This window comes from Eutrigla gurnardus (assembly GCF_963514095.1).
Source record: "Eutrigla gurnardus genome assembly, chromosome: 19".
NCBI classification, from domain to species: domain Eukaryota; kingdom Metazoa; phylum Chordata; class Actinopteri; order Perciformes; family Triglidae; genus Eutrigla; species Eutrigla gurnardus.
The window spans coordinates 5283564-5355652 of NC_139930.1; the positions used below are offsets into that span (position 1 = coordinate 5283564).

General features: G+C 39.5%; 2 protein-coding genes across 4 annotated transcripts in view; both read left to right on the forward strand.

Annotated features, from left to right (window-relative positions):
- The window catches only part of st8sia3 (ST8 alpha-N-acetyl-neuraminide alpha-2,8-sialyltransferase 3), a 15442-nt gene extending 9645 nt beyond the window's left edge, over positions 1 to 5797 (forward strand). For both annotated transcript variants that reach the window (XM_084035299.1, XM_084035300.1), the window contains 2 exons: positions 656 to 1213; positions 3638 to 5797. In XM_084035299.1, the coding sequence (XP_083891425.1) occupies positions 656 to 1213; positions 3638 to 3920 (841 nt within the window). In that variant the 3' untranslated portion in view covers positions 3921 to 5797. The remainder of the gene's footprint in view (positions 1 to 655; positions 1214 to 3637) is intronic.
- Positions 5798 to 23128: 17331 nt separating this feature from the next.
- On the forward strand, positions 23129 to 56438 carry onecut2 (one cut homeobox 2). 2 transcript variants are annotated; one of them, XM_084035297.1, is made up of 3 exons: positions 23129 to 24636; positions 52145 to 52219; positions 56141 to 56438. In XM_084035297.1, exons 1-3 carry the CDS (start codon positions 23433 to 23435, stop codon positions 56428 to 56430), a joined length of 1569 nt encoding a protein of 522 aa, XP_083891423.1. In that variant the 5' UTR covers positions 23129 to 23432; the 3' UTR covers positions 56431 to 56438. The 2 variants fall into 2 exon arrangements, with proteins under 2 accessions (XP_083891423.1, XP_083891424.1); XM_084035298.1 differs by lacking the exon at positions 52145 to 52219.
- Positions 56439 to 72089: the final 15651 nt, after the last annotated feature.

Here is a 72089-nt window from a genome sequence, read left to right on the forward strand (position 1 = left end):
TTAAGAGCAACAGTGCTATGATCAGAGTGCTATAGGTAAGGTTTTTTTTTTCTTTTTTTGGGGGGGGTGTCAGTGGGTCATGCTATGTAGAGTCGAGGAGAAGTCTGAACAGGTGAGTCTTGAGCCTTTTTCTGAAGATGGCAAATGACTCGGCTGTCCTGACATTAGTCGGAAGAAAAAGGCCGGGATCCACAGGATGGCACCGTCAAGCTTCTTCAGGCTCGAGAAATTAGTTGTTTAACAACATCACAGATCAGCCATAGTTTAAGTATATATTTTTGAAATATATTACTCAGTTTTGTCTGCCATTCTAATAATAAAATTAATTATTTACTGTTAACTTTGTGCAATTCTCATCTATTCATGAGATTTCTGCTGCCAGAAACATATGGCATATGGAAATCATGGTATAATTGCTTAGGAGGTAAATGTAGTAAATGGTCCTGTTTCAGGTTTGACTTTTTCAATAATTTGCAGGAGTTGGACATATTAATAGTAACACTGTTAATATACTTGTGATTTTCATATATTGGGTTGCTTTATGTTGGAAGGTTAATGGTATTTTGTCCACTAGGATCTAACACCATTACACTGCTACTGTGTCCAGCTCCTGTAGATTTGTGGGTGCAGGAATGAACAGTGTTTTGTCTTGCAGGAATGAGATCTCACAATACATCGACATCCCCCACAACTTCACACTGACACGAGACTCGGTCAGAATCGGACAGCTGATGCACTACGACTACTCCAGCCACAAGTACGTCTTCTCCATCGGCGAGAACTTCCGCTCGCTGCTCCCCGAGGTCTCGCCGATCCTCAACAAACACTACAACGTCTGCGCCGTCATCGGCAACAGCGGCATCCTCACCGGCTCGCGCTGTGGGCCCCAGATCGAGAAGTTTGACTTTGTCTTCCGCTGCAACTTCGCGCCGACCGAGATCTTCAAAAAGGACGTCGGGCGGCGGACCAACATGACGACCTTTAACCCCAGTATCCTAGAGAAATACTACAACAATTTACTGACTGTACAGGACAGGAACAACTTCTTCTTGAGCCTGAAGAAGCTTGACGGTGCCATCCTGTGGATCCCGGCCTTTTTCTTCCACACGTCGGCCACGGTCACGAGGACGCTGGTCGACTTCTTCGTGGAACATCGGGGTCAGCTCAAGGTCCGGCTGGCCTGGCCTGGAAACATCATGCAGTATATCAACAGGTAAGACACAGTAACACTGAAGTACATTAACAGCAAAGATCCCGTCTCCTTGTGGTGCCTCCACATGGATAGATAAGTCTGACCATGAGCCTTTGCAGTTACACGTGCCCCCACTGTGATCAGATCTCAATGAGGAAGCCAGAGCTAGCAGACTTGTCTACTAACCCAGTCTCATGGCACTAATTACTGAATAACTGAATTGTTCACAAATAAAACAATTTTTGTGTTGCACGACATGAAATCAACACCAAGGGAAAGTCAATTGGGATCTTTTTTCATGCATCAAATGAAATGCATCCATGTGACGCGATGCAGTGGTCAGCCCGAGTGGCGTCGTATTGAATAGTGACAACTCATGGGGAGATAGATGGGTTTGATAATGCAGGACTTTTAACCTGTGGCGCAGACACAAATTATATTTTATTTAGTTTCAAAGTCGTGTTGAGCAACACAAAATATGTGGACAATTTGTGTCCATGTACACAAATCAGTAGATTTCACTTTGGTGACTATTTCATGAACTGCCATGAGAACATGGCTCATCCCATGCTGCTGTGTAGGCTATTCTTATTGTCACTGTGCTGAAGAAGGGTTTGGCTGTGTTTGAAAATTAGTTTTCCTTACCACTTATCCTTGACCTTGATGGAAATGTTATAAAGTCAAGAAAATATGAGAAGGTTAATTCGTCATCAAGTCACTTCACTCAGGAACCTTCCTCAGGAAAAAAAACCAATTCGATCACAGCCCCTTTTTCTGGCCTTTGTTGAGATAGCAGGGAGGGGGCATGTAATGCATATATTATCATTTATCAGAATTACATCATTAGTATCACATACATCATATTTGTTGTAGATTATCAGTGTTGTTTCTTGCCAGATTCATTCATGGCATGCAGAGAAAATAGACTAGGCGTGAAAACATTGGGAAACATTGAGAGCCAGACGCCGAGCTCCGCATCATGTCCTGTGAATGATGGATTTATGTGGCAAACCAATGGATGCAGGCAGTGCTTCTCACAAACCTGTGGTCCTTCACGTCGCTTTCACATCCAGTGTGAACCCGGTGTTTTATAACGTTCTAGATGTGGCCTGGGGTCCGATCCGATTGCAATGGATGCTGCATGTATCTACATCTGCATTAATGAACTGTTTTCCAAACCAGATCAGATAATTAGCAACAGATTGCAACACATTAGTCTGTTTTTCAATATTTTCTGGCTCTATCAGATCTATAGTTTCTCTTTTCACATTTGCTTGGAACTATTTTCAGTCGTGGATTAACACACGTTGAGTGTTTACAGAAGGTGTGTGTGTGGGACAAAATAAACCACAGTGTGTGTATTCATGGTAATCAATGAACAGCCAGGCCAACAGTGTGGCTAATTGATTTGTTTTTAATAGTTAATCAAATAAATATGAGTATGATTGTTCAGGCACCAGTCATGTCCGATCAGCTAAAGACCGCCCGGCTTTTCGGCAGCCGATCGATCGCTGCCTCTCTAATTATGTTCACTGGCAAACGTTTTTCCAGACCAAGAAGTTGACAGTTATGACTCCTGCGTCTCTCAGTACATTTTCTGCCTGTCAAAGTGGACTTGCACACGTTACAGTTAGGCCCCATTACAGTTAGTAAGGTCAAAGCTGTCTCCAAAAACACAAGACACATCATATTTATTTCTAGTTAAAATTGATCAGCACCTGCTTTCTCTATTTTGATGTCCATTTGTGTTTAAAACGCCCCCACGTGTCCATGTCCTGTTGGCAGGGTTAGTGTGGTCTATTGTATTGAGCTGTGCTCTATATGGCAAAGAGGAGACTTAGGCTCCAAAGCCGGATTATAAGGAAACAGCTATTTAGTGAAAGGTATGGCACAGAGCTGCAACTGTGTGTGTGTGGAGAGGGATTTAAGTCTGGTGCTTAGTGTTGTAGCAGCAGAATAGGCTGCTCGTACAGTAGCCTAATCTCCACCAATCCCATTAAACCTACCTGCTCTGGAAGAATTACCACGTTCAAGCAGCTCAGCCGGCTTTCAGCACCTCAAGGACTGGTTTTGTTGAGGCCGGTTTGGAGAGTTCCCCCTCTGTGATGCTGCCTGATGAAAACATCAGCAGTGGTACGATTATTCAGGGTTTTCTTCCGATAGCAGTTTGTTCTCAGATTTTAGGTCTGGTTTGGACTGGCAGCAAAACAGAACCAAATACAATCTGGGATATTTATCCAATTCATGCTTTTTTGGGGGGTGGAGGGACAGATTCAACTTTTGGAGAAATGCAACCCATAACCAACGAAAGGGCCATTCAGATCAATTGAATCAATCAGATGGGTGACACTTCCACACCACCACACAACCCTGCAGCGCTGGATTTGGTTTGAATGTTGCCGTTTCTTTTAATGCAAAATTGTTCTGCTCACTTATGCTCAACAGCTACTGGAAAACCAAGCAGCTGTCACCGAAACGCCTGAGTACCGGCATCCTGATGTACACGCTGGCGTCCACCATGTGCGACCAGATCCACCTGTATGGCTTCTGGCCCTTCGGCTGGGACCCCAACACAGGAAAGGAGCTGCCGTACCACTACTATGATAAGAAGGGCACCAAGTTCACCACCAAATGGCAGGAGTCCCATCAACTGCCCGCCGAGTTCAAACTCCTCTACAAGATGCACACAGAGGGACTGCTGAAGCTCTCGCTCTCCCACTGTGCTTAGGGCTAAAGCTGCAGCAGATCCTTCAAACTCCTCTCCAGCACTTCCACGGGCCAGAGTTGTCAAAATCACAAGGCAGATGGGGTAAGACTTCATGTGGTATATGGTTGGTGCAATGGGGTTTTCATGGGGCCTGTTTGATACGGTTTGTACAAACCAGAACAGCTCAAGAGACAAGTCTTTTCTACCGCTCAAGAATTTAAAGACGAAGAGGACTACACTGGACTTTGAGGCTGCGTTGCTTTTCAGCATAATATCACAATCTTGAATTGCTTCATGGTGTTTTTATCACTCATCACCCTTAGGACTGTGTCTACAAATCAGCAGATTTGACCGTTTAAAGCCGACTTGGCAGAAAACCTGAACATGGCTCATCATTTGCTACAATTTAAAATGTTGCGTTGGCCAATCCCATACATAAAAGCGCACACTGATTTGTTGATTCAAATGTAGAGAAAGTGAATGTCATTGTGATGACTTTCAGAGTTGTTAAATATTGTCTCATGTTGTTATAAACTATTGTGCAGTGTTATGACATCTGATAAGGCTCCAAACTCACGATTTAGTCACTCAAAGTAGATTTTCATTGTCCCGCTAATACCTGAAGTGACCACCAATACAGGCCTGTGCATTGTTTTCACACAGCGGTACCTTCGTTGTGAACGCCCTCAGAGAAAGTAATATGGTTATTCATAGTAGACTATGGAGTTAGTTAAACATTCTTATGCATCGAGTGTTGGGTATACTGATCTGTAGTGTGTAAAGAAAGAGCAGTGATATTGACACACTTCAAATAAAGCAAAATATGGTCACTACCTCGATTAAGATGATTAGAGCCACGTGATAAATGTGTTTGAGGCCCAGATTTAAAGACAGAATCTCAGAATTCTGACTCAAAACTCAAATACATTTTTTACATGTAGCTCTAATTCTTTTCAGTAGGTTCAAGTACATTACCCCTCCCCCAAACCCCATAAAAAGACATTCACCATGACTATGTCACCGTCACTGTTTGATGTTCAGACATCTACCAGAAACAGTCTTGTCGTGTATAAGTGGTTGTTTTAACAGCTGAAGAGAATGCGACATGAGTGTTTGCGTTTGCTCCATTGATCCATCAAATGTAGGCATGCGCCAGAAGCTTTGATACAATAACTTACAATGTGTGCAAAATTTAAATAAAGTAACCATAGACTAGGAACTTATAGTTATTTCGTAGGTATAAGGAAATTTGATTCGTCATCCAGATATAGCATTAGTATATTTCTTCCCAAAGCTGCCGTTGAACCCCTTAACATATTATCATATTATTGAACGTTTTTACAGATAGAACTAACTTCCTATTTACACATGCAGCAGACAAAGAGGATCATTATTTGTTGTTTTTTGTATTCACCTGATGAATGTAAGTCCAATATTTACTCTTTTAGCTCTGTTTTGGCCTCCCCCATCTCCTGGGAGAAATGTCTATCTCTTTAGCTACTAAATGCTCAATTTCTTCACCAGCAAGTCGTTAACTTTGTCTGTCTGCCAATTAAAACTAGGAGGAATTGGAGGTTTTAGCAGAACCTCTTTTGCACAAAAGTAAATCAATAAACTATCAGAACTGAGTTTCTTCAACATCTGGTACGCTTTAACAACTAGCACAGCTATAATCTATATAAAAGTGTTATGTGTCAATGAGACATTTTTAACAAGCAGGAAGCAGCACAGAGGCGCATGAACATGTCAAAATTGTGAATAAAGGTAAGACGTAACTGCACATGATTTAACGTTACCACGGAAACAAATCAGTCACTCAGTAAAACAGCTGAGGCAGCGTAAACAAAATGTCAATTTGACAATGCAGTTTATTTTTAGGCTTTGTGGGTTGTGTTCAGATATATATATATATATATATATATATATTTTTTTTTTTAACCTTTATTTAACCAGGAAAAAACTCATTGAGATTAAAAATCTCTTTTACAAGAGTGTCCTGGCCAAGACAGGCAGCAGCATTATCATACATACACACAACTACAACACAAACATTAAAGACACAAAAACAGCAACATTTGAAGGTCAGCTACAGTAATAAAAAGCCTCAGGCAAAACAACTACAACCAGATGTTTCTGCCTCCAAGTCATCCAGTTTCACCTTAAAAGAGATATATTTCACCAAATTACATGTTAGCTTTATTTTGAAAGTAACAGTCCTCATTTTTAAAGATCACTTATATTAGCCAGCTGGTTGTGTAGCCAGCACGATGCAACTTATCAGGAAGATTAACTTTCAGCCAACATGCTGACATTTCTTTCTTCTATGTTGTGGTCATGTCTTTGCTTTTTTTCCCTCCATCTTTTTGTGTTTAAAAAAAAAATCAGGGCCGGATGGTTTAATTGGTGATATGTTAATGAATTGCCGCTTTAGCCAGGTGGCTTTTTTCACAAACATTTGCTTCTGCAAGAGGGCATTAATGAGGGAATCTAGAGAGTTTGAAAGGATTTGCACCTAAAGTGCTTGGAGGCAGGTGCAATTGATCCATTAGCTTTCATACTAACTGGAAAAAATAGTTAAAGTGGAAATACAAACTGAGGATACAGGTGTCAGCGAAGCATCCTAATGTATCCTGGAAGTATTCAGCAAAATCAGATTCTTTTAATATGACCAAAATTGTTCTGGTGTTAAAAGTATACTATAAATAATAATATAAAATCTTCCGCTCCACCCATTTACATGAAAGGCCTCTCCATCCTGAACGTCTGGGGCAGGATATAAGTCAGAGTACTTCCCTGCTTCCACATTGGTACTGAATGTTGGCATTGGGCGTTAAATTTGCTTTGCAATGGACATTTTACATCCTAAGGGCTACTGGGCTGGGATTACAAAATGTGTAAGTCAAAGAACCTATAGATGACTCATCAGAAAGGTAACTTTGACTGAAAACAGATGAAAACTAGATGTTTGCCACATACTGAAGCACACTGCTTATATCTCATTCAGACAAGAATGTGGGTATTAGATGTTTCTTTTGTTACGAAACTGGTTGAGCAACAGATTACAACAAGAAATGGTTTTCAATTTAAAAACTAATCTCATTTTGTTAGCCATGTGATTTTTAATATGTCCAACACAAGACAAGGTGAGGCAAACTTAGATTATTTAAAACAAAAAGGTAACATATTCTCTTCCAATTCTGAATATAAAGTACAGCCCTTCTATTTGCAAAAGTTGTGCCATTTTCACAATGAGACATTATTTTGAGATTGGATTAAGGTTAAGGTTTTGGGCAGGTTTTTTTTTTGCCCCTGTTAAATCCACAATTGGGGTACTTTTTGTGTTTTCTGTGAATGTTTTTCATGTCTATCAAGTATGTGATTTGTAGTTGATTAGCATTAGAGATTTGAAATTCTTAGTGATATTTGGTCGCCTGTGGCTTTTACTGTACATGGGAACTGATGTTTGTGTTGCTACTTATCATATCATGTAATATGTCCACAGTGTAATCTGGTATTTGCATCCGGGCATTCTCCTCAAAGGACACACGTATACTTTTTAAACATTACAGAGGCAAGTGATTTTCAACAAGGCGATTATATTCATCATTAGGATGATTTTGTATTGGTAGGGTCAGAGGTCAGATGCATCATCCCAGAAGAAAGAGGGCTCATATCTGTGATTAAACAATTACTGAACAATCATTCAACCCCCCACACCAGCAAGCACTAACAAAAAAAAGTACATTTCTCACAATAAAAAAACACCATTTTAGGTGACAATTTACACATGGTATTAAGGGGCGTATCAAACATGAATTATCATATTTGATGTGCTTTTTTCATGGAGTTACATATTTGCTGCAATGTGTTAAGGAGAGAACAATAACGAGAGAACCTGGGATTATTATTGTAACTATTTTTGTAATCTGCAGATCAATTTCAATTGCTACACCTCTGGTTTTCTTTTCTCTTCCCATACAGTTTCATATCAAAATGAGACATCTATGAGTTGAAATATGACATTTTTGGGACTTTGACAAAAAGATTGTGAGCATGAAGGTTAAACTCACTATTTAATAATATTAGTGATAATGTTATTTTTTTTGACCTGACCACATTACAAATTTATAGGTAATAGGATTAAAATTAATTAGATTTTTTCTTCTTTTGTCACCTTTTATTTTTGTAATATATAATATCAGTCAGTATCAGGTAACATTTTTCCAGAATGTATTTTTTTTTATTTTTGAAAGATATAAATGAGGCTGTCTCCATCCACATCGACATGTCTGTAGAGATTACTCTATGAAGAGTGCTAAAACCACATTTACACATCATTCACATTATTGCTGTAGATTAATAAACATGTTTTATTCATCAAATACTTGAAAGAAATGTATATATATACTCTGTATTTATTTTATCATTCATTAAAATGAATGAAATGATTAATTTGACAAAGTGACTCCTGTCTTGTTTTGTGTATATGTATGTATTGTCTCTACATGGCTCTCAACATGGCGACGGATGAGCCAGGAGCTGGCAGCTAGCAGTGCATACATCGCCAACAGTGCTGACAGAGCACCGGTGTAAACATGAGGAGATCCCGAGAGGGAGGCTGCTATGCTTCCGTGACAAGTCTCTTATCAGCCATTTGAGCTCAATGCGGTGTGGCGGCCGTGAGCTAACCCGAGGTTCACGCTCACGTGCACTAAAAGCCTGGCTATGTAAATAAAAACAAACAAACAATGGGAGAATGGCTTCATTCTCTGCTCAGCTAGACATTACTCCACTATATCTCCACATAGATTTGCTCTGAATCAGGTAAATGTGAAGGCTCATCCTTTGTGACTGTCTACTGTTATGTCGGCCCATTATTCTGAAACCCCAATAGTCCAGAAAATGTCCCATTGGATCAAAAGGCCTTTTATCCAACAGCCATTTATTCCGAAAACAAAAGGCCATTGTTCTGAAAATACACTCAAACAGAAGCACATGGCTAATGATTATGCAGAATGATGTCATCGGACCTTGGGTGATACTCATTGCCTTTGTGAGTTGGGTTGGTTAGGATAAGGCAGATGGGTTTGGGTTAGGGGGAGAATATATCAAATGTGGGTGTAGGTGTACATATGTTCATATATTTTGTGTAGCGAGATGAAGATAACTGTTTTTTTCTATCAACATCATTAAGCTACGTACAAGACTTTGATCTGAAAACAATTTTAAAATAAACATTTCTCACACACGCGCGTACACAAACACACTGTTAAGAATGTCCTCACTTTACTCAAATTTTCTGACTTCACTTTATTATATTGTCCTCACTGTACTAAAAAAGCCCCCATTTTATTAACCAAATCCTGACATCAATGAATTGTCCTCACTTAACAAGAATAAATCCTCAGTTTGCCAGAATTTCTCACTTAACTTAAAAGTCCTAATTTTACGAATGAAAATTCCTCACTTTGCAAAAAATACCTACTTTGCAAAAAAAATTCCTCATTTAACCAAAAAATGTCCTTACTTTGCTAAAATGTCATAATTTCTGAAAAATGTCCTCCCAAGGTCTAAAGTTTAAACTCCAAAGATAGAAGAACAAGAGCGTACGCAGCACACACACACACACACACACACACACACACACACACACACACACACACACACACACACACACACACACACGCACACGTACACACACACACACACATTTTGTGAAATGCAAACAGAGATGATGTCAGACGGCAACAGCCTGCAGGTCAATACTGTTCTGCTGGTTTTTAGGGAGTGTGGTCAGAGGTCAGAGGTCATGGAGTGTCTTCTGAACCACGTGGGGGGGCTTAGAGGAGGAGGAATCAAAGGACATTTTTATCAGAATTATTTCTTTTACAACAGTATTTTTTAGTTGTTTCTTTGTGAAGTTAATACTTTTACAATCAAAGCGACAGATAATTCTGACACAAAAATTTGCAGTTTTAATTAAGTATATAAAAACATTAACAATCTTGACTTAAATAATAAACACATACACTGCAAAATAATTCAAAGAAATGATTGCACTCAAAAACACAATAATCTCTAAATATTAAAAAAAAGTTACTCCAACAATTCATTTGAAATAAAGTATATTGAGCTTTTTGGATTGAAAATGAAAACGTGTCTAAAATTGTTTTAAAATTTAAGGAAGAGAAACTGTCACAAGAATGTAGGTCAGCGTGTATGTAAATGAAAGAGGTCAGATGGCGTGCGCCGGGTTGGCTGACCTCTGACCTCTGACCCTTTTAGCTGCTTCATGTCAGCAGTTGCTAACAAAAGAAAACCAGCAGGAGTCAACAGCTGGATTTAAAACAGAAATAATCCCAATCTGTGAAATTACCAATCCCTAATTTGAACAAAGCAATTTGTTAACATTCATACGTTTGATGTTTTACAATTTGGTGTTTAATATCGGATTGGATAATTAGATAATGCTGTTAATAATATAAACATTTTTTTAAATGACTACATTTATTTATTTTCCCCTTGTAAAGATGCTGATGCCAAATAAATGTGTAATCATCTTCTATCATAGTGTTCCTAACCTGTAATTTTCCATGTAAAATACAGTTTTTAATGATCCATCAGCAAACATAATGTTTGGAATGAAACTTTATTGATCCGTGTGGGACTAAGATGTCACTGCTGAAATATGAGGATTAAAGATATTTCATAAAATAGAGTAACAATGAGCTCGTCTGGAGAAAAAAAGCACAGAAAAATAAAATAAAACAGATGGCATATTAAATGGAAGTGTTCAACGTCACATCATTGTGTTTGATTGATAAAGAGATTATTTTATTGATTCCTTCACGAGGAAACGAGGTCACTGCCACAGCAAAGAGTGAGAAATACAAACAGTATTTCAAATATATTTATTTATAAATATATTTGAAATACAAAAAGGGAAACCAGTGAATAAATAAGAAAGAGTGGAAGAAAAATAAATAAGTCAATAAATATGCAAATAGATAGAAAGGTTAATACCAAAAAAGAAATTTCAGGAAATAGGTAAATAATGAATTGTGAATGAACATGTTTTTTTTCTTTGTTTTAGCTTTGTAAAGAAATACATATTAATCAATCGTTATGAAAGCTAGAAAGATGGACTGCAACATACAAGTGAGATAAAATCCTGGTCAACATGTGCTCCACTCCATTGCAGCGTTTTACATCAGGGTCTAAAGGTTCATCCCCTCAGGATCAGGACCACACATATATAGACAGTGCTATTTTCACTCAATACAATTTTATTTAATGACAAATTTGCCTCATAGGGTGTTCTGGACAACATCCTCCGTCCTCCATCAATTAAGGAAAAACTCCTAAAACAGCCTTTTAACAGGGAAAGAAGGAAAAAACACTGAGGAGGGATCCATTGACCAGGGATGACAGGAAAACTGACCCCAGTTCAGTTACACAGCCTGCAGGAGCCCATAGAGAGACCAGGCAATGTGTTGAACAGAGAATGGGCCCTTGCAAGTGATTCTGATTGCAACTGAAATAAATCTGTGTTCAAATAAGAAATTGTGTTTAATTCAAAATGGTGTCATTTTCGTCATTTAAAAAAAAAGCAAACACATTTTTGTCATAGTTTTATTTATTTATATTATGTTTTTAAAAAGTCAGTAGGAATCTGAAAAATATATATTTTTCTAAAATCAAAAAAGGACAAAATGAAATAAATAGCTTTATAGATAAAAACAACAGAACGAGAGAAAGTCATTAATTCACTGCTATCATCTGCTTTTTTACATTTACTTTAGTTTAAGCACTTCAGTGCACATTTTCACTTATAAATGATCATCGACGTGTGTATGCATGTGTCTGTATGTACAGTATATTTGTGTGTGGAGATACGAAATGCATCAATTTCTACATTCAAGGTCAAGTAAAGAAAGATTCACAAAAGATTCCTGGAACTTATTATTTTAAGTCAATTAGAAAAATATTAACATCCCACAAATTAAGAAAAAATGTATTCGTAAAAGTCGAAGAACATTTTTGTTCAGTATTACAGGCAGGAAATGAAAAAATGTATTAAACTAAATAAGACGTGTTATTACCCCACAAAGAAGAATTGAGCCGAGGTCATTGGCTGAAATCACTTAGCTCACATAGTAGAAAATATCAATATGTGTGAATGTGTTTTGGCAGATAAAACAGCTCTGCTAATCTACTGTTGTCTCCGATTCGGCCATGAGGAGATCTGAAATATTAATGCAGCTCTTCTTCTTCTTCTTCTTCTTCTCCTTCTTCTTCTTCTTCTTCTTCTTCTTCTTCTTCTTCTTCTTCTTCTTCTTCTTCTTCTTCTCTTTGATTGGAAGTGTGAAAACTCAGAAACCCGCAGCCTCGGTCTGCAGCCGTCATGCTGATTGTCGGCCGTCTTTGTGCTGAGAGGAAATCAATAAATCAAATGTTATGATTAAAAGAGCAACATGCCAGAGGACATTAAATAATCATGCAGGGAGGAGGAAGACCAGGAGGAGGAAGACCCCCCTCCTTTAGTCCTGTGGTTAATAAGTGATGACTCTGTGCTGTGATTTGGGGAGTCGCTGTGTCAACAAGGATGTAAATGCTAAAACACTCTTCTTTGTGGCGTCTGGATGTTTTAAACGTAGAGAATAATGTGCTGAGCAGAGGAAATATGTGTTTTGATGCTGAGATGGCTTAAATGTCTACCAGGACCGGGGGGGGGGGGGGGGGGGCTTGATTTTGTCTATAATCAAGCTCATTTTTGCGAATGTAGTTTAGTTGTTTAGATGCTGTTTTTTTTTTTTAATTACGGCTGTATTTTGTGTCTTTTGTATCTCCAAATCATATTCACTTTGTCTTCTTCATTAGCTCTCCGGCTTAATAAAAACCCACATTTTTAAAAGTGTATGCATTAAATAATAATATATTTTTTAGTTTTGATTATGGATGTTTCTGCACTACTTACATTATTATTATTGTTATTTCATATTGTTAGTTTATTATTTAATTTGTATAAAATGTATTTGAATCAGTAGTTTAATCTGTATAATGTCCCGTTAGTTCAATAGATTAAAGTCACGTCTTTTCTACTGTAGACAATGTAGCATTACAACAATTGTACGCATTGAGAAACTGGAACAAATCATGTCAAGATTCAACATGAAGTTTAATGAATGGAGGTGGAAGTAGTGTGTGTTTAATTTAATGTAAAAATGATATATTAATATATATTATATCTGCCTTTATTCCCTTTTAAATGATCAAATGGAAGCTACGCTTCAGGTCCCCAAATAGACAGAGAGGACGTGATCTCTGTGTCCTCAGCTACAGCACATGTATTCATACTGTACACACACACACACACACACACACACACACACAGTGGTCAGTACTGTTAATTAATGTGCACAGAGGAGAAGTAAAGCTGCCTCAGATCACAGAGCTGCTGCTCAGAGAGGAAACGGAGCTCACATGGAAATGTATCACTAATATTGATCTGAATTAGCATGAGCTGCCGCTGCCTGTGGCCATGTTCTCTCTGATGTTTGCTAAAAGTGTGTGTGTGTGTGCGTGCGTGCGTGTGTGCTCACTCAAACTCTCGGCTGCTGTGTGACTGATGTGATTTTAATGAGGAAAGACGATGAGCCCCCTTTAATGATGTGAATTGTAAAAAAAAATATTTAAAAAAATCATCTATACCCTGATTAAAAATATTATTTCAGAATATATTTATCCCCTCCATCTTGTCTGATTTAATCGGAATTTACAAAACTATACTCTGTGACTAAGATTCAGATTAAATGAAAGAGTTATTTAAAAAAGCAGTACTGAAATTATAAACATTTAAAAATAAAATGCTCTGGCGTCACATAATTCAATAAATGAAGCTACAAATTAATTCTGTTAAATTGAGGTTACTTTTTTGGTGGTGGTGGTGGTGGTGGTGGGGGGGGGGGGGGGGGATGTTGAGAATTGTTAGCAAGTTTATGTTCTACATTTTGTACTCAACTTTGTGTATTTTCATTTTGGCATTTTCATAAAGTCAAAAATTGATTTGCCACAAATGAAATAATTTTACAGAAAATAAAAATTGAACAGTTGACTTAGTCCATGATAATGATGAACAATCAGAAGTATTAGAAGGGAGGTGTATTATTTGGCTCTGCGTGGTTTACCTGCTGCGGTGTGTGAATTCATCATTTATGTTATCACGGCTTATTAAAATGACCACTGCTGGTTCATCACATTTAAGGGTCACTTAAATGTGTCTCTGCGTGGCTAATTAATGTGTGCTTTGCTTCTTCTTTTTTGGTCATTTCACTGTCTTCCTGTTCCTGCGGTTGATAATTAGCCAGCAGGCTAACACTGAGGCATTCACAGTCATGTTGTTTTGTCCTTGTAGATAAATGAATAAAAAGAAATACTGCACATTCATGAATTCAACATTCTTAGAGCCTAATATCTGAGAGTGATAATGAATCCCTTAAAAAGGTGTAATTTTAACATTATGGATCAAAAGTGATTTAATCATTGAATCTCATGTTCCAAAACCACAAATGTGGGATTTTCAGCCGGTGAGCCGGTTGAAGAATGTGAGGATGTGTGGGTTGAACTTTATGGAGGTGTGAGATGAAAAGCTGTTCAGCGAGTGTTTATTTAGAGTTGGGGGAAACGCAGGGATGATGGCGTGCGGTCACATTTGAATACAGCGGGTCGACTCTGCACGCGGCCATTGTGTTCCCATTAAAAGCCGATTTCACGGCCAACAGAACCGCAACAAAAGAGGCAGCAGGCCCGAAAAGTTTGAAAAGACTTGGAGAGAATAAAGGAGGAAGAGAAAGAGGAGGAGGAGGAGGAAGAAAAGGGCGAGAAGATAGATGGAAGTGTGCTTATCTTTTCTCAGTTTTTTTTACAAATGGGGAAGAATAGGTGGTAAAATACTGCAGTATGATCATTATTATTACATTTACATAATTCAAAAAAGTGTGTGTGTGTGTGTGTGTGTGTGTGTGTGTGTGTATGAATCAAATCAATCTCTAGACTTACTCTACATATCTTTACAAATCTTTACATCAACTCCATATATTTATTTAAATCGTTATGTATAACAATGTGTGTGTGTGTTTGTGTGTGTGTGTGTGTGTGTGTGCGTGTGTGTGTGTGATCTCTTTTATTACAATTTAATTTCCACTCGTATCTCCATCTTAAATAAAACATATTCAAATGTATTTTTCAACTCTGGGTATGCATCTCTGCTGTGTTATCTGTATACATGTACATTTGTAAAGCTCATATTTGATCTTGACATATTAAAATGCAGTTTATATTTATTTTCTTCCACGACAACTGCTACTGTCTCCCAATGTTTCTATAGGAATACTCATTGAAGTTTTTATTGTCTTCGCCTACTGTATGATTTATTTCAGTATTTATTTTTCTGTATATGTAATGTGAATTTTAAGCATGTCTTTAATTCTCCATACTATTCCTACACATATCTGTATTATTACAAAAATAAGTATGTATAAATTACTCTTCTCTGATTATTTATACATATATATATACATATATAACTATAGATTAATACCAACAGTTATTCCATTTATTTTATTATTTTGTCTGTATCTGTACAAAGTATATTTAGATTATGCTATATATTATATAAATATAATAATTGTTATTTGTACATACATATATTAAAATGTTTGTTTGTATATAAGTTAAGTGTTTTTCATCGCTATATATTCATGTTAGTCATAAAGAAAGGCAGTTTGTGTGTGTGTGTGTGTGTGTGTGTGTGTGTGTGTGTGTGTGTGTGTGTGTGTGTGTGTGTGTGTGTGTGTGTGTGTAGATATAGGTCTATAATATTATTTGCATATGTCAGTGAAACTCAACAAAAAAGTGTGTGTTCACACTTATTAATCTCTGTATTCTCTTTAAATCTGAATCTGTCTTCCTCTAAAATCACCAACGTGTCGTTTCTAACTAACAGCGAACATGGCCACCATAAAACACCAAAACACTCACCAGCAACCAACCACTGCAGGAGCAGGAGGAGGAGGAGAAGGAGGAGCAGGAGCAGGAGGAGCAGGAGGAGGAGGAGGAAGAAGAGGAGGAGGAAGAGGAGGAGGGGGAGGAGTTAGAGGAAGAGTTTACAGCCGGACAGATGGACCCCTGTTCAAAAACTGCTGGGTCATTTGGAGAGAGAGAGAGAGGGGAGAGAGAGAGAGAGAGAGAGAGAGAGAGAGAGAGAGAGAGAGAGAGAGAGAGAGAGAGAGAGGATGACACTAGTTATATTGAGAGAGCAGAGGGAGAGAGAGAGTCAGTGGGACAGATGCGAGGCAAAGCGGAGCAGTGTTTGTCACTAACGCTATAGATTAGCATGTGGTCTCCAGCACAAAGCTGCAGATCAATACTGCTGCTCTGAACACAGCAGATGGCCCGGGCCAGAGAGAGAGAGAGAGAGAGAGAGAGAGAGAGAGAGAGAGAGAGAGAGAGAGAGAGGGAGAGGGAGAGAGGAAGAGGAGGAAACGTCCTGATCAACCTGCAGCTTTGTAGCTTTATTCACGCTCAGTTTAAATGAACCCGATCAGAGCAACCTGCTCCACCAACACACTTCTGTCATTACTAGTCGTACCTGGATGTCTCACAATTCTGAATGTATTCTTTTGATTAATCTGATGCAGTTAATTATCTCGTTTGTTTTGTTACCTTTGTCTTCATTTTTGTTTTTAATGAATGAACTCAGCTGATTTGATACTGATAGCATCTCTGAAAAGGTCAAATTGAACGAGGGAAAATCAAAATAAATGAAGCATTTGTGATAGCAGGGAAGACACATATCATCTCTAATGCTAGCTGATGTTTAAATGTTGCTAGCTGATATTAAAATGTTTAAATGTTGTTAGCTGATGTTTAAATGTTTAAATGTTGCTAGCTGATGTTAATGTCTAAATGCTGCTAGCTGATGTTTAAATGTTGCTAGCTGATGTTTAAATGTTAAACTTACTTCAACACATGTGTACATTTTAATAGTTAACAATTTTAACATCTGTTTACAAATGATGCATAAAATCTTTAATTGTATCCATTATTAAACTGTGCACAGCTTGAACAATGCCACTCACAAACGAAATATTTGTGAAATTAATCTTATTTTCTAAATGCTTAAATACATTTTAAAATGTATTTAAACTGAAATCTTAACATTAAGCTTTAATAATTATGGTTGAGCAGTTTTTACTTGTTATGAAAAGATCCAAAAGAAATGGTCAACAACACCTAAATGCAAAATATATCTTTAAAAATATATATGAATGAAAATAATCCCGAAGTTTAAGAAATCTACATTATATATATCCCTATATATCCCTGACAGCTGTATTATAATCTCGATTTAAAATGTATCTGAATAAATACAATAAATAAATGAGAAATGCAGCAAATATAAGCTGTGAAATGTCATTCCTCAGCATGTAACAGCAGCGTGACTCGGCTCAGAGAGCAGATAAACAGGCTAATGATTAACTCGGCAGGCAGACAGATAGACAGACAGGCAGAAAGACAGTCAGACAGACAGTCAGTGTGCTACTGTGATGCCTCTAAGGTGCAAACAACTCTGTGACCAAACATCAACCTTTAAATGTTGAAATGAAAGCATTCAGATATTTCAATTATGCTTATGTTGTACATTTACATATTTGACCTGTATTTAACATGCAAGTGCATTGAGAGTCTGCCACTTATCGACTTCAAGAATAAGGCTGATATTATTCTGTATTTTTCTCATTATCTCGTGTGCAGATTCAACAATGAATCCATGTATTTGAAAAGTGCGTATGAAAGCCCAGCATGTATTCTTCCTCGTCGTTGTTAAAACACACCAACGAGCCACACTGTCTGTGTTTGGCTCACATCCATCCTCCATAACCACAAACGCACACACTGCATTTTTTATTTGACTCGAGCCTACACATCCTGCTGCCGCCAACACTCACTAGAGCAGCCATTGTGCATTCATCCGCTGCTGAAAATAGTCCCCTACAAATGCACTTTTTACTCCTGTTAAGCTAATTGATCAAAACTACAGGACTCAGCTGTTTTAGGAAATGATGGAGCTGATTACTGAAATAAATGAAGCTCTACATTGGTGAGCTAGATGTCTGTCTTCACTGGGAAACCACGGAGTCTGGTCTGAGAGCCACACACATCTTTTCAGAGACACATTGATGGTTTTGGACTTTTCAGTGATTTGTGGACAATAACAAAATAGTTACACCAACTTTATCCTTTAAACCAACTGACTCAGTAAAACAAAGAATTCATGTTTAATCTGTTAAAGATGTAAATAAAAAGTAATGATTCACATTTCTACTAGACATTCCTGTCTGTCTCTGTTGTCGGACAGTCAACCTGCAATAACACCGAGGCCAGTTACAGTGACCCCAGTAAACATGTGGCTAAGACTCATGGGAGCTGTAGTCATTGGATGCTGATCATAATTACGTTGGTTTAATCCTTGTTAACGTGAGAGAATGTTGACATATTAGTGCACAAAAACACAGAAATGTGTGTTTTGAAGTTATGAAATAGACCTTCTGTGAGGGGGAGGGGCTTTGGTCACTGGCTGGCTATGATGTCACCACAGTATTGACTACAAACTCTATCACTTCCACCTCCTCTTCCTCCCCCTGCAGCTGCTCCTTTACAGTCTCCCTCCCCCACCCCTAACGCCCCCCCTCCATTACTTCATCCTCCACCTCCATCACCTGCAGCTTCCAGCTCCTAATTCTTCACCTCCTCTCTCTCTCCATCTTTGTCTCTTCTTCCTCCCTGTCCACCTCCTCCTCATCTTCTTCTCGCCTCTCTCATGATTCTCTCTCACCTCTGGTCTCCTACCTCTCATCCTGCTTCATCTCCTCCTTTTCCTCTTCCTTGTACTCGTGCCTCCCACTTCTCCTCTCTCTAACTTCTCCTCTTCCCTTTCTTGCTCCTCTCCCACCTCCCACCTCCTCTCTGTGATTTGTGGGACGTCAGGTGGAACATAAAATGGCAGCAGTCTCTCAAATTGGCTTCCTAGAGCAAGACAGAAAAAAGTTTTAAGAGGAAACAGACAGACAGACAGGCAGACAGACGTCCTTGAGCAGACCCCCTGCCTGTCTCTCTGACAGCTGATCAAAAGGAGAAAATGGGTCAGGCTTCTGTTCTTCTGTCCTTAATTACACAACAGTCTTTAAACAAAGCAACATCTGCCCAACTACCCATCCTGCTCCTCCTCCCCATCTCTTCCTCCTTCATCTCCTCCACCTTCCTTTCTGCTTTGTACATCCCCTCATCCGTCTGCTCACCACTCACTCAGTGGATTTGGTATAACACTCTGTTATACACGCCTGTAATTTCCAAGGAAAGTCCTTGAAAGAACTGTAACATTTGGTGTGGATAATATTGACGGTGTTCAGCTGCTGCACTTCCAATGAATAAATTCCAAATAATTGTTCGTGTGGAGTCTTTTAGTCCGTGCACAGCGGGTCAGCTGAACATGGAAAAACTGCCAAATGTCGCTACAGGCAGGATTACTGTTCAATATCAGTGGAGATCCAAGTAATAATTTGATTATGAATTCATATTTAGCTGGGTTTTAAAGAAGATTTTATCATGTTAATTAATACCAAATTACAAAAATGTATTAATGGAAATGATTATTATTCAGAAATTACAGCACTTTGCGGCTGCATCATTTCAAATTTGAGAGAATGCTTATTGTTATGTTTTTAACCAGGTGACATTCTGTAGAATTCTAACGATGATGTTTTCAAAGACATACTTTTTTTTTTGTCACAAAACAAAGACAGAACATTGAAAAGTATTTTATGGCTACAAAGAAGGTCAGAGAACACAGATGATTCAATCCCAGTCACCAGAAAAATGGTTGATCATGGTTTTTATATAATAATAATAATAACATAACATAACAACTGTGAACACATCTGCATTTAGCGGCTTTATTATTATTAAGGATACATTCCGAGCAGGAAGTCTACATTTAGATTTGGTTTCACGTGGGACAGAAACAGTGTTCTCCTGGCTGAAAGTCCTGTGTTTGACCCTCTACAACCCTCGTTGTTGTTATAGTCGTCCTCATGATGTCCCTTGCTCGGATCACAATAAAAACCCAAAGAAATAAATACATAAAAAAGCACCAGCACTTCTCTTTAAAATCGGTGTTTATATATGTTCATTCTTATGTCATGTTGAAGTTTTTTGTTTTAATTTGTGACCCTTATGTTCTGAGTTGTGGAGCTGTATGTATATTATTATAGAAGTGACAATAAACCCAACCAGAATCTGATCAATAAAACTGTGGTTTGCAGAAACGTACAATGCCAAAACTTTTTTGAGGTGACTGGCAACAAAATCCTTCCTGCAAAAGTGTCAAAACATTCAGAGAACTTTGTGTTGACATTTTTTTCTTCAAAGAATAAAAACAATGTAGAGTGATAGGACTGTAATGAACTGTGTGGTTGTGTCTGTATCTGCAGAGGATTTTCTCCTTTCGTATTAGTTTGCAGTGTTCAGGACTCTTCTGGTCAGCAAAGAGCATTTGGAGCCCAGTAATAATCAAAACCATATTCAGAGTCATACAATGTGGACCTCCTATTTTATATTTATGACTGAAAATATATTTTTTGAGATTGAAATGAATACTAAACATATTTTTGCTGTTGATTTAGTAGATGTATCCAAGAGGAAAAAGGTATTTCTCTTATATATTAGAATCAATCCTGGTGTCATTGTTGGGTTTGTTTTTTATTTCATCATCATTTACATTGATAAAAGATGCATCATTTTCTTGTATTTTAATATGAAATACGTTTTTTGTTGTCGTCTCTACTCTTGTTACTTTATGATGATGGATAGAGATGGAGAGAGAGAGAGAGAGAGAGAGAGAGAGAGAGAGAGAGAGAGAGAGAGAGAGAGAGGCAGACAGAGTTATTTAGCCGTCATTTGTCCTTGGAAGTGTAATGAATTGTAAAGTGAACCAGCTACAGGCCATAATGCTCTTTCAATACAGCTCCCACGCTCATCACTCCACCCAGAGACTGTCGATAACACCAACACACACCAACACATCATTTACACTTCAGCAGTCTGGACTCAACACTGTGAGAAAACAGCTGCAAACATCTGTCCAACACCACACACCAGACCGAGCTCTGCTGGTTCACCGTCTAGAGTCTCAGCTATACTGTGATGCTTAACCTTTTTTATGTAACGCTGTCGATCTGGTCGTCAACTCAGAACCAGCTGATGATGCAAAACTGTATAATCTCATGTTAGATCACGTCACAAGTTGTCATTATGTTACCATGTCATGTCATGTCTGTGATGTCATGTCATGTCTTTTATGTCTGTTTTGTTATTTTATAGTAATAATATATTGTATTTATAGTTACCTTTCTGAGCACTCAAGGACACGTATAGTGAATAATGTCTGTAATGTTTTGTTATATTATGTTAATGGTATAATGTTATTTTGTCATGTCACGCCATGTTATGTCTCATGTGATGCAATCAATGATGTCACGTATCTTCACATCATATGAGATGTTTCATGTCACACCGCACTATTGTATGTCATGAAATATAATAATATTAATATAATAAAAGAAGAAAAAGAAGAAGTCGCATCACATTCTGACATTTCGTTTTGTCTTTTTTAGTAAATGATCGTATCATATCCTACATCAAATGAATCCCGTCATGATGCATCACATCAGGTTCTGTTGCCTTATTGTGATTCTTCATATTTAAACTATGTTCATGTGCTGGAGAACGCTTCAGTAATCAGCACCTTCAAAATCACCAGTGATTTTTTTAGGGTGGGGGGGGCAAACCTTGAAGGCTAATGATGGACAGACATAAACCTTCTGGGAGGTTGGTGCTTTGCAAAGAAATCTAACCAGAACGTCCTCAGTGTTGAGTGAGTTTTTGTTGTCTATCACGTCGGTTCTGGTTTTATCGTGTGTTATTTCCTGTCAGCTTACTTTATCTCAACAATCAGAGGCAGCAGGTGATGAGATGAGAGCTGAGATGAGATCAAATTTTCATGATCCCTGTGGGCAAATAGCTTCTTTGCAGCAGCAGAGAAAAACCAGCTTCCTCCGTTTGGATCGTAATTCTTATAAAGACAGTGAATGTGTGAAACGCCACACAGACACCGTCGGCTGAATTCATTTCACTTGTATTCCTCCTTTAAGCAGACTGGACATTTTTCATTTGGACATTTTACATTCATTGTTACAGCACACGGAATAATCCCTGAATGTGATGTGGGCAAAACCAGTGATTGGTTTGAATTTTAGAGTTAATTTTCAATACCATTTTCTATATTTCCTTTTATGTTTTATTGCCTTTTTGTTTTAGTTTTTGATTAAATATAAATGATTCATGTTACATTTACTAATATGGAGGTTTATAAACAGTGAAACATGTGATACATTTTGATGAAGACGCCTTGAACCCTTTGGAGTGAATCAAATGTTGAAGAAACAACCTCATCACATGGTTCATTTAGTCATTTTATTTCCATGTATTTATTTATTTTCTGAGCACTTTAAGGACTTCTCATCCTCGTCTTAAAAACAACAAGCAAACTCCATCTTATGATAAAGATCATATCATGAGCTACTGAGTGGAACTTATGTTGAGATATTAAAAGTCTGAATAAAATGCTGAAAACAGAATGATGAGACGATGAGACACGCTGAATTATATATTCACCTCCACATTCTTTAATGTCTCCATCTTCAATGGTTCCATTGAATTTAAATAGATGATTTCTAATTCTCATTAAAATAGGAGAAAATAAATGCAGATAAAAAATAAAACAGCGGAATATGACACCTTGCACGCGCATTTAAGTCCAACGGACGAGTCACATTAATAGGCCATTAGCACCGTTCACACTATACGACAATGATTTTGTGTTCAACCCAGAGCCGCTCCACCGTCCACACCGCTTCACACACCGAAGACGCTGATTGGCCAGCTGGCCCCTAGCGCCACGCCCTCCAAAGCCCCACCGGGATACCGGCGCCTCCGATTGGTCCGCTGCGCCGTCAGTCGGGCGAGTGACGCCCCTCCACCCGAGCCCGCTCGCCCCCTCTCCTCCTCCCGCAGCAGGTTGGGTTGAGCGGTCGGCTAGGGGACCGTGGACAGCTCCCGTCTGAGGAGCAGAGTAACGCAGGAGGAGGAGAGGGCTGGATATGGGGGAGCCACCGCACAGGCCCGTACGATCGAGATAAAAACACTTTTTTTTTATGTGCACCTACCGGGGAAAGTACACAAAGACACCGAGCTGGGGAGGCCTTAGGAGGACGGGGAAACAACCGAGGAAGTGAGGGGAAAGGGGGGATACGGCTACTGACCCATCCCGGCGCATCAGGGGAGAAGCAGCGAGAGAAAGGAGGAGAAGAAGGAGACATAATTCCGCTCGACCCGATGGACTGAGAGGACAGATGAATGAAGACTGCCTACACTAACGCCTATCGATGCCTGGCCAAGGACCTGGACGCCTATGCCATGAACACGGACATGACAATGGACGGCATTGGCAGCCTGCATGGCGGGGTGGCCGTGGGCTCCGTGCTCCCTGACGTGGAGCTGATGAGCGGCCACAGCCCGCACCACGGCCGCGGGAGCTCGTCGGGGGGACACGGGGCGGCGGCGGCAGCCCTGCGGATACACCAGGACCTGGCCGCCGCCGCCGCCGCGTCATCCCGCTCCGCCATGGTGTCCGGCATGGCCACGATACTGGACGGCAGCGGGGAGTACCGGCCGGAGCTGTCCCTGCCGCTGCACCACGCCATGAGCGTGCCGTGCGACACGTCCTCTCCCGGGATGGGGATGAGCGGCACCTACACCACCTTAACCCCGCTGCAGCCGCTGCCTCCCATCTCCACCGTGTCGGACAAGTTTCACCATCACCACCATCACCACCACCACCAGCGGCTCACCGGCAACGTGAGCGGGAGCTTCACCCTGATGCGGGACGAGCGGGGGCTGCCGGGCATGAACAACCTGTACAGCCCCTACCACAAGGACCACATGTCCGGGATGGGTCAGAGCCTTTCCCCGGTGCTGGGCAACGGCCTGAGCTCCATACACAACACCCAGCAGGGTCTCCACAATTACGGCACCACGACGCACGGAGGCCACGATAAGATGCTGAACTTCGACGCGCACCACACCGCCTCCATGCTGGCCAGAGGGGACCACCACCAGCACCGAGGCCTCGGTGGCCCCGCGGCCGGCATGATGCCGCACCTGAACGGGATGCACCACCCGGGGCACCCGGCCGTATCCTCGGCGGGCCACCACCCCCACACCCACCTCCAGTCTCCATCCCACGGGCCCGTGTTGGCTTCCACCAGGGAAAGACCGCCCTCCTCCTCGGGGACGCAGGGGGTGAACAGCTCGGGGCAGCTGGAGGAAATCAACACCAAGGAGGTTGCGCAGAGGATCACGGCGGAGCTGAAGAGGTACAGCATCCCCCAGGCCATCTTCGCCCAGAGGGTGCTGTGCCGTTCACAGGGGACCCTGTCGGACCTCCTGAGGAACCCCAAACCCTGGAGTAAACTAAAGTCAGGACGGGAGACCTTCAGGAGGATGTGGAAGTGGCTGCAGGAGCCCGAGTTTCAGAGGATGTCGGCCCTCAGACTGGCAGGTAAGGACACAACAAACTGCTGGTGTTGTGGTTTTATGTGGGTCAGGACCAGAAGAGGAATTTAAATCTCCCCCGTTAAAAAAAAAAGAAAAAAAATCCCCGCTGTCACTTTTTGTAATCTTTTGCTGGCTTTGTTTTGGTGTTTCCTCGTGGCTCCTTCCCTGCACTCCAATTCACATAAATGAAATTTAATTAGAATAACTGGTGTTATGATTAGCATTATTGATCAATAACAAAATAAAGGATCGATAGGAAATGACAAGGTCACGGGATTTCCCTCCAACAGTCCTCTCTCAGCGCTGTGCAGTAACCCAGATCTAATGTCCCCTTCCCCGCATGTTAGAGGGGAAACACTTGCACTTTGTCTCAATTTCACGTCAGTATTCTGATCTAAAAATATTTCTTTTACACAAATTAAGGCTGAAATAATCAAATAGCACATTGAACAAAAAGATGAAAACACAAGGATGCGTAATTACGAGGCGCGTAATTTAAAAAGAATTCGTTGCATTTGGAGATTTTGCAGACAATCTAGGAAACAATTAATTCTTCGACTCCTAGTTGAATTAAAGCAACGTGAGCACGTTTGTTCCCGCTCTTCTTGCGCTGTGTGTTGCTGTCATCATTAGCATGGAGAGAGGTGCGAGAAAGCCTTCACAGCGGGCAGACGGCCTCGGAAGAGGGTTTGTGTTTGATTGTGAGGAGCTTGAAGCGATCAGACTGCTGTGACATAAACGTGGAGGTTCGTGGCATCAGTGAGTCTGGTGCCCCCTCTAGTGAGGAACCTGGTTTCCGTCCCGACAACAAGCCTCTATTGTCTGCAGGGGACAGCAGCAGCAGCAGTGTGAAAAAGGATCAGGTGGCTCTTCAGAGACTGGTTTCTATTCATTGTTTCCAGGAATATTGTAACATGAACACAGTTGAATGTTGCTGTGGGGTTTAGTTTGTCTGTGGTGAGTTTATAGTGAGATTAAATCACATTTAATGTATTTCACTGAGGTGTTTTTGTGGAAATTTTCAATTTTGCAACCTGATATTACACAAAGAAACTACGTTTGGATTCGTTCAGTATAAGTGTTGTGTTTACGTTCACCTGAATTATTGCCAGTTTGGGATTTTCATATCTTCATATAGGCTAGTTGGTGGAAATCAGTGGAAAGAAAAATCCTCAGTTGCACAATTTAACATGTCAGTGATGTAGCTGCCTATGCTGTTGATGGTTTTCCAGATGTATTTAAATGCTAAATCAAAGAAACCAGCAACACGGGTAATAAAAACAAAATCAGAATAAATCAGGAGGTCTAAGAATCAAACTGCTCAGAGATCAGAGCTTTTGGAAGCCGGCTGGACGTTGTCACTTTCCTGTGAAAATTTCAAACACGTGAACTTTTCACCAGCCGAGAATATCAGTCATCATGTTTGTGACATTTTTTAATATAAATGTTGGGTTTTTGGAAAAGTTTTTCTCAGCTCATAAAGGAACAGTCTTAAGTCTTTCGTTTATCTTTAAAAAAGGGACAAATGTTATTTTCTTCATGTCATAAAGTTCCACATAGAATCCACACGTTGTGTGAGATCAGATTCCAAACACAAAGTGTAACAGACCGAAAGGGGGAAGAAGAGCTGCTTCCATATTACAGGAATCAACATGATTTTCCAGTTTTAGTTGCTATTTTCACTGTTTCTCGTTGCTTCAGTGCATTTTACTGGTTCTTGCATTAAAAACAAAGACCAGTATTTCCACTATTTAACAACTGCATTGGCTTTTTTCACAACACAGTTTCACCGTGCACAACACTCCCTTCCACTCCCTTCATTTTCAGAGTCAACTTTATCATTATTATAACCAAGAGAGTCGAAAGTGAAGGATGAACAGACATATAGCGATATTAAATACATCTGTGGATCTGGACAAAAAAATCAAACTGTAGGCTACAGAGATCAGACTGTGTGTGGCAGTGTGAGGTATGCTGTAATAAATATTAACCTATTTGTTCATTTCTTTTTTTTTTTACAAAAAAAGTTTATTTTTAAATAATGCTGATTCTGTGGCTCATTTCTAAAATTAATAACGCTTAATTTCGTCAAATTAAGCGTTATTAAAAAAAAAAAAAACTTTAAATGCAGGTAATGAAGAGCAGAGTTTGACTTTATTTTCAATGAAGTTACAGCAGCTGAAATGTGCTTCTGCCGCTTTGTAGAAACCTTCAGTTTTCTCTTCAGTTCTTTCTGATATATAGACATATATTTAAAGGAAGCAGATACTCAGGTAATTATATTGGTACAAGCCACTACATTGAAATATATTCCTTTAACAGCGGCACACTGTGTCAAAGTGGCAACATGTAGAAAGGACAAATCTACATGATTAAAAAAAATACATTTAGTAAAAAATATGCTGTTAATGTAATGGATACAACAATGTGGAGTTTATGGTGTCCCTAAATTGAGAGTACACAAATTATGACTTATTTCAATTGACTTTAAGAATTCCATTATGATCTTAGAATTGCTGAATTACTTGCCTCATCATTATATTTCTAAAGTATTTTTTTGTGACATCCTATTATAACAACACACATCGAAAGAGACCAGAAATCAGAAATGACAACCAAATAACAAATAAGTGATGGAGCAGATGCAATATGTTCCATAAAGTTGGTTAATATGTGTAAATATATGTTCTGTATTCTTCTTTGCAGTGAATACGTAATTTATGCCTATAATGTTTTGCACATAGGCACATTTCAAATATCACTAAAATAACATATGTTTGTATTCAGTAAACTATCAGTAATAATCATACAAATAAGTGTCTCCTTTATTAACTATTGAATATAAACTTCAGTGAATTAAACAAATATGTAATATTCACACATTTTTTATTCTTCAATACGAAATTATGCTTTAATTTCCCAGCTTGGAATCAATAAAGTATATCTGTCGCGGCGAACAGCTGTTTGTCAGCTGATATGATACTGATATCTATCTATCTATCTATCTATCTATCTATCTATCTATCTATCTATCTATCTATCTATCTATCTATCTATCTATCTATCTATCTATCTATCTAAGAGGATGTGCATAATAACCTTTTTATAAATCCATTTTATTTCCCATCATACCTCTATAATATTCCTACATTATGCTGGTATGGTCTCAACATGTTTGTGGTGTTTTCATAGGGACTTTATGGAAATCATATTGTATTCTGAAGTCAAATATCTACCGCGCTTTCACCTGACACATTCTGTTGTAGTTTCCTGACATGTGGTGGCTGCATCATATTCCAGCATTTGCTTGTAATTTGTGTCCAGTGTCCTTTTAAATTGTTCTGAGATTTATTGTGGCTTTATTTTTTGTGTTAATGTAACATAGTTTCAAGTGGCTGGACAGTGTTTGCTTACAAGGAATAATCACTGAAAATCGGTGCTGTTTTCTTCTCCCTTTTGTCCAATTAATGGAGATTTGAACATCCCAGAACGGACAGCTGATTCTCCAAAAATTGATTGGTCTTGTGCATTTAATTAGCCTAGATTCGGTCAGTGGATTTGGTCCAGCTCACGCCCTCCTATTTTAAATGTGTGCTCATGTGGATAAGATTATCCCCGCAGGATTTGACTGTTATTTCACGAGGGGTCCTTTGATTTTTCAGGGCTGCTATTTGATGATATAAGTTAATGGGAAATGACACGAGTGACAGTGGACAGAGGGCGGAGCTTGATGAGAGCATGTGTGTCTCCCGTTGTAAAACGTGGGTGTGCAGATCCACACCGAAACCGCTGTCTGATGGAGCTGCACTCATCTGCTTTCACTCTCGTCATGTAAAACCCTCGCTGGCTCTGTGTATGATACTGTTTTCTTTTTGAAAAGGCCCAGCAACCACAAATCAAACCTCAAATCATCAATAGGGCTCTGTGTTGACGAGATGTTTTTATATTAGTGCCAATAGTAATAGACGTTTGGTTACCAATACCAAAATTATACTTTGTCAGTTCTTTGCATTGAGCAATATATGTTTTTTCTACAAAAAACTCTTTTGTCATGTAAGAAAAGTAATAGGCTATGTGTATCAGCTTAGTAAGAGTCAAAAGTCAATTTTGCTGAGTAAAGCCAAGTGCTACCACCTACAAGCTAATAGTGCTTTAGCCTAGCTTAGCACTAGAAACGGGGAGGAATGTAGCTTGCTAACTTAGCTCTGGCAAAGTGTAAACAAAATAACAGCAAAAAATCCAACAGTTTTTGATTATTCTGCTCTGATTTTCATGATGCATCTTTAAATTTGAAATAGAAATGTAAACGTAAGACATTGTGGTTTGGTATGTCGCTAACTGGCAAAACACAGGAACATCCAAACAACAGCCATGTCGCCAGGGAAACTGTTGTATGTTTCTGCAAACCATGTTGAATGTCAACATTACTGCATATGGTCGGAGGAAATGACGAAGTATAACTGACCGAATGTTACATGGTATAATTATCAGCCCACTAAGGATGGGTGGGAACGTTAGTGGATGAACACTGGACTTTCACCCAGGAGACCACTGTTAGAATCCCATGTGAAACCAACAGTGAACTTTGACTTAAAGCTTGTTTCATAACGTTGTGGTTGTTATCTACGTTACTTGCACTTGCAGTTGTTATGTTACGTTGTTGTGATTTATTTTAACACAAACCACAATGTTTTTTTTCAAAGCTTAACCAAGTACTTTTGTTGCCTAACAACAACGAGCAGTGACACCGTTTACGCAAAAACACACACAGACTTTAAATTCAGGAATTGAAATATATTCTGGAGTTTGTATCAATTTAACTTTTATATGCCATCGTTTTTACAATTATTTTTACATTTCAGCATAGCTTAACACAATTATTGGAAGTTTTTCTGGCAGGAAAAGGCAACTTCTAAATGAACGATTGGTGACTAGCTTTTTAGCTAACAAGAAACAACATGTGAACATGTAAGACAGTTTTAGAGTTCTTGGAGGGTTAGTTTTTTCTCTTTTGATGGAGCTAGGCAAGCAGTTTTCCCATGCTAAGCCAGGCTAAACATGTATAGTGGACCCTCTATATCATGAAAATCAGACAGCTTATTGGAATCATGACCCCTCCGGTTAAAGCTATTTATAGTTAAAGGAATATGAATGTTTTTCTTCCTTCCATGCTGACTCAGGAATTGTTATTGGCGTCCTGTGGTTTCAAAGAGAATGGGTCAATGTTGTCCAGGTTTTTAACGTCAGAAACATTCTAACACATCTGGTTGTAATAAAGATACTCTTTATATAATATTCCAACTTATTTTATTTGCTGAATGTTTATTATTATTATTATTATTATTATTATTATTATTATTATTATTATTATTATTATTATTAATAATGAATATTATAATTTTACCAGGCCTTACATTTAGCTCCTTTTTATCTGTCCTTCTCCCCCCCCCTCTTGATTTAAAATGACCAGAGGGAGCCTTAATTCCTAGACCAACAACGCTACAAGCAACCAATAGGGCTGAGGTCAAAGGTCAGTGCTGCAACATTCAGACAATAGATGGAGCAAATATTCCCCTGACCCCTGGATGAGCAGAGAGGAGAGGGAGGAGCTGGGAGACAGGGTTGGTTTCGGTTCTGCTAATACTGGTACATTATCCACATTCCTGGTCTGTACATTCACAAGAACGCATCCAACACATCCACATCTCAACCAACAGCAGATCAGCGTCTGCTTGAGTCCACATTTGATTGCCTGGTTGTGCATGCACCCCCGCTGCATTTTTCCAAGGGGCGTTTTCAAGTGATTGAGGCCATATTGTGCTTTTCAAAGGCTATTTCTCAAATAGTGAAAGAATAAATCAATCAGAGCTTTTTAGGCGGGATTAAGAACGGTCATCTTCCCGCCAAAGTTAACTAGCGACACAAAAAAAATGTCAACAAGCATGATGGAGCTAGATGTACAGGTTGTTGTACGTTGACTTATTAAAATTACATCAATATTTTTTTCAATCATCGTAAAAAAGCGATTCTGCTAGAAACCTAGGCTTATTATGTCGATGATGGGACAAATTCAGCAGTCACTGCAGACTGGTTTGGGCTAAACAAACAATCCCTGGAACCAGGTTTCACGTCAGACAGACGTGTTCAGTTCAACTACAAATGTTTGGCTGATTTCAGCTGAATGGCTGTTGAATGCTATCTTTCAACATTTCTATCTTATAACTTTAAAAAAGAAAAACATTGGAGTTCAACCTGGCTGTTTGTCCGGTACAGCAATCTGTTTTGGTGTCCACATACTATTCATACGAATGACAAGGTTTACAATGCGAGAGTACAACAAATGTAGATGCTAAACATACTACATACTATATATATATATATATATATATATATATATATATATATATATATATATATATATATATATAATATTATGAAATAAACACAAATCTGATCTAAATGTCTCTGTGAAGCTTTTCCTCCATGCCTCCTTCTCTTCTCTAATCTTTTTCTTTCTCTCGCCATCTCTCTCCTCCCTCGGACCTCTCTCTCTCTTTCTCTCTCTCTCTCTTTTGGGGGGAGGTATTATGTGATCGTCGGGGGAATTGAACACAAGCAGAGGCAGCAGCGGCCCGATGAATTATTGATGGGAATCTCGGCGTGACCCGCCTCGGTCTGCTCACTTCACTTCTTCTTCACCTCGCAGCCGGGTTAACCAGGCAAAATGGAGGGAGGGAAGAGGAGGGAGAGAGAGAGAGAGAGAGAGAGAGAGAGAGAGAGAGAGAGAGAGAGATAGGTGGAGTCCATTGTTTGGTTGGACGATGCTGCCTGCCTGTGACTTCAAGGGAATTATGGATGTAAAGACATCGATGCTGAAATCAGTGTTAGAATAGAATATCAGAAAATCAGGCCAATATTTTATTCTGTACCACGATAGCAAACTAGAGAGCTTTTCAAAGTAACCATCATCAATATAATGTAAATTTGCCACGATCCTATAGTGTCCAAGATGAATCCATGGAGGTCCTGGTAGGGTGGAGGTCCTGGTATGGTGGAGGTCCTGGGGAGGAGGTCCTGGTAGGGTGGAAGTCCTGGTATGGTCGAGGTCCAGGGGAGGAGGTCCTGGTAGGGTGGAGGTCCTGGTAGGGTGGAGGTCCTGGTAGGGAGGAGGTCCTGGTATGGTGGACGTCCTGGTAGGTTGGAGGTCCTGGTAGGGAGGAGGTCCTGGTATGGTCGAGGTCCAGGGGAAGAGGTCCTGGTAGGGTGGAGGTCCTGGTAGGGAGGAGGTCCTGGTATGGTCGAGGTGCAGGGGAGGAGGTCCTGGTAGGGTGGAGGTCCTGGTAGGGAGGAGGTCCTGGTAGGGTGGAGGTCCTGGTAGGGAGGAGGTCCTGGTAGGGTGGAGGTCCTGGTATGGTGGAGGTCCTGGTAGGGTGGAGGTCCTGGTATGGTGGAGGTCCTGGGGAGGAGGTCCTGGTAGGGTGGAGGTCCTGGTATGGTGGAGGTCCTGGTAGGGTGGAGGTCCTGGTATGGTGGAGGTCCTGGGGAGGAGGTCCTGGTAGGGTGGAGGACCATAATCCAGGAGAAAATGTTTCCGTCGAACACAATTGAGAGTGCAGTTTAATTGCATGGGAACGTGATTCTGTTGCTCATACCTGCCACGCTGTTCTCATAGCATTAACTCAAAACGCTTCCATGTTACCATTTTTTTCCAATCACTGTTAAGTTGCTGTCAATGGAAATCAACTCTTACTGTGGACGTTTCACATTAAAAGCCTACCAGAGAGGGAATTGTGCACTTTGAGCTGCTGGAAGGCTTTTGGTGGTAATGAAGGAACATGTTTTAATAGCTTTTGGACAACAAAGGAGTTCTATGCCACAGAGAAATAAAATATAAGGCTTTAGAAACACACACAATACTTATAATGATCACTTCATTACTGCCGTTGACAATAGGAAGGAATTGATTTGTCCTATAGTGTCTGTAATTTTACAGAACGGATAAGGAGAGTCCACTTAAGAGTCAAATTGTGCTGAAAATCAGGATGACTGAACCTAAATATTTTCCATTTTACGCATCCTGCTGCGAGCATACACCGTGCATTATTGATGAGACTTTATGACACAGATTACCAGCAGTTACTGTGTGTGTTTTTACAGTTTGAGACTGTGGGAATACAGTTTGTGCCCATTTTCAGGCTTTCTGTACTGACTTGCATATTCACAGGCTGCTATTGATCTGTAATAATGGATTTCAGGCTGCTGAGAGGAGACTTTTGATGTTTGTTTGTGTGTCATCGTGAGAAGATTTGACAGACGCTGTTATCTCTGTCCTCTCCTGTCGATAGGAGTATTGAAGGCTGGAAAACCTGGGCATGACAAAGTGTGTTTATACGTGTTGGGGAGAACTAGTGCATATGTGTCTCTGAAATCTCTGCTGATGGCTAGAGGCTCCAAGTAACATTAGCTCACCCAAAGCTCAAATGAATACATTTGGGAAAGCACTAACTAATGTTCTATTAGACCATTGAGGTGAAAATGTTGTTACCTTTTGGCCAATAAACTGCAACATAAAACACTCAACCTGATATTAAACTTGGAACCCGGAACCCTGTCAGAGCGCTTTGAGTGTCTTGAAAAGCGCTATATAATTCCAATCCATTATTAAACTTACATTCTCTCTACTGGCCGTCCTCTGATTGCAAAATTAATTCTGATTGTATGGAAGTCTATGAGAAAATGGTCCTACTTCTCTCTTGGTTCAGAAAACATTGTATTGGGTTTATGTCTCAACCTCTAGTTTCAAGTCTTCTTCAATCCAGAATGATGTTCATTTAATAAATTATGATCCATTTAGAGTCAAATAGACCATAAAACTGGGGATACCTTGTGACTGACAGGTCGCTTCCGCCACCTCGCTACTGTCGCTACCGATGCAGTTAGCCAATAAAATGACTTTAACACGTAGCTGTAAAGTTGACCTTGAATTGTGCTAACTTTGTTAACAGCTTCACACCAGAATCCAGATGGATCCAGATCCAGTAAGGGTGCTGCTCGGGGGGCCGCCTGTGTTTCCTCAGATCCACACGTCGATCCTCCACAGTCTAAATATGGTCACTTCTGTTAACTGGTTGCAAAAAAACAAAACAAGATGGTGACAGCCAAAGTGCTGAACTATGCTGGTCTGTGGTTTGAAATGCTCTTGAATGCATTTGTAATTGCAATGAAGGTGGACTGGCTCACACTTTGATCAGTTCTCAGCCAAAAGGTTAGATTGAATTAACAATTTGGTAAATGTGCCAAATTAAAATGCATAATTTAAATAAGCAGCTCCGTTTGAATATCACCAATCACCACACATCATCAGGTAGACACAAACGAGTTGTGCCACTGTTAGCTAGCTAATGTTCTCAGATGCAGTGACACAATCGGTTTTTGAAATGAAAAAGTGATGTGGGAGGCAACGAGTACCAGTAAAAGCCTGCGGTGAGGAAATCTGAGCCTGAATACATTCCATTTGGATGCATAATGGCAGGCAGTGATGGGGAGGGTAATTATTTATTTGGGTCATTACAGCTGAGGCATAACACATATTTACAGATTGTGTTTTATTTTTCTTATTTATTTGGGGCGGTCGTCCCCCTGGTGTAAATTATTTTACACTGTTTAGTCACCAAATCGACTCTTCCTGCCGTCTCAGGCTGTGCACTGAAAAGACACAGGCCTTTACTTTGCAAAGGAAAAATGAGAGCCCATACAGCAGCATCCCTTTGGGAGACTCTCGAGGGAATGTTACAGCATGCAAGACGAGGGTAGCTGAGCTAGCACTAACGCTAGCAAGCTTCTCTTCTGGCTCTGATGGCCTCAGTTTGGATCAGTTTTTCCTGCGTAGAGAATTATGAGGCGGCTGCCTATGTCAAATTTCCTCCCGCCTCCAATATAGACCCCACTGACTATCTATGTAATTGCCATTTTTTCAATCATAATTATTTTACTTGAGCCAGTTGGAGGCTTGCCACCACAGTACACATGCACTTGGGTGATCAGGATGGTACCACCTTCGCCCCATCTTGAGCCCTATTAGAAACCCTGCATTTGTAACGTGAGCCTGGGCAAGGCTCAGGGAAAGTAGCCAATGGAAGTGGTAGGCTGTCTCTGTCAGTCACATGACCCTGGCCTTGACTGTTGTAATGGTCCCTCGAGATTATAGACTGTTTGTTGTCCATTGGCTTCACCTACCAAATTTGCATGTTGAGATCTACAAGAGCACTAAAGAAAACCTGCCGTAAATGGAAAGTCTCATCATGTAGACCACACATTCGGTTACAGATAGCAGGTGAATACCAGGAGGAGGCGACAGCTACAAGGTTTGGATCTGACTCCAGCAACATACTGCCAGCTTTAGCCTCTATGTAAGTCCTGAAGAGACTCTACCTGCACCATGTTCATTCAAAGCACCAAGCTCTTGATCAAATCTGTGCGCTGCAAACATCAGCCTGGTGCATTCAGATTCTTTACAACCTTCACTGTAGCACCCAATAAGAAAATCAGAGGAATAGCGTAGTGATTTTTTGTTAAGTCTGTCCACACCGATTACGGTGCCCCGTGTGTCGGACCAGTAGAAATGTTGCCAGGGCAAACTGAGCAGCTCGGGTTCAGGGGAGAAAATGGTCCTGTCGCTGCTTTATTGCGCCGGTCAAATCAAACGTGACACCTGGACTCTGAGCTCATTGAGGCAGAGCGCACAGAGAATACACACCACACAATCACTCTGACCGCGCTGGGAACTACAACTTTGAATCATGCTTAAGTCACCATATCAGTTTTTTTCCCCCCACATCATTTACCCATTGCATTTTGAGAGCAGTGCATTAGCGCTAATATCTCTCCACAGCGGCATTGTTAAAAACTCGTCTTTCTCAAATTAAAGACTACATTTCCCATCAGTCCCCCGCTCCCCATGCCCCCAAAGAGATATAAACATAAGTAACAAGTAATGTTCCATCCCCAGCCATCAACAGACACTCTGAATGCTCAAATTGCTGTCTTGTAATTCAAAGCATTACATGCATCTAACCTTGTAGATCACAATGGAATTGTGTATTAATCCGCAGCTGAAACTAGTCCCCAATAAATGCACTATATACTTGTGTGTTTGACTGATGTTTAAAACTACAGTGCCCAGCTGTTTAAGGAAATTATTGTGATTAGATTTATCTCACTTTAATTTTTAAACAGAAAGTGTGTGTCAAAAACCTTTGGTGTTTACCAGCCAGGGAGGTGTCATGACGTATGCATTGTGGGAAATGTAGGATGTAGTTGTTTTGGAGCTTGACCCATGTTAAGATATCTCAGCCTTGATTGTTAACATTTGATCATTTAAAAAATAAAATCGGACTCTTTCAAGCTTATGAAAGTGACATACTACATCACTGGTGTACTTCCATTCCATTCTTCACTGAGATCTTCTTTTGTAAAAAAAAAACAGACAAAAGAGACAAATTATTTTTTATTAAAATTGTACCATGAATGATACATAGTTTATCAATTTAAAAGATAATTGTCAAGGAAGTATTTTCACAGCGTTTTACTTAAAGAGAAAATTAATGTTTGTCCATTTTAAATTGACAAAAATCATATGTGTAATTCATGCCACAATTCCTGCTAAAAAATGTAATACATATTTGTCTCTCACCATTGACTAACATACATTTTTTTCTGAAATAAGGTCACATGGTGGTCCACATGAAGGGGACTTGGCCTCTGTATTATAATCAGTAATTAACTGCATCTTGATTGGCTGACTGATAGTTCATTATGGAGGATTTAGAAGTAGTTCTTGTTCATATCTGATAGCAAGTTGTTATGTTTATGTAAATGATTCTACAAAAAGCAAAGTGTGAATTTGTATACAAATGACATTTTGACACGATACTGTGACGACCATGTGGATTTGAGGATGATGCGTGTTAAGAGTCATCATGTAAACAATACAACATGTTCAACCAGCCACTATATATTTGCTCATGGTGTCAGAGTCTCGGGTCCAATCAATATTGTAGACTTGTGGTGATTTAGGTCAGACTTTCACCTAGAATGGAGTCGGACAAGAATGTCCTGCTGAGGCTCCAACGTTACATGCGTTTCATTTATCCGTGTTTATACGAGGCACACAACATCGCTCCCAATCCCATCAACAGTTTTCTGTTTTTATGTCTTCTTCCATTTGAATTCTCTTTGGCTCTTTCTGTCTTTGCTCTCTTGTTTCCTTCCTCTCGTCGTGCCTCCCTCCCTCAGGTTCATTAGTATTGGTGTCGCAGTGCTGCTGAAATAACTCTGTCCGGAGGCGTAATGAACGGCGACAGGCGGGACGGAGCCGTCAGACAGCAGGCAGGGTTTATGGTGGAAGACAAAGAGTGCTTCAAAAAAAAACGGGGGGAAATAAACACGAGCTCCGGTTTGACCTTGGCTCACCGAAATCATTTCCCTCCGAGGATGACAAAGAGATAAATACATAGATAAATTATTAGCGAGGATGAATATTTGTGTTCATATGTAAAATCAGTAATGATTAAAACATTTTACAATAAAACAATATTTAAATCTGTAATTAATTAATAGTCAATTGTTAATTTATGTTAATTTATGTTAATTAAAAGAATACTAGCCTACAGAGATGGAAAATGTAATTAAAATATTAATTTAATATTATTAATGTTCTATGTATTATAATAATTATTATTATTATAAATCACAACAGATGTCATTATCAATAGAAAAGATCAATACATTTGTGACATTTAATAAAATGTACAATATATGTGTATAATGTAAAAGTAATTATACTGTATTATAAAATATATATCAAAATACGTTATTTAATTGAAAGAATGAAGATGAAAATAAATGAATTTATATTTTTCTAACAAGTCTATTATTATTATCATCATCAGAATTATTACTATTATTATTACTGTTGTTGCTGTGATTGTTTAGACAAACCAAAATAACAATTTAAAAAGCAAAACAAATTATTATTAATAATACAAATACTTATGTTTGACAAATTACACACCAAACAACACTTGATTGCCTCTTTCTTTTCATAATTTCTTCAAGTCTGTGATATGTGTGTTAGCTGCTTCAGCTGACAGTCGTCTGTATGTAAATGTGCTGATGTGTGTCTATAAGCGATCAATACTCTGATGGTCAGATACGGACACTGAACACAAACAAGCAAGCGGACGCACATTCTGTTTGTTGTCCTCCTCCTGTCTCTGCTCATGTTGTTGTTTTCTGTTATTTCGGTTTCTCTCCCTGTCTGGGAGTCAGTGTGTGTGTGTGTGTGTGTGTGTGTGTGTGTGTGTGTGTGTGTGTGTGTGTGTGTGTGTGTGTGTGTGTGTGTGTGTGTGTGTGAAACAGCAGTTTTGGGCTCCAGCGTGCGGATGGATGATGGGTGGATCGATGGCTGTAATCCCGAGCAGATTAAAAGAGCATTAATACTGGCAACGATAACGTAAACGGTGCGGACCCAGATCTCCATTGATCCGCAGGAACCTGAGCCAGACCAGTTCCTGGAAGAGACGGGGGAGTAGACGGAGAGGGAGGGGGGGAGGGAGCTGACATTAAACAACAGAGAGAGAGAGAGAGAGAGAGAGAGAGAGAGAGAGAGAGAGAAGCTGCATCTGGATGGCTCATCGTGACGATAACACGGACACTTTAATGTGCAATATGATATGCAAATGAATGAACTCAGTAATTGAATTGTATCAGAACGATCTGTAAGAATATCAGACAATGCGGCAAGATCCCAAATTTCTCTCTCGACAATATCAGCACACTGCCGTGCGGTTGAGGTTAAATTGAGATCACAGGGTTTTAAAATGGAACATTAGTTTCACCGTTCTCGAGCGGAAGTCGTTGTTTTTCTGTTGTTGTGGCGCTCATCTGTTTGCGTTTTGCCACTTGGCGTGTCTTGTACGTTGAGCTTTCCAGGCCACCGTAGTGATCAGGTTAGTGGTGTGCAACAATGTGCCGCCTTACGATGTTGTGCATCGTGGAAGCAAATAAGAGTCGTTGAGCATTTGAGTTTTCACCAAATACTTAATATTAAAGTTTAAATGACTACATTTATGGTATTTAAATGTTATTGAGCGCCGTGTATCTGAGTTTATTTATCTGAACTCACCTCAAGTCGGTTCGATTGCGTTCAGCCTCACCTGCCTGGATGTTTTGCTGTGTGACATTTTTCTGCTTGAATCAGGACTTGACTAATCGAATTTGGCTCGAACATTTAAATACTTGTTTCTCTTATTCGTTTCCACACACACAGCGGCTTTCCTACGAGCCTTGTGATGTGTTCACTCAAGTTTCTGCAAGAGACGTATCAGTAACATCATTTCCTGTCTCCTCACTGTTAACAGACGGAGCTGCATCTGTAGCAGAGCAGGGGTTTACCCGAGACGCTAACTTCCTCTGTGCTGGACTGCAGTGGGAATTAACACTTTAAAGTTGAATTTGACAGAAAAGATTTATAACTATTTACTTCATCTCTGCAAGCAATCTGTTGTTTGTGGAATTTGTATTTAAATTAACGTATTTCCCTGTAGAAAGGTGACGTTTTAAAGGCTGGTGGGATCAGAATTTTACACAGAACGCTTAGAAAGTGACAAGATTTAATTTATAAGCTTTGTAATTCTGTTCGACCTCACCTGTTATAAAATACAAATTCATGTATTTGTTAGACACATTACACATTTTTGACTTCTTACGTCTTCGGATGATATAGTGGTCTCTTTATCTCACCTACGCACTTTGTCTTCATTTTGTTGACCCCTTGTCTTATCATTCGTACTATTTGTGCTGATTACGTCCGAACCAAACCGGAGCACGAAGCACTTTTTCACAGTCAGACTCTCATTGTGTTTCCCTCCTGTTCACCTGCTGCAGATTTGGCGGTAAAAGCATTAAAAGCAGGCGTTGTGATGCGTATCAGACAGATGGGTTTGAAGGGAATCCTCCTCTATTCGATTGTGCCACCTAACCGGATTCATTTGGCTGAATCTGTCTGTTATTGGATTATGTTTCATATTGGATGGATGGCATCCAATTCTAGATATTACAGCGTTTAATGGAGAAAGGTTCGGCTGAACGGAGCGGGCAAAGAAACGTGAAGACGAAAGGCAGAAATAAAGATGGGAATAAATAATCACAGCAGATAGAAGATAAAAGGTCAAACCAAGTGATAAACTACACATATTCAAAAAAGTATTTTCTCAATCTCCAAGCTTCTTTTTGATCTCTCAGCAGGAAACCGGATCAACTGGTATTGCTTGCCGCTGATCGTTTGGAGACAAACACAGCGGTGAGCGGTTTGCCAGCACGTCCGTTTATAGCTGCCCAGCCTCCTTTTGATCAATCACCGATTACAATACAATCTATTGATCAGAGAATATTATCTTCCCGCCTGTTTGCTCTGTGGTGCTGTGAGACTGAGCGGCGATGGTTTCAGGCTGCCAAAAAAGGTCCCTGATAAGAAAAGGTACTGAGAGGCCAGTTAACTCATCATCTATTAGTCCGTCAGTGTGTTTGATGTCCAAACAGAGCTTCTCTCTGACTTATCCTCCCTGGTTAAAGGTCAGTGAATGTTTTTCCTGAAGACGTTTTTAAAACTTTCTCTCCAGAGATATGCGGACCTGACAGCAAACCTTTATTATACTTGTATTGGTTTTAACCCTTTTGAATTATTTTTGTGCAGAGATTTTATTTCTAGTTCCATTTTTCTGCAATAACATTAGAGTTTTGGCACTATAGTTCCCATAATGCTTTGTTTGATGCAAACAGGAAGTAGTATTTTGCCACATGATTCAGTGGCTGGTTCTGTATTTCCTTGTTACACTGTACTCTATATCCTCCACCATTACATTTAAACCTGCAATAACTGATATTTCGTCCACTTGAGGACGAAACACTACTCGTGTCCCAATTCCATATTTTTGGACATTTTGAAGTATTGAAGAAGAAAAACTTTGATAAAACTTGCTCAATCGCGCAAAACTATTTTATGCTCCCTTGAGGTGGTTTGGCCTTTGTTAAACAAGTTCTGGTGTATTAAACATTTAACTTGTACGACTGATCAGTCAGCAGCAGCATATATATTTTCATATTGTCATGAAAGATCAATTAAAACTTGGCCGAAAAATGTATTTTCTCCATTTTGCTCTCATAGATGGTTGTGACATTTAGAAAGTTTGCTTAAAACTTGCTTGTCAACTGAATGTAAACTACTGACATGGCATCACTTTCTTAGTTGATATGATAAACCTGTTAGCAAACCGTTGCTTATTTACACATTCAAGCAGAGACAGAGCAACAATGGCGTTTATTTGTTTTCATGTTTGTGTCCACCTGATGAAAGTCCAATATTCTCTCTCTTTTAGCTCTGTTTTTGTTCTCCACCACCTCCTGAGGGACATATCTGTCTGTTTAGTTTCTAACTGTGTCGTCTGCTGTTTGGGGCTTGGCAGTTAGCGTACAGTGGTTTTTTAGAGATTGTTTGCTGGAAATAGCTACTGGGCAGCTAAAAAGTGGGCGGACTTAGAATGTAGCTTGATACGTATATAGGATCGTGGCTAAACACTGCTTTATTGCTAAAAGTTCCAGATTGATTGATTATGGATGGATGGATGTCATGATATTATTAAAGTCTAGCTGTAAAACGTGATTACTGTATGGTCAAAATTTCCCATTATCGCTTGGAAAAATGGCATGCATACCTACCTACCTAAGTTTTTGCCAGAAACCCCACAATGTAATCTGTTGCATTTTGTAAGTAGATACATTTCAGGATGCTTAAACGGAAAAGAAAGAAAATAACAGAGAGAGATAGAGAAGTGGATGACATCAAACTCCTCTGAGGCCATTTCCTCGTCAGCCCAATGACATCACTGAGCCACCAGACGCTGTGATTGGTCGACCCTTTTCTCCTTGTAAACAACTGGAGATACATTACAGTGTGTGTGTATGTGCGTGTGTGTGTGTGTGTGTGTGTGTGTGTGTGTGTGTGTGTGTGTGTGTGTGTGTGTGTGTGTGGTCAGCAAGACCTTTGTCCGGTGATGTCACCACAGACTGTGTGGACATACAGATTATACACTGATAAACCATCTATCTGGACACACTCTCTGTCTCTCTCTCTCTCTCTCTCTCTCTCTCTCTCTTTGTTCTGCAGTACCACCAGTCATGGAAACAGATCTATCAATTTGTCTGTATTTTTGACAGAGTGCAGGATGAACAGAAGTTTATATCTCCAGAAAACAGAAACCCTTAATGCCTTACTTTAAATCTGTCATATTAGTGCAACGTTTGCATGAGGATTGAATGAATTACAGTTTTTGCATTAATGATTAACGAGATAAGGCTCAGTAATTTCCTAAAACAATATGCTCAGTTACTTCTGGGCTTTTCATGAGATTTTACGGCAAGAAGAAAAACACATATCACCAGCCATACCCTCCAATTAGGCAATCAACAAAAAGTTAATTACTGTCATTTGGATAATCAATTAAATTTGCAGGTCACTTCGAGTAACAAGAATACGGTACAGCCATGCTAGCAGCTCAACAAGGCTGTACATGACGCAGCTTTGTGCTCGATGCTAACTTTTGTATGCTAACATGCTGATGTTTGACATCAACTTTTCACCATCTTAGTATAGTATGTTAACATTTGCATATCAACACCAAACACAAAGTAGAGGGCTGATGGGAATGCCATCATTTGCAGGTCTTTGGTGAGAACAATGTGTATTTAGGGGACTGAATTTCATAGCAATAATAGGCATTTAAACCAAAAATGTCAACTTCAGCCATAACTCTGTGCTCTGGAAATGGAGGTGACGGATATGTGCTGCTGTTGGGTGACATTTCAGAGGCTAAACAATGAATTGGTTCATTAGAAAAACTAAAATAATCTATAAGAAGTTAAACATCTGTGTTGGGTCATTTCTCAGCCGAAAGCAGATGTACAACAATATTGTTTTGTTCAAGGATTAATATTCTTACAGATTCATTCATGCTCTCAGTTATTGGGTGTGTGTGTGTGTGTGTGTGTGTGTGTGTGTGTGTGTGTGTGTGTGAGAGAGAGAGAGAGAGAGAGAGAGAGAGAGAGAGAGAGAGAGAGAGAGAGAGGGAGAGAGAGAGAGAGCGAGAGAGACAGAGAGTGTGTCTTTAGTCTGTTGTGCCATTTCCGGTTATCGTCTCAACACGGAAGCATCGTGGTGCATTAAGCAGAACCACACACACACACACACACACTTATACTGGAGTGCTGATTGCTATGATGCAGTGTGGCTCTACTCTCTCTATACATCTGTGTGTGTGAGTTTAAGTGCTGAGATAAGATGCATGGAGTGTGTTGAGGCCTGTGCACTGTAATGTACTGCAATATTCCTACTAGTAAAGATAATGTTTTTGCAACCACATTTTCATTGTTTATCTCAGTTATGAGAATTTATGGGTCACCCACCAGCACCATAGTAAACCAGTTTAAACTCAGAAATTACCCCCAAATATATACAATAAGAGTGTTTTCATTTTAGTTGTTTTGTTGAGTTGAACATTTTGGGATGGCTTATTTGGTGAAATTTTACTCATTTCAAACCTTCTTAATTGGACAGATCCACTAAAAGCAATTTTAATATATTGTTATCAATTAGTTTATCATTATCATTAACCACAAATTTGGTGATGAACATCTGAAAGTACAATGTCATTGTAGTATCCCAGGGTAACTGTGTATTGTATTGTAAATATTGAGGTTGTATTATCCTTCTTTAAAAATGTATTAATCCATCCACAAAACTCATTAAAACTTTTAATGGGGTTATGTTTCCACCTTTTCAAATGAGTGGCTTAAATAAATTAAAACGCTAAATTAGAAAATCGAAGTATTAAAATAGCAGCAAACAAGTATTAGCAATGTAAAGATAAAGTGGTGTATTGTCTACCTGAGCAGCGAGTTAAGTCACCCTCCCTCTGTGTGTGTTGTAGTGCGAGCTTCTCTTTGCTTTGTTTATATGGCATACTTCCGCTGCCCCGAACTGTGCTCATAGTGCGGTCACAGCTGATAACGGCATCCCGAACGACGCAGTTGTCACGGGAGTGTATTGCCCACCCTTGGGTTCCTCCTCAGGTTAACATTGCACATGTTGCACATTGCACTGTTCAGGCTGTTAGCTCCGTAAACTCCGTTAGCATCTAGCCGTCAGTGCCTTGCTGTTAGCACAAAGCCGTTAGCTCCAAGCCATTAGTGCCTAGCCGTTAGCACCGAGCCGTTAGCACCTAGCCGTTAGCTTCGAGCCGTCAGTTCCGAGCCGTGTCAGCCGTCCCCATGTTGGGAGTCATGTGGAGGCAATCGCTCATCATCAATATGCTCTGAATTTAGAATTTAGCACCTTTAAATAGCACCTTAAATTCATTTAAATTCATTCACTGTTCAGAGCCTGAGGCAATAGGAAGAATGAAATGAAAGTTAATGGTCATGTTTATTTGGGGATAAAAAGTCACCAGTGACATCACAACGACATCACACAGCCGCTGGTGCACAGCTGTAATCGTGTCACCGCTGATTAATGATTTCATCAAAACATCGCTGAGCTCTGCCGGCACATGACGGAGTGTCGAAGCATCTAAATGTGGCGCCACACACAAGCAGGCGAAGTGTATGTTGAAGGGCGACTTTACTACTTACCCTGCACTTATATGCCCTCTGTGTAATGGATAGCAAGGCTTAAGTGGTAATGGTGCAATAAAAAAAAGATAGAGAGAGAGAGAGAAGGAAGAGGAGAGACACGGAGAAAGGAGAGCAAGGGAGGGAAGGGAGAGACAGAAAGGTGGGAGGGGCAGGGAGATGAAGGAGAGGAAGGAGACAGAGGCAAGGAGACAGGAAGGAAGAAAAGAGAAGCAGAAGAAGTTAGGGAGGAAGACAGGAAAGGGACGACGACGAAGTCAAAGAGACGTAATGGAGATGGAGGAGGGACGATGAAAGAGAAAACAAGCAAGATGCAGAAGATTATCATTGACAAAAAACAGGGTTGGAAAGAAAAAAAATGAGAGACGACAAAGACGAAAGCAGAAAGAGGAAAAGAAAGTGATGAGGAGGAAATGGTGATGAAAGGCAAGGCAGCAGAAAATAGTAAATGACACACAAAGAAAGTCTAAGAAGTAGAGAGAGAGAGAGAGATGCTAGATAAAGGGCGAGACAGAACTCTCCAGCCCTTTGTGCTATAAATCCTTTTTTCGTCCAGAATGAAGCCTGTCTGTCTGAGTCTGTCGCGTCCTGACACACATCTATGGTTTATATTCAGCTATATCGATCCTCTCTGCTCCCTCCCTCTCTGCTTTTAATCTCTCGTTTCTTCCCCTTCTCTACCTCTTCATCTTCATCTCTCTCTCTTTTACTTCTGTCTGCATCTGACCATCAAAATTCCAAATGAGGAAAATGAAGGAAACCTCCCCATTAGCTCAGACAGCGTGATTAGCTGTTAGCATCTGGTGATCTGCTCTGAGGCCTGGCTTTTAAAACAATGGTGGATGGTTTTGTACAGAATGGTGAGGAAGAAACACCTGGTTTAAGGTGAGACAGCTCCCACTGTCAATATGAGTTTATGGCTGTTAAATGAACATTTTGAATGCTTATGATCAAAGCTTTAAAGGACCATACCAGTATTACTACATGTCATTGTCCATCGTCAGAATCAGCTACCTAGCTTACGTAAATCTTAAACCATGTTTACCAAAGTTGCTTTATTTTTGAGATAGTGTGATATAGATTGTTTGTTTACGTTTTGTCCATATTCAATAAACATAAGAGAATGTAGCTGAAAATGCGTTAAAACGCACCTTGTCATTAAAATCATCCTCATAGCTAAAATTCCAGTTAGAAATTCAGTTCTTGTAAGGAACTATTTTTCCAGGTGTAATAACATTCAGACTCTTGGCTCTCTGTGATTAACAGCTCAGAGGGCGTAACCAAAATATAAAGCAGGTCAACGATTGGCTGAAAGTTACACCTTGGGCTTGTGTGAATTTCAGGCTCATACTGATACGACTCAACAGTCTCTATAAATTGATGATTTTCAACTTTTTGTTCCCTGACCAGTATTTTCTTCGCTACATTGAATTGTGAATCTTAAACCAACGTTGAGTGGTACCTCATACAAGCTTGTTCATCTCAACTCTTCCTGTTTACAAAGTCCAATCAGAGCCAGTCAGAGAACTTTTGACCAATGGGATGCAGCCAAGTGATGTTGATATTACCGGCTAGCTCCACTTGGGCCACTTACGTAAACTGGAAGCAGCCAGACATTAAGAACAAGTGAACCCAAAACCTGCTTCTAGCTTCGGATACAGATGTGATTATCAATGCGCAAATTTGAATGGCTTTTAATGGAGTTATACATTAGTTTTAGATCAAATAAACAATGCAGTGATTTCCACAAGGTTGAGTTACATAAACCGAGAGACTTACCAGTCTTGTAGAGTGTTTTTACACCGTTTCAACATGAATGGCAGTGAACGGTAGTTAAAACAGACAGGCTCTACTAAAGTAAACGCTGCAGACACTGATGCTCACAAGATGTGTTGAAGACAGGAGGAATCTCTGAGAGAAGTCAGAATTAGACTGGTATGGTCCTTTAATGACCGCCCAACCATGTTTAAATTCATTTTGTTAGTACAATCAGATAAAAATGATTGGAAAATTGCATGCTTCTTTGAAAAATATCCTTCCTTTGTTGAACTAACATTAGTTGTACTTTAGCCATGCCATGTCCCATTGTTGTCTTATTGTTGTACGTTATGTTTGTAATACATAAAGTGATCAAGAAAAAAGAAAAAGAGGGGCCGGTTAATGGCTTCACATACATTTTCTCATAATTTTTCAGAAAAGAAAATACTTGCATGAACAACAAACAAGCACAAATCTCTTTCCATAATCATGTGTAGCTGGTAAAAAATGCATATTATACTTAACAAAATTTGGAAATCACCTGACATATTGAATGTCTGATAGATTTTAAAGTCCAGGAAACAGAAGTTAAGAGTGTCTTTATTTCCTGTACTGGTAGTATTCCCCAGTGAAACGGGACATTTGAACAGTGTACAGTTACAAGAGGGCTTTCAATCAAATCCATTTTTGATTGGACATCTTAAAAGTGGGCGGGCTTAGAATGTAACACTCCACACACAACCTCCCTTATGACTAAAAGTTTCAGATTGATGGATGGATGGATGATAATATTGCTTTTTTTGCACATTCTTAAATAGGTGCACAATATGACTGTAGATGTAAAAGGCATTTTTTAATTTCAGCTTGACTTTGAAGGCAGGAGTTTTGTACGGGGGGGGGGGGGGGGGGGTATATTTAGGCCAACACAGCACGTTTTGTCACTATTTTATGATTAGCGCCCCCATATCTGTTGCATAATTGCATTGTGGGAAATAGTGTCCATCAGCACCACTGTGGAGGCTGAGGCCGTCATGCTAAAGCTGGCAGGCTGTGATCTATCTCTGTGGTGAGGATGAAAACAGTCTCTAATGACTGTGCTGAGCTCCTCTTTCTCCTCGCTCTCTGTAAAATGAAACCAAAGCTTGCTGGCTCACTCACTTCCCCTCTTTCAAATTTTACTTTTAATAAACTTCAATTCACACTTCATAACTAAGATAATATTTTAAAAAATCCAATAAGCAATTTAATCAAATTAATAAACCACATATTTACAATTAAACAATGATTCATTTAAATATGATAAACACAGGGAAAAAAATGTTAAGTGCTTGTCTTAATATTTAATATGCGTCTTCCACATTCAATTTATGATACAGTATGTATTCATTATATATAGCCAGAAGAAATGAATCTATAGATTTTTATCATAAAGGAATGCAATCAATTATAAGCTAGATTTACAGCTGGGTATCGGCTATGTAGTTATGGAAATTGACCATTCGCTGAGCACCACTCTCTACTCTGTCACGCTGTCAGGGCTACTATGGAGCCCACACTGTCCCCAAAAAAATATTACCTATTTTTGTAAAAACAGAGAAACAAATTCAGATAGATACAGACAGAAGGGTCTTCAATTTGAGATTGAAGGATATATTTCAGGATGTCAAAGTGATTCAGCAGCTAAACAGGTATAGATAAAGAAAGATACTAAAGCCTACAGATCACAATGTAAAAGTGAACCCACCACAATAAAAATTAAGGAACAACTCTGTTACTGTAACGTCAGGTAGGTTTTTAGTCACTGTTACAATTATTAAGAAGCAAGTGTAGACATTTACTACCTTCAGTAGCTAGACCAACATAGAAGCGCTAATGCTACTTAATGATGTGCTGTACTCCGCTAATATAAGCTCCACAGGTCACGGATCACTATTACACGTTTAATCATGACTAGTTCCAAATCCACAAAACCAGCGTGAAATGGAGAAAATCTGAAACAATTGTAAAAGGGTTTATGGAGCAGAGCTGGATAGTTGTCAGATCCTGGTCGCAGCAATCTGATGCTACGCTATAACTGGCCAGTCTGCATTTGAGGGACTTAGCAAAGCGTCAATTGATACTGTGTTTTCTAATAATGGAATGCCACAGGCTGAATATAACTGGGTCTAAGCTAGAGCCCTGTGGGACACCACATGTTCAACGTTATATCTAAAGAATGGTTACCCCGGTCCCGTTATCAACTATCAACAATTTATGTGGGACCAGCACATGCGACACGGAGGGTATTCAAGCAAGATTTATCAAAAATGTACTTTAGTTAAGATTTAACTCCGCTCTGTATCGCCATTTTCTCCTAACTTCTTTCTTATGTCCACCCTCCTCATCTTCCTTTTTCTCTTCTACTATCCATTTTCCCTCTCAAGTTCTTCTTCCCCTGCCTTACCTTTCTGCTGTGTTTGTTTCTCTTTATTTCTTAACATTCACTTGAAAAGACTATTCAATAAAACATCACCTTGATTTCTATTGAAGTTTAGCACCCCTTGACATTTTGACTCTCTTCTGTTGAGTGTTTTACCAGCTCTTGAGGTTGAGCACTTTGCTCAACCTCATTCAAGTGAATAGAAAAAAGGTTTCAAGGTGGAACAATGTCTCTCAGCCGTCATATTGGAAAGCTTGACCTCTTGGTCAGCAGTGGGTATTAACAGCTGATTGTGTTTTGAAAATGTTGACAATCAATAGATGTAAGCAGATGTGGTTCAAGTCTGTGTCTGACTTAAAAACGATCATTTCACCACATATTTAGCCTGGTTCAACGCATACAAGTACAACACCCAGACCGGTTTATGATCAATCGTGAATTGCTAGTTGGTCCTAGTAAATAGCAATTTACAGCATATTTAGCAATAAATGCTTGTGCAGTGTTCAATCGGGCTGTGGCCATTGGGGGCATGGCCGTTCGGAGTGCTAGCCAAATGACATGGCTGCCTGCCTTGTTGGTTCTAACATTCGTTTATCCAGCAGCAAAAGTGAACTGCAAACGGAATTGCAAAATTTAAGATATTGTTTGTATTTTCTAGGACCAGCAGCGTCGGGGAAGCACTACACAAGAGATGTGCGAGTAGTGGAAGAAGTTTTCATTTTATGTCAACTGCAGCTCCACAAACAATTGCAGCTTATGTTAAAGGAGAAAAAACGGTTTAATTTACTCTCTTGCGCCTTTAACTGTTGAGTTTTAGTATTTCTCTTACTAGACCCCAATGCATACCACTACAACATGCAGAGAAAAGTTTGACAGGCCTGTGTTTGGTTACAGTTTCTGAGCTATGATTGACAACCACCGTTTGATTTGCTACAGGGAGCTAAACAATAATTTAATGGATATTGTTTGATATTGTCAGTGTCTTATTATTTTCAACCCCTTGCACAATCAACTCTGCAATACTACTGACTGATATCATGATAATGATATTGATGAGTTTTTTTTGTTGATGACATTTATTGTGAAGGGAAAGTCACGGTGATGAACGATATGCTCGTGATATTGAAAGTGGTCATAATTATGATGGAGATGATTGTGATGAGGATTTTATCGGAGGATAATTGTGGTGGTGATAACGATTGCGAAGAAACCAAATATTGTTGTGAGAAATTAATTTTGACTGGTGACGATGATGAAAGAGGATTTCTGTGACGTGATGCAGATGATTTTGAAGCTGGTGGTGAAGGTTATTGTTAATGAGAAACGAAATACTGGTGGATTAGGAGTGCATGCTTGTGAAGATGTGAAGGTAATAGTTCGACATTTTCGGTCGGTGTATTTTCTTTCTGAGAGTGAGACAAGAACATTGATATTCATTTTCACCAAGCTTTCAAAAGTTTAAAAAAATACACCATTCAACAGCTATAAAGCTCACTTATATACTGTGTGTACACTGTTACCCTTAAAGTTGGAATATTTGGTTCTCAGACACAATTCTCTGATTATTCCTATTTAAATGCATCAGCAATCACGAGAAAGAGAGAGAATATTTTGTTTATACCCACATTAATGACAAATTTGGCTGATAGCATTTTATTTTTTTCCAACTATTATATATCTATAGATATATAATCTACAAATATCACGATGATATCGTTATTGTCATTGTGTAGTGAAAATCTGATATTGTGTCGGCCCTAATTAGGTTTTAAATCAAAAACTATCTGACTTAAAAAGACAAAGAATTGGTCTTGTACTTTGATACCAAGCCTTGATTAAGACCAAACAAGTGACAAGAATGATTACTTCGAGGACCAAGATCAGGATAAACAACATTGTGATGCTCTACAGATAATGATGATAACATCACAGCGGCTGTGATATTCTGGGATTAATGATGACGCCTTTGCTTGTAGGTTTAATTACTGTGTAAAATAGAAGAGACAGGGGAGGCTGTGACAGCTGAGTCACACGGAGAGAAAAAGAAAAAGAGGGCGAGAGATTCTCTGTGTTTTCTGCTGATCTCGTTTGCAGTTAGAGACGCATTTAGCAACACATTGACGTCTACGTGAGAGACTAAGAGAGCTGATGAAAGACAGAGGAACCCTGCTTTATTGATCCAATTGATTCAACCCTTACCTTGAAAGCATAGCCACCCCTCCCCCCTCCTTACGTTCCCCCCTCCTCAAACCGGTAAACCCCTTTTGAATAATATAATTGCGTATTTGATCCTCACTGTAACCTCGACCAGAGGGGAAAAAAAGCCTGATTGAATCACTCGAGCGTGCTCTTTCCACATTGACGGCACCCTGCGTTTGTGGATGGGCGGTTTTGATTGCTCCCTTTTTAAACCTAAATGTGTCTGCATTTCTTGGGGGTGAAGTGCTGCTCAGCTTTTTTCATCGAGCAACAGTAAGCAGAAAAGACAGAAAGGAAACGGTGTACATCAGGAATCTATTTACAATATTTAAAATAGGATTTCTTTACTAATTTATTGAAACTGAAACTGAAATTTGTTTTTGTATTTTTGTTAAGGAGGATTCTTCGTGTTACAATATTTTGTTTTCCCTCTAGCGGTGCAGCAAAAACCCTTATACATCCATAATAATGAGACCAGTACAGCCTCCCTATATTTTAAACCTTCATTCAACCACATGTTTGAAATTACCCAGCAAAACGCTTTACGCACAACTTAAATTAGTCCAAACTTGTCCGCTTTCTGTGCTTGTGCACTGTCATACATTTTAAAATACACAGCAGTCCAAATAAAGTAACCACAATTTATGTAAAAGACATTTTTATCCAAATGACAAAAGGATACCACTAAAACACACAGATGAAGCCAGCAATATTACATATTAAGTATGGAAGACGATTAGGGCCACATGTGAAAAATGTATTCTGGCTGTAAAGTGAATTCTGGGTTTGAAGTCAGAATTTGGACTGTATTCTCAGAATCTAAAATTAAACTCAATACTATGCGCCTATCTGACTTTTTCGGTCCTGATAGCAATACCTGGGCTTACATAACTGTTATGTGACCATGCGAGTGATTTTGAGAGCAAATTACATCCAGTCATCTAAGTAAAATGTCTTTGTTTATTTTTGTCTTTTTTATGGGGGAGGATGTCGGAGATGAGATTCAAGTAACGATTGAAATGGTTTGACACTATTGGGCCAATACAATATCTGGGTTTTGGTACAAAACAATGTGACAAAACAATGTTTTTTTAAAAAAACAACATTTCTCCTAAAGTTTTTTCCATTTACCAAACAAAACTGTTGTCTAATATACATAATAGTCCAATGTATTCTAATTTAATGAATCTGAGCGGACACACTTTCAGGCTGTTTTTGTGACTGGCCATCGGGAGCACCGGGAAATGTAAAATGAAATGTATAAATCAAAGTGAAAACAACACGGGGCAGCTCCAGTCGCTCAGAACTGTCGACCGTTGTTTTCAATATGCATGCATGAAATATGCATGGAAATAATATTGAAAATAAAAACCTGTATACTCTTTTCTGTCAGGTGGAAGTACCTCCAGTTACTCACACCTACCAGAGCTTCATGATGATCAACACAAGTCCAGTCAGGAAATGCCAGGTGCAAAACAAACACTACAGAAGTGCACAAAAAAACCCATATGAATATTTATTCATGTAGTCTTAATTATAGAACTGCAGCTCTTGAGAGTGACACTATTTTGGATGTATTTTTGTATGTGTGTATATGCACACAAAAACAAGATTGACATATTTTAACCTAAATCATTATTATTGTGATAAAACATTTTATGATCCACTACTATTTGTAAATCACTTAAAAAATGTTTTATAACAAACATTCTTTATATATTTTAACATTCCACTCCATTTCATGCTTTCATCTACGTTTAACCTAATTTTTTATCCTCCTTGTGTTTTATGATCGTTTTCAGTTTAGTCTTTGTTCAGTTTAGTTTAATTATGATATTATACTTATATTATATATTATAAATATGAAGGCGAAGAGAGGATATTCTTCCCATTAGAACTGAAGGACAAAATGTCAAAAGATTTTAAATTTGACAATGAAAGCCTAGTGGATGGGTGGTTTTGGCACATTACTAGTAAAAAACAAACATATTAGTAGTTAGCATAAAGACTTGTACAAAGTAATCAAATGTAATCAAATAGCAGGTGTAATATATTTACTATTGACAGTAGTAAAAGTTGGAGTTCAAATGGCTTCCATGTCCTTCCTTCTTTAAATAACGGTTTCAACACACTTACAGAAAAAGAGGTTGACAGACACATTTGTTATAACAGTCACATGTTTATCACCCAGTCAATATTAGGATCCAATGTCCATGTCGTTTCTACTTTAGGCTTTTAATAAACAAGATCAAAACATTGATACCATTTTGGGCTCATGTTGATGTTCTTCTATATAAAATATCCTATGTCCCATCTTTATAGGTTTTAATACGTTGAATGAGACTTTTAAATCCAGTAATAATAATGTTAATAATTATTATTTCCATTTGGCAATTTTACATGTAATGATTCAAAGTCTCTTTTGCTGTCTGTATCTGAAACACAGTCATGTTTTCACCCTAACCCTAACCTTAAACCTAGTCTTCACTCTAAAATGTAATGGTTTACTTTACTTGGACGTGGATTTTGTCCCCAAAAGAAAGGTGAGTCCCCACAATGTGAATGTAAACAGAAATCTGACCCCACAACATGAGTCACACACACACACACACACACACACACACACACACACACACACACACACACACACACACACACACACACACACACACACACACACTCAGTATATGTTTAAACCCAGTGTTTGTGTGTGTGTGTGTGTGTGTGTGTGTGTGTGTGTGTGTGTGTGTGTGTGTGTGTGTGTGTGTGTGTGTGTGTCCTCATATTCAGAGATCAATAGTACCACCTGTCAGTGACAAACTGCATTACAACTCCTGACAGTGTGGAGGATTAACATTAATTTTTTATAGCATTTCACCTTTTTAGCCAGACGACAGAAGAACAATTGAGTCATTCTATCCAGCAACGAGCCACAATGCTAAACTTAACAAACATGGTGTGAAGAACAATCCAAAGTCAAGGCAGGCCTTGAACATATACTGTAATGTTCTTGGGGAAATTAATCTAAAACGTTGCCCAACACTTAGAATCCATTTGACGAAGTGGTGCAGCCATAAATGCGTGTGTGCGTTTGTGTGTGTTTGTGTGTGTTTACAGCGAGGATAGTTTCCTCTTACGTAATAGTTTTGTTACTGAGCTAAGTACTTAACCTGATTCGTACCGATCAGCCGGGCTCCGACTCGTGCATACTTAATTCAGGGAGGTAATCAAATCCAATGCACACAGATCTCCTCCTGAGTGACTGACTGAGATACAACAGCAGACACATTACGGGGTGTGTTATTGCAATTATTGCTCTAATATTGTAGCAGTATAAATTATTCTATTACAGTGTTGGGGGATGGCTTTTTGTCGACCTCTTGATCGTAGTAAAGTCTAAGAAATCTTGAATTACATCACATTTTACAACACAAAGGCATGAAATGTGGCCTCGTGCTACTTTGGAAATGAATTTTAATATTTGTGTATAACACATGTATTTAATACATTACAGACATATTCAGGACAACATCCTGGTAAAGCTTGTAATTATACATGTTTCTTGTGTTTTGAGTTTTGAATCATTGACTATGGAGCAGTTCCAGCCTTTAAAAAATGTAGTTTTAGCCCTCTAGCTTTTAGATTTGGGACAGAGTTGTTCACGTTTCCTATTATTTTCAGGAAGATTTTAGACAAAAGGGTGTATGAATCTTAAAAATGGGTGTAGTTGCCCTTTAAGAACGTTCATATGAACACTGATTACAATAGAATAAAACTAATTTAGGTACAAAAATCAGTCCCCCACTCGATAAAAACAATTAAAATCAAACAATTTATAAAAATATTTCTGCTCGGCTGGGAGGAGTCTCTCTTGTGAAAATACTGATATATGGAGACAGACAGTGTGCTGCCTAACACACTGAGGGACATGTTTAGATGTTATTACACTCAAAGGGATTTTCTATGATTAGAGGCAGGATACAGGTGTCATTGGCTGGAGATGGATGAACAATAAGGGAGCTGATTATTTTCAGACCACAGAGCTTCTCCTCCTCAACCTACTCAGCTCAAGAAGAAGCAGAAGTCCACAAAGAGCTCAATTGACAAAACCAGACCCCCCATTTGGGTGCTTTCACACCTGCTGTTTGGTAGATTCGGTTTGTACCAAGTGGGAGGAAATACAACATTGTTGCCTTTTTCTGTGCTTTGTGGTTTTTTGTGTGTGTGTGTGTTTACACTGATTAATTACGGACAGACCAATGGGTGAAGTCACTTGAACTGTCTGATTGGACAGTTTTAGTCATGTCTAGATGGTTACCCACAACTTGCAAAAACATGCAAATCCCCCCCCCCCCCCAAAGGCCTGATGAAAAGTGCCTTCAGCTTGCATTCTCTCTACTGGCCAGCAGGGGGTGACTCTAATGGTTGCAAGTCGAATTGCATGGAAGTCTATGAGAAAATTACTACTTCTGACTTGATTTATTATCTCAGTAAACATCGTAAAAACATACCAGCATGAGGTTAATTTTGCCAATTATGGTCCATTTAGTGTCAAATAGACCATAAAGCTTTTAAGAGGGGCTACCTTGTGATTTACAGGTCGCTACCAAGCTACCATCGCTACCATCGCTACCTTCACTACTGTCTAGGACTACTACCACCGTTTCCACTGCTACCACGCTAATAATAAGATTAGGTACTGACACAACTTCAACACTTGCTGTAAATTTTGTTAACAGCTTCATACCAGAAGCCAGATGCATCCAGATCCAGTAAGGTTGCTCCTCTGCTGCTTGTGTTCGTCAGATCCACCCGTTGCTCCTCCACAGTCCAAATATGGTCACTTCCTTCACTGGTTGCAAAAATCCAAGATGATGTGGGCCAAAATGCCGACCTCAAGGCTTCAAAACTAGTCCACCAACCACTTAAATTGAAACCAGACTTAAAAATGAACCAAACAGGAAAACGCTTTTGTTTTAAATTAAGCCAACGGATTAAGGTTGAAAACATGCAAAATATCTCAACATTCATCATTAAACTTCACACTGCATCTCCAACTTTCACATTGCTTTTTTACTTCTCATGTGATTCTCTTGTATCCTACCTAATAAGTGAAATGCCTTAGCTGTATTGGTAAAATATAGTAATGACACAGTGGAAGACTCAAATAGACTGCTGCACAGACATGAGATGTACACAGGAACATGCACTTCAGTCGTCAAGACTACGCTTTGTGTTTCTTGTAAGACATGGACTTTAAGCCTCCTCCAATATTTAACCGTTGTTCAAATACTACAAACAACACTAACAGATTTATTTCCTGTCTCTTCTTCCCATCACCCCGCTTTCCACTCTCATTGTCTTCTCTCCCCTCCCCCCCTCCTCGCAGCGTGCAAACGGAAGGAGCAGGACACGGCGAAGGACCGCAACAACACACCAAAGAAGTCACGGCTGGTCTTCACCGACCTGCAGCGGCGCACCCTGCTGGCCATCTTCAAGGAGAACAAGCGACCATCCAAGGAGATGCAGCTGACCATCTCGCAGCAGCTGGGCCTCGAACTCACCACCGTCAGCAACTTCTTCATGAACGCCCGCCGCCGGAGCCTGGACAAATGGACAGACGACGGAGGCAGCCCCGGCGCCCAATCTTCGGCGTCCAGCACTTGTACCAAAGCGTGATAATAGATAGCGAGGAGGGGGGAGGGGAGGGTAGGGACAGGGAGGGGATCTCGGGTGGAACGGGGCACGGAGATACGGGGGAGGGATGGAGGGGTTGGGGGTGCGGGTCGAAGTTTCGTCCGGTCGAAATGAGGAGGAAAACCAAACTTTTTACATTTTCTTTTGTTTGTTTGTCCGTTTTTCTTTTGTCATGGGTGACAAACTGAGAGAGGGGCTGCTCACTGCGACGCATTGTTTGTAGCCTAACCGCCTTTTGCAAATCCATCGCGAATCCATAAAGAAGCTGAAGGGTAAACTTACCCATAAAACCTAGAAACCTCACTGGGGAAAAAACGTTTAAATCCTAGACTTTCACGGCGGATGTCTCCTTTAGGACAACACGCTAACACACTAGCCCAAATACCAAAGACTAGAAGACGTTGTGTGTTTTCTATTATGCAATATATAAGCTAGGAAACCAACCAACTAAACAAGAAACCAATAGAACCTTTATGAAAAATTCTCTGTGTGGTATTTTGACCCTCAAATGTCCCAAAGATGGCAATGACGCATCTGAGTTGAATACTTTCACATTTAGAATTTCGGAGATTGCGAGGTCAAATTCAGTAAGCTGTCATTGCTGAATTGTTATTTAAAACCAAAGGAGATCAGTTTGTGCAGCTGAGGGTGAAGTTGAACTGTAATTTTTTTTTTTAACCAAACCAAAGATGTATGAGGTGACATTTCTCGGTCATAAGAAACCATTCAGTGTTTGACAAAATAATCTTGGCATGAGGCCCACTTACTAGCTCGAACTGAGTGTGCTCAGGAAATGCTAGTGGAGCTTATGTTAAAATTATTCAATCAAGCATACAATTATCAATCTAAATCAGTAGGCTGAGGTTCCAACTGGTTAGTTTATGTATCTGTTCATTAATGGCTGTGCAGGCTCTGATTTTAAGCCGCTGGGCTCACAAACACTGACAGAAAAACCAAGTCTGTTTTCCCCCCAAGATCAGAATTGGAGAGTTATAAAGCCATTCAAAGGTTGTTGATTGATTGATATGTACTTAAATAATGGCAACGTAAACAACTTTTCCCCTCCAAAAAAGTGTAACATCAAAGGATTTGCCTCTTTAAAGGAGTCAGTGAGGATTCTTAAAGTTGGGAAATGGCAAAATATGCAAGCACAAACACACAGATGAACAAACATTCACCAACATACAAGCTTTCCCTCTCAGCATACTTAGCGGTCAGTGGCGTATTAGTGTATTATATATGAATATATACAACGTATGTGAGCACAATCTTGAAGCACATTTTCTTTGCAATAGAACCGGGGCTCTCTGCCAAGCCGAGTGGTCTTCACATCTTAGAAAACTCAGGATACCATTTTTTCTAAAAAGTGGCTGAAATCCATTCGGCATCCATCATCACACACTGTAATGTACAAACACACAACGCGTGGACACACAGTCAAGCAAATACACTTGCTTTACACAAACACACACGACTTTAAAGAGTAATTTCCCGATTGTTCCCCAGAATTCCCACCCTGACCGAAACATCGTCAGCTAAACCAAAGCTAACCAGAGTTTACCCCGGCTTCACCCACCCATCAGTTGTGTTATCATGGTAACTCATCCATCAAGGCAGTGGCTTCCAGTCTAGCATCTTAGCATCAATAAGAACAAATATGCTATTAAAATAAAATGCTAAAAACGACGACAGTGGTAACTGAAACTAAAAGTAGATTTGAGATTTAACGCAATTCAACGCACAAACTCCACAAAGCATCATTTCTACAGCTACAAGACAACAAGGCCTTATCTGTGACTTTTCCCTGTTGAGATGAATGTAAAATAAAATGAGGAAAGTCCCTTTTTGCATATAAATGAAATTTTTTGGACACAAAACAACCAGAAAACAAGAAATTCCTAACAAAGCATGAACAAAAAAGTTAAAAGTTCAGGGCTGCGTGTCGTTGGTTCTTGAGATTTTCTGTCAAAGTTTTTTGAAATGAGCACGGACAGCACAAAACGATAGCTACACACAAGGCCGAGGTATGCTACAAACTGTTTATACCTGTTCCTAATGGCCACATTCACCCCATCATAGAGAGAGGCGAGGTCCAATGAATCATACAAATGGCGACAATCTACCCTCGAAGGCATTCACGGTGTTGGACTTCACACGAAAAAGTGATAGAAGTAGTTGTGTAAAAGATGTCAAATTAAAAGAGCTTGAGAGGAAAAGTTCAAACCCCGCCTACTGTAACACCTCAGCACACCTTGGAGTAATCGTCTGTTTCAGAAAGTCACCAAAATTGTGGAATGCTTATTCCAATGTAGGAAAGAGAGTTTGTTTGAGGCGAATGGCCCCTTCTTACAAAAGGGCTGTCTAATTTTTAGATAATATGATCATAACCTGAATCCTTACCTTACTCAACAAATAATCTTTGACACAATCTTCCAGTGTCCATGTCCAGAGTCTGTGCATATTTCCAAATTTTTTGACTGTGTTGGTTCTTGGTATAATATTGCTCAAATCCAGCTGAACTAAGATGCTTTCTGGAAGCCTCCAACTGCCTTTACAGATAACCCAAAAACAAAACCACAACCCGCATCGAGTCACAGACACAACAGCAGATCCAGTGAACCATCTGAACCCGTGGAAGACGAACTGCCCAGGCGAATCAGGGCCTTTGTAATAGTTAAAGAGGACAATCTAAAGACGATGCCTGGCAGGTCCGTCTCTTCCAGAAGGTCAGTGGCCTGGAAGACAGGTATAACGCTGCAAACGCGAATAAAGTCATATATTCAAACCTCAAATTGTGTTAATTCGTCAAGATGACAACTTTTTCCACTTGTAAAATAACTTGATTCCGTGTTGATAGTGGTAAAATTTACCACTCAACAGTTAGAAAAAACTGTTTGAGGACAAAAGATTAAACTCAAGATGGAATTTGTTTGCAGCGTAGTAGAGTTGGATGCTTGGTAAAAAGCAGTCTCAGTTTGAATACAGACTTCACCAAGCATCCATTGCTACCGAATCCCACAATACCCATTGATTTTACTTTAATGCCGTCACACTGTACAGCCTTTACACATGATGTAAATACTAATGCACCCAAAAAACCTCAACCGCCACCATTTCAACAGCCTTACCATCCGCAATCAACTCCTCAATCATGTCTTACTCAAGCTATCGAACCAAAAATAGAAACAAAACCAAAGGAAAGGCGTCAGTCAGCAGCCCCTGCTCCTTAGAAACCCCAGGTTGAGTCGTGGCCTGGTTAGAGGCAAGCCAAAGGCTTCAAGAACGATTTAAAATAAAAAAAATGGACACTTGAGACTTTTTCTATTTATTGACAAATCGAAACCAAAGAAAACCTTTTTCTGCACCTAACTGTTCCAACAAACGGAAAAAACTGAAGATGGAAGAGAATTATTACCAAAAAAAACAACAACAAAAAAAACACAAAAAAAGAGTGGTGGCGACGATGTCGACAATGGAGGATGTCGTTGACGACGAAGAGGATAGGACGACGAAGGAAGGATGACATCATGGGATCGGAGAAGTAGCTTTGTTCTGCCTGATGATGTGTCAGGCCATCTTTAAGGGGAAGCAAGTTGGGGACTGAAAAGGGTAAAACCACACGGGAAGGAGGGAAGGAACCAACGGATGATGCCGTTGACCATGTTCTTCCCTCCGCCCCCCAAAAAAGGCAGAACATTAATGTGTCTCTCACGGTTGAAGAGTGTCTTTAACGTGTGCCTATGCAGTTTTTCAAAGTAAAAAATGGTTAAAAGAACAACAGAAACCTCATCAGCTATCAAACCAAAGATTCACCGTTAACTCCAGTCGCAGTCTTCCTCCCCCCAAAAAGTAAAATCTGGACTTTTCACTTACTAATTATTATTCTACGACATCTGTTACACAACAGGCATTCTGTGTTAGCATGTAGGCTCAAGCTGGTTTATTTCTATAACTTTCAAGCCTGTAACATCTCCTTCTATTCTTATTCAAGTTGATAAAGTTAGCCACAATACTAAAGTTTGTTTCAGGATATAACTAGTATTTTGCTAGCTAGCTAGTTTCATTTAGCCACAGCAGACACTCATATGTGTCTGTACAGTTTTTTTATGTTTCAAAGCTTGAATGAATCCATCTCGTATTTGGATTGGTCATTCCTCCAGCATGGCGTCAACACAGTCGGCCATCATAGTAATAAATCCTTCACACCCATGACCATAGCCACACCGTAAAGGTCTGATGCTCGAAGAAAGAAAAAGTTCAGAAGTTTTTCTCAGATGGCTTCTGTTGCTGTTTGTGTGTTGTTGTTTTCCCCACCACAAGTCATTACCTTCTCCACAGGACAAAGTCTACCTCCAACAATCTCGAGCAGTAGAAACAAAAGCTGCCAGACAACAGCACAGGGACGGTTTAATTTCCCCCTCCTGCTTCACGTCCATGCGGTTTGACACAAGCAGCTTGGTGCGCCTGCATCAAGAGAAAAAAAACATCAACTAGTTGTTGACTGTTACTCAAATGCTTCCATCTTCCATTTTGCTTCCACCCAATCTGGGGATTCAGCCACTTTTTCATGTCCCGCTAGCTGTTGTCCGGCACACTTCCTACTGCGGAGAGAGTGACAACGTAATGCTATTCGAAACGTACAGTACATACCAAAGATTTCCTGCTGTACACATTTCCTGTAGTAGCACACCGACACCTTTTCTTCTTGTCTCCATAGTCATTTAAACGTCCAGAACAGATAGTGAATCTGTCATTGAGATCAATGTCTGTAACATCATGTTTCACTCTCCGCCTCTGAATTTTTTCAACTTTCAACCCAAACCTAGCAGGACCTGGCTGAAGCAGACTAGTAGTAACTGAGTGAAAAACACGAAGTCATCCATTCTCAAAAATCATAAATTTGAAACAGGGAACCAACCCACTGAATTCCAATCCTAAATTTCAAAAAAGAGATGTGGTGCCTGACCAAAATCAATGGACTGGATATTCCAGGGGATTCATTAGTTTTAGCTTACAAAAAAGTACTGCTGGCTTGGGTGCAAAGTTTAAACGAGGAGGAGAGCAAATTTTAGAAATACCATTACAGCACATTTTTTTTATAACCCACAATGCCTTGCTGGAGGAGGAGCCTCAGAGAAAGTGATGATTGGACATGCTAACTGTCTGTTAGCTAACAAACCCACGTTAGCTTGCTCTTTGGGGGGGAGGAACTATGCTGCTACTCCGTATATACAACAACAATAAATGAAACAAAACCAAAAAACAAGACGCCGGCTGAGAGAAACTGCTAAAATATCGGTCAAATAGCTTTATCCTTAGTTTTCTCTCTCTCTTTCTGTATGTAAGGCTTCTAGTCCAAAGAAATCCTCCGCCCACCTGACCCTCCCATCCTATTGGCTACATCCAAAGGAGGGGCGTGGCTTGTGGCTCAGGGGGTGGCGGACATTTTCCATTCCCACTTGCAGTTCTGTCTGGATGTAACACAGGCTAAACCTGCCAAAAAAAAGAAAATGGGTATGATACCAAAAACTGTCCCAAAGAGGTTTTCATTGCTTGTTTTTAAGTATTTCAAAATGATTTGCCAATACTTGTGTGTCTACTATTACTATGTTCCTTCCTAGGTTTTTGCAATATGTGATTTCTTTTTTATTTAATGTAATTTATGTTTTCTTTTTAATTGTGACTTAATTTAAGCGAACAAATTTTGTTGCCAAATCTCCCTCTGAATCCTTTTACCCTTGATGATTAGCTTTGCCAAAGTTTACATTGTATGTTCCTTTTTCTTTCTGTTCAATGCTGTATTTATTTATGAGGTGTTTTAGAACACACTAGTTTTGTACTCAATAATTTAATGTTATTTAATTAGATGTAATTGTTTTTAATGGATATTTATGAGTATTTAAGAATGTTAGTTGCATCAAAGATGCAGTGCTTATGCCAGGCCTGTTAATTTATTCTTAGTTAGCTTTACTTTAAAAAGCAAATGAAATGTTGTTTTATGAATGTTTAGAGTTAATTAATGACAGAACAATGTAGGAATGTCAGATTAGGCTTGCGTACTTCTGAATGTCAACACTTGCTCACACCTTTTAGCCAATATAGTTTTGTTTTTGTCCTGGTCTTGATTTTTATTTTTCAAAAATGAAAACAATCTCTTTATGACAAATAATAGCCTACCAATTGATGAGCACTGCATCTGTTTTTCTTTTCCACCTTGGGATTTTTATGCCTAATTTATTGGTTGTTTTGTTTTTAATTTGTTTGCCTCCTGCTGACCATTGTTGAACAAGCAATGAATTTCAGACTGATGTTCTAGTGACAATTGATCAAGTGAAGTAAGGGCCACACGTTGACATGAACTGACTCACCAAAGATAACTGAAATCCTTGAGAGGCCAATAAACAGTGTGTGTTTCCATCCATGCAGCTCATACCCTGGTTAAGGTCTTATTCGCAAATTGACTTTGTCAAATGTATATACAGTATACACATGTTCAAAAGCACCATTTTATGCCCCCCAAAAAGAAAGCTGCGTGTAAATCGAGCTCTCTGTGCACTTCAACTCCTAGACAAGATTATTTGTTGCATTTTGCAGATATTAGCCACATGCTATGACTAAATTAAAAAAATATCCAAAATACTCGTCTATGGAAAGAGGACATGGGCAGAAATAATTGTTTCATGATAACGAGAACATTTAAAAAATAAGGAGCTCCAAAGGGCACATCAGCAAAAACTATTATGGGATGCAGCATAGACTGTATATAAGAAGTGGTCAACCATCGGTTTTGGTATTGAAGCCTCAAGTTCATTATGTTGCCCTTCACCATCTTGTTTTTGGAACCAAAAGTTACACAAGAGGGTGGAGCTAAGTACAACCTAATGCTTAATGATACATTATTGGGTACCAAAATGTTACAATTAACTTTCATAAACTGAAAACACTGTTAAAGTTCTTCAACAAAAATAAGAACAACTCCCAAACCAGTGTTACACCAAATTCTGTGACCCATCAGATTCTGTTACCACAGACAACAGGCTAACACAGAGTTAGCGTCCTCTACGGTCACAGAATCTGATGGGTTACAGAAGTTGGCTTAAGACTGGAAAACACTGTGGTAGCGACCTGTCAATCACAAGGTTGCATACCCTGCTGTATGGTCTATTTGAATCAAGTGAGATGTAAGGTCATTTCTCATAAACTTCCAAGCAATCAAACTTCTTTTTGCAACCAGAGGAGTCGCCCCCTGGTGGCCAGCACAGAGAATGCAAGTTTAGGGCACTTCAGCCTGGCTTCACTTTTCAGAAACAGGGGCCCACCGCAGCCACTTTATTAAACACTCTATTCATCCTTGTTTCATTTTAAAGCATTCCTGGCAACAGGATTTTCTGTTTTCCAGAACATTTGTAAAGGGGTGCGTTCAAGCTAAATCTCCACCACTTTTGCACCAGTTTCTAGTGTACACTTTGGGGCTCCGTACAACTCAACAAGCTTCAAAAAACATTTCGATGATCACTGAATAATTACATTGCACTCAAGAGAAAAATGGTTTAATTATCTCAACATAAGCTGCCCGAGTGAATGCTCACAGTAAGAATGTCCTCTCCAACATTCAGCAGAAACACTTAGCCTTCGAGGAACAACATAAAGTACGACATGGCATTTAGTGCAATTCCTATCCCAAAGAAAATGATCCTCTGTGTCCGTATAAGAGCTTACCCAGGTTACTATAAATACAATGTGATGTTAACACACACCACCACTACAGGAGAATGCCTGCGATGTTTCCCATTTGTTCCCCGAACATCTGTGTGTGTGTGTGTGTGTGTGGGCTTGACTGCGTGAATGCAAACACACCGACTTGTTTCACTCATTAGGACGGAAAACTGAGGAGTCCCTTAAAGCTAGCTGCTTCCAAGACTGACTTTGTGTGTGTGTAAAAAGAAAAAAAAACTTTCTATTTCAATAGTGAGAACCAGAGAGGCTACCTCGCTGACTTTCCATTTGTCCTTTTAATCGTGTTGATGAAACCAAAGAAACCAAAGATTTTTTGTCCTCTTCAGTACGGTCTGCGCTCAGCTCAATGCGTTTGCTCTGTCTTCTTCATGATGCCTCATTTTGTTCTCCTTTTCTCTCCCTCCCTCTTTCTGTCTTTCCCCCTCCTCTCTTGGCCTTGCCTTGTCTCTTGTTCTTAAAAAGAAAGAGTGTAAAGGGGAAAGAGGCAGATGTAGTGGGGCTGGTTGCTGTATATCAGGGAGTACACACAGAAATACTAAATTCTTCATTTGTCGGAGTCTGAGCCTCATGAGCAGAAGTTTTAGGTTGAGCAATATAACAAACAACAAAAAGGCTTTTATACCCTTTTACAGTTTGTAACCAATGATGACGTACGCAGTTTTGTAATGGAAGTACGACAATAGCCAAAGATAGCAAATGCAACTTAAACACATTTCCAGATGTGTGCCATTATTGAGTGGGTATAAAACATTAGCAAATGGCCACATATAAACATGTAGGTGTCCTTGTAGAAGCCTTTAATCCACTTCAATGAACATCCGTGTTTATTTTGTACGCCAACCATTTATGTGAGTTACTACGAGTCATGTTACAACCAGACATTTAGATGATGGTAAAAGTTTTAATTCAGTGTTTAAAGCTTCTTAATTGTCTGCACAGCTGGGACAAAAAAAAAATTCTGCCAAAATGCGCATTCTTTTTTATGATGACGTTGGCTGTAATAGGTCTATAGACGAAAATAACTTCAACCTTAAATGTACCAAAAAAAGCCTGCTGTTGAATGTGAATATAAGAGGTAATGATGATCAAATATGGACCCAGTGGGTTCTACTTTGTAGTTTTTTCATTTGTTGGCGAAATTGACGAAGAAATCTTGAGTTTGAAGGGTTCGTTCTCACCAAATGCGAAGCAAATTTTTCACTGGCACTATTGCCTACAAATGACGTGATGCGATTGAGGCAAATAATTTGCGTGACACAAAAGCCTATCAGCATTGAGATGCTCCTCCTGTAGTCACTGAAGCAGAAATGGAGCCAAAACATATTGTAGCGGTCTGTGATTCCCCAGAGGTCTACGATAGTACCTCACATTAGTACAGAGACTGAACCAAACTATGTGTAGGAACCAGAGACTATCGTATTTATGCCTATACTATGTTGTGTTGATGGAGCAGCTAGCATAGCCTACCTCCGATCGATCCGAATGGGATTCAGAAAACAATCATTTCAAAAGTTATTTGCTTGTCTTATTGCAGAGAGACCAACAAATCATGAATTCTGACTTTAAAAAAAAAATAATCCTCATTATGTAGTTATTTCAAGTTGTTGTTCAAAGTTGTTTGGTTATGGTTCATACCGCTGTAGTATACCAGCCAGTTTAGCCAGCTTACTTCAAACACACTATGTAGCGCCATGAAGACTAAAGTGTTCCTAAATGAGGATTATACTGCCTAATTCTGCCATCAGAGAGGGTGTTAATGTACATGTTGTTATACCATCTGACAAGCTCTTCTTGTTTGAAGCTTAGTGAGGTCCTGTGACTTTAATGTGCAAAAACGCTGCGTTGCACTGAAACATGTAAGCTATGTTTTATGTTTTATGTTCCAAAAAAAAAAAAAAACTTGGATTGGATTAGTAGACATGCTGAATCTTTGTCAACAGCAGGACTTCTCTGGGCTATTTATATTCCCAACAACATTCTTGCCTTTTTTCTATTTTACCTTTTCTTGCTAACGGCAATTATATGGCTGATTGGTACCAACTTTGTGCTGTGTAGCAACCACAGTGAGGCAACGCTGCTCTGACCCTTTGAGCTCAAGGCTCAACTTTTCTGATTGATCTGTTTGAAGCCTAATAAACTCCCCACGGTTCGTATAACCGTCAGTAGTCAAATACACAATAAGTCAATAGTGAAATTGAACGAGGAAGCTTATCTGCTCTCCCGTTGCCATGAGTCACTGTCCTGCCTTCTCAAAGAGAAGCTAAAAATAAAGAATTTCTGCAAACAATAAAATGCTGATGTTTAGCATGTTAACATTTAGGCTACTAAATATCCCTAAACACAAAGTCATGTTGTTAGTTTTTAGATATTTGGTCATAAACCAAAGTGTTGGAGAAATAAAAGTTTGACCTGATGTTCACCAAAACTTTTACAATTTATCCTGTGGGGACCTTAAATATCGTGCAGAATTCAATAGCAATCAACGCAATACTTTTTTGGATTATAACAGTCCGAACCAAAGCGATGGATCAACCAACCATTTGGTGAGCTTAAAAGATCAGGAGACACAAAAAACAATATTCCAAAAAAACGTGTTTCAATGCAAAACATCAGCATCAACCCAAATTGCAAAACACATAAAAACCTCAAGAAATCTAATATGAGTTGCACACACCTGGCTGGAAGAACAAAGGATAGTGAAATCATGCAGGAGAATGAAGGCTGAGGAGTCATATCTCTTAGAAGACATGTCATAAGACAGCATTGTTTTTCCATAAAAACAGCCATATGAAATAAAGATGAACACCTGAGATCTCTAAATCCAGCAGTGTTATTTTGCTTCCAGTCTTGAGGCCTTTTCACACCGGGGACATGAAGTTATGCCATGTATATGTCAAGGACTTTTATTGTGAAAGGTAAAAATTTAAGGAAGTAATCAAATTTAACATGATTGCTGATGTCTTCATTTGCAATGTCCCATTTTTTTTATTTATATATATATATATATATATATATATATATATATATATATATATATATATATATATATATATATATATATATATATATTATAGACGTAGAAATGAATCAAACAAGGAAAAAAAACCCAAAAAACGAAAACTCTACTGTCAATGTACAAACTATTTTACGATCTCACCATAAGAACATTTTCTTACAGGATGCCAATTTTGCGATGAAAGTAATTCAAATCTTGCGCTAAGATCTTGAATGAGCAAATGTGCGATCATAGGCTTCTTTATCTATATGACCGTTAAAAGTAAACGCATTTAACACAAATTTGAGACCAGCTCTTTCCCTCATTTCACTTCTTCCTCCTCTTCCTCCTCCTCCTCCTCTTTCTTCAAATGGTTGCAAAGCTTTAAACGATGAACAAACATGGAGGCAAACCGTGCTAGTTGTGCGCAGACCGTGCTCTCTTTACCAAACTGTTGCAGATATACCTCATAGACACTAGTGTTAGGATGATGTTATAATAGCGTATGTCATAAATTATTCACTTGCTCTTCTTACTTTTTCTCCTTCGGTAACTGTAACTTTTAAAGCGAAACAAATGTGGGGGAAAAAAGCTTTACACATTTTTATGTTTTTTTTTGTAATCGTTAAAAAAGGTGCGCTAAAACCAAAAATGAAAAATGCTTGTTTTCTTCTATGCTCTCTTTCTTGATGATGTATTACAGTTTTCTCTCTATCCCATCTGCCAAGGATTGAGGGATTTATAATTTTCTTTTTTTCTGTCTCTGTTCTTTTGACGGGGTCATTGTCCCCTAATGTGGGATTTTTGGGGGGGCGGGGGGATTGGGAACATCTTTGGAATGACTCCCAGAATAATACCGGCTTCTTTGATCCATCGGTTTCGTTTTAAATCCAGCCACATTTCACTTTATATTCATGAATCATTTTCTTTTAAAAACTCTTGTTTTGGTGTCCTTCCTTTCCTGTTCTAACGCTACATTATCCATACAGCAGTGCTATAGTCCAGATTTTATGCATGAGTATATTTACAATTAGCTAGCCGTGTAATGCATTGTGATACTTATTATTAACCTTATTATTATCATCCTCTCATTTTATTTCTGATACTGTATGCTACACACACACAGAACTTTGTGTTGCATCTCGCGTTAGTGTGACCTTTCATCTGCTGATATTCGGTTTCAGAGGGGGAAGCGTCAGCGTCTAGGCTAATAATAATCATCATCATGAGGTTTCCTATGAGCTACATAGAAAATAGTTACCCGCAGTGTGATGCTGAGGAAGTACAAACTACAAACTAGTACAAGCTGTCCAATCAAATGATTAGCCATCCATTTAAAACCAACTGTCCAATTAAGAAATACACTCATCCCTAGTACAAGGTACCAGGAGGTGAATCAGGATAGTTGTTTGCAAGTAGATTTCAGTTTTCATTTGACAGATAAATGATCTTCATCTTTGAACAACAAGAGTGAGGGAACAAATCGCCCAAAGAACAAAGTGAAAGTAACAATGAAAATTCAACGGTGTCAAAGAGACAGGAAGATAAGATGGTAAATCAGCTCGGCGAGTTTGAAAGGCCAAAATAATAAATCCCTCAGTGTTTCTTGTTGAAGTATTAAAGTTCCTGCAGTGTTATTTAAAGAAAACTAGGTAAGGAAGCCCTGCCAGGCCCCTCTTCCATCCCCGATTAGCTTCAGAGCAGAAAGCAACTTCTGAACATGCAACTGAAACCTTTCTTATTGCAATATTTTTTTTTTTTAAATGGGCTTGCAAATTGCTTCTGTTTTTTTTTGCATTTGTAGGTTATCTTTTTGGGATGTTGAAGTTCAGATGCAAGATTTCCAGATTAATTTTAGCACAAAGATTAAAGCGCTAAATGCTGAAAAATTGCTTCCTGTAAACCGATGTGGATAAGGACATACATAGCATGTTTTGGGACTTGGGGGCTCCGTAGTGAACAAACCAGATTAAATCAACATAATATGCATTTAACTACATTTCCCATGAAGACAGAGTTACAGTTAGAAAGTGGCAGATCCATGAACCAAATCACAATCAGTCCACTTTTTTAAGTTACTACTTCCTGTATCCGATTACTTAGTCAAGCAGTTTCCTCCCCAAACATCGAGTTTGACCAAATCATCCAATCACACTCTCTCCCGCCAAAACCTCACCCAAAACAATATTTCATTCCTTTCAGTTTACTGACCCTTTCTTCTCCTTTTCTTTGTGTTTCTTCCTTTCTTTTAATTTGTTTTTACCATTTTCTTTCATGGTTGTCTTACAGTCACGAAAAAAAATGTAAAAAAAATCAAATGATGCATTTTTATTTTTGACAATTGGTTGGAACAGAAAAAGCGAAGTGACTGAAAACTTCTGGTGTGGAATAAAACGATGATCAAACATGAAGGAGATATTGGGAGAATTACTGTTGTTCCACTCTATGTATAAAAGAAGAAAAAAATCAATAAAGAAATCACAATGGTCTTATCCATGTACAACTGCTCCTCCTGTTATTTCTTTCTCTACTAAAAATGTCCCAATTTGAAACACAATAGCAGGTTTATGTGCTTAGATTTCACTTTTGGGGATTTTAACAGAATAAAACATCTCATGTTTATTAGTAAAATATTTGCTCACATCATATTTTATTGTTTTCCGCCAAAACATCCGATGTTTCTTTGCAACCCGTTCTCGCTGCCAACGCGTCAAATAATCAGCTTAGTTAGTGCTCCTTGGTCTGTCTGACACGATGTTCATTTAGCATGTGAATACTGGTATGTGAGGCAAACACCCGCTGCATTAAGAGCACCAGGCGTGGTGTAAAGAGAGGGAGAGTCCACACGGGGAGGGAGGGTCAGTCGCTAGCAACGTGAATCGTTAGCGTCGATGGTCACGTGACTTGTTTTCTTTTACGAAACCTAACTAAGTGTTCTTGTTGCGTAACCTACCTTCCTGTGACGACGGGAGTTTATTTTGAAAAGACATTACTCATCTTATGAGCATATATTCACACTCTGCGACTGACATGCAAAAGTGAGAGTTTGATAGTTGGAAGGTTTGGAGCGCTGAGATTTGTGTTATATAACACTTTGGAGTGAGAATGTGTTGAGTCATGTTTAGGAACGGCAGCACTTTCATGTGAGGGAAGGACGATGTTCTGGTTAAATACAGAAAAAGTCAGAGAATTGAGACACAACATGTTCAGGATCTCTCCATAACTGCAACCATAATGCTTACGTTGCCTCATGACTGACGTGGCAAAATGCGAACATTTACTTTTAGTTTCAAAATTCAAGATAGTGTCATATCACGACAAAAGGTATCTCAGGACACTTTACACAGAGCAGGACTAACACACTCATGATTTTCAGAGTCAATACATTTTCAAAGTCTCATCTTCACCCAGGAGCAAGAGTTCAGCGACAGTGGTGGAAAAAACTGCCTCATAAGACTTTTAGGGACCTTGGGTTCCATCTGCATTTGGTGTAGTATTAACAGTAGTAGTAATATTAGCAGTAGTAGTACACTTTCTTTTAGGTCAGTTCAGTCTTTCCCCTCACCTGCTCATTTTGCCTCTCTCTCATCCATCACCCCATCTGTTTTGTCCTGTCCCTGTCTTTAACATCTCCATCACCTGTCTCTTTCTGCGTCTCTTGCCTTCATTCTTGTCTTCTCTCTGTGTAATCAACCCAGCATCCATCTCCTCACATCAATCCACCTCGTCACTTTTCTCCTTTAACCTCCCCCTCTTGGTCCTTTAATCACTCCTTCCCATCCTCCCGCTCTCTCAGTTGCCAAGGAAACAGAGGTCCGGGCCTGTAGCTGTTAATCTGGTGACATTGTCTTTCTATTACCTGTGGGTCAGATGTCTGATAAGGAGGACGAAGGCTGGGAAACCAAAGAGAGACTCACTTTAAATGTTGGTCTTCATTAACACAAGTGAGTTCTGCAGGGGTTTGTTTACAGAGGTAAACAAATATTCTTCTCACTGTTCCCACATAAAACCTCTGTAGGGATGTAAACGAGATCATCCTGTACACACACCTGCAAAACATTCACTCATAATGTTCAGATGTTTTTGACACCAGAGACTGAATATAAGAAGTGAACGTAGTCATCGTGCCGTCACACACTGGTTTGTGGACTACAGTGTAAAGCCACGAGTTAGGCATTTTGGCCGTCGCCATTGTGAATTTTGGCCGTTGCCACCTTGGTATTTTTGCAACCAGTGAATGGAAGTGACCGAATTACGACTGTGGAGGAGCGACGGGTGGACCCTAACCCCCGAGCAGCAACCTTCCTGGAACTGGATCCATCCGGATTCTGGTGTGAAGTGGTTAACAAAGTTAGCTTCATAATTCAAGGTCAACTTTACAGATAAGTGTTAAAGTCTTCTTAGTAGCTAACTGCATTGGTAGCGTGGTAGCAACCTGTCAAGGTAGCCCCGCCCCCTAAAGCATCCCCTGCTTTCTGGTCTATTTGACTCTAAATGGACCATAATGTACTAAACAAACATCATGCTGGATTGAAGAAGACTTGAAACTAGAGATTGAGACCATAAACTCATGTTTACTGAGATGAGGGACTTCCATGCAATCTGATCTTTTTGCAAACAGAGGAGTCGCCCCCTGATGGCCAGCAGAGAGAATGCAAGTTGAATGCATTCTCTCTACTGGCCATCAGGGGGCGACTTCCCAGGAAGGTAGGTTTAGGCAACAATACCAGATGGGTTTAGGAGAAGTGCATTACCTAGAGGAAGAGACAGATGTGTCATGTGACTATCGACACTAATGATTCATATAACTAACGACTGATGTGACAAAATGTCAATGTTTACTTTTAGTTTCACACGGGACACGAACAACGGCCTCCTGGATGAAAGTCCTGTGTTTGTTTGACTCATC

What these genes read in the sequence shown, in the direction of transcription:
- onecut2 (XM_084035297.1), top strand. Translation starts at nt 23,433, where the DNA reads ATGAAGACTGCCTACACTAACGCCTATCGATGCCTGGCCAAGGACCTG. An exon ending in GTCGGCCCTCAGACTGGCAG is followed by an intron (nt 24,637 to 52,144) that starts GTAAGGACACAA and finishes CTTTTCTGTCAG; the next exon opens with GTGGAAGTACCTCCAGTTAC. An exon ending in GTCCAGTCAGGAAATGCCAG is followed by an intron (nt 52,220 to 56,140) that starts GTGCAAAACAAA and finishes CCCTCCTCGCAG; the next exon opens with CGTGCAAACGGAAGGAGCAG.